Below are 69,539 nucleotides of genomic sequence, written 5' to 3' on the forward strand. Positions count from 1 at the left end.
TTTGGTGATAAAAACATGGATTGTAGGGGTGGGAGGGAATACCACCTGGAAGCATTTTTAATTTCACAAAGGCACTAAGAACTCCCTTAGAGAACTAAGATTCCCAGGGTTTATTGAGAGGAAACGTGGCAAGTTAAGTCATGGTTTCTTTCTGGTAAAGACACACCTTTTGGGGGAGGTGGGAGTTTCACATTGGCCCTGCCTGTGTCCTGGGGCAGGATCTCTCACATAGCCCCTGCCCTACAGATGAATCTTCACCAGGCACCCCCAAACTCAGCACTCCAGATGTTTTGGGACTACAATTCCCATCATCCCTGACAACTGGTCCTGTTAGCTAGGGATGATGGGAGTCCCAAAACATCTGGAGGGCCGAGATTAGGGATGCCTGATCTTCATGCACATTAAGCCAGTCAGGGAATAACATGCCCTCTTCCTGCAGTAAATTATAAGTTTTGTAACGCGATCTAAAAAGGAAGGATTGGGTCTCTACGCTTGGGCCTCTCAACAGCTCTACTTGTGGGGAATTCTCCTGCTTAGGCCCATCTTACTTGGTTAGGGGGAAGAAGCTCCTGTAGATCAGAGGCCTCCAAACCCAAAAGAGACGGTTGTGTGTCTTGCAGAGAAGGGCCGAGATCAAGCATCCGTTTCAGCTCAGCTACCGAAAGCTGCTGCTCCAGGACCTCAAGGAACTGAGGGACAGGAATGAAAGAGGTTGGGGGTGGGAAGCAAATCCCCCCCCCCCACAGCCTCTCATCCGCAACGCCAGACCTTCCACACACACAAGGCTTTTCTCTAAAGCTTGCATAACACCATCACATTTCACTGGTTCAAGGCTTGATGTTCCTGTTTATCACCCCATGTTTCTTTCCCCGACAAGAAGCAGCTCCTCTAAACGGCCAGAATCTACCCAGACAAAGCTTCATCACTTCATTATAAGAACTGTAGGTTTAAGCTCGTGGGCTTGAGCTCGCTTCTCCTTTCCTCTCTCTCCCATCCCATTTTCCTCATATGTCACGGGTTTCTTAGATAGCAGACAGGCAAGATCATCTTAGTACTCATTTCTGTAAGCTACCAGAGACTTTCTTGCTAAAGGGCACGGTGTAAATGCCTTAAACAAACAAACTGAGATCTCGCTGTCTGCTTTTGAGCCTTGTTAGAGCGCTCCACGAACCCACTTCAAAAGCCGACTATAAGCACAACACCATTTTTCTTCAGGAATGCTTATTGCCAAACACTTTAGCCAGCCTTTCTCAAAGCTCTCTGCCTACTTCCAGATTCCTACCGACAGCCCTCACTCATCCGCCAATTCCCCCCCCCCCCCCCCCCGTTTCCCTTCAAGCATTACTTTTTGGTCCCGTGGAGACAGGCCAGTTCCCAGTTCCCTTAGCGCCTCCTGCAGAAGTCGATGGACGACTTCCCGTTTCAACCAGTTTCCTCGGCACCGCTGCAATTCCTTTCTTGCCTACAAAAGAGGAAATGTGTGACCATGGGGGTGGGGGGAGAGAGACAGCAGTGAGGATACCTCCTTAATAATAAAATAAACACACTCTTCCAGTCATCCACTGCTGAACAAATCCTGCATTAGGCAATGGCGGAGGGAGAGAGGACCAATGCAGCTCAGAGCAAAGCCAAATCATGCAGCCTGAATTCTATATAGGGCAGGGCAAACAGGTCTCATTGGGGCTGGGCCACAGAGCCTTGCCATAATGGCTAGTAACCATCAGTAGCTGTTTCTTCCCTGAATTTGCCTAAACCTCTTTCATAGCCGTCCAAGTTGATAGCCATCACTGCCTCCCCGTGGGAGCGAGTTCTATAGTTTTAACTATTCACTGCATGAAGAAATACTTCTTTATTTATCTGCCCTGAGGCAACCAAAACTGTGCACAGGATTCCAAATGCAGCTTAACCATAGATTTGTACGAGGGCATTCTTTGAGTAACAGCACAGCTGAGAGTCGGCATGTCACTTTCAGGACTCAAACATCTGCCGCCATCAACCCTAGAATCTTACCACGGCAAAGCCAGAAGGGACTCCCTCCCTCCTAAAAACGAGAGGTCGGATTTGCAGTCTGACGGCTTTTCTTGTCCAACACCGTGGTCACGAAGCACAGACTAGCCTGGATGAGACAACCTCCTCTTACCTCCTCCATTTGTTGTGCCAAGTGTACACTGAGCCCACTGGAGTCCATATGGCTGGTCAGGCCCAAAAGGAGGTTAGCCAAGCCAGGGTAAGCAGCCAGGTCCTCATCGGTGAGTGAGCAAGGGGGCAGGCAGCTCCCACAACCTGTGGGGACGGGAAACGGCAAAAGAGAGTAAAGCTCTGTGCCAGGAGCAGAGAACCTTTGTCCCTCCAGATGTTGATGAACTACAACTCCCATCAGTCCTGGAAAGCATAGCCAATGGCCAGGGATAGTAGGCATTGTAGTTCAGCAGTATCTGGAGGGTCCAACGTTCCCCACATTTGCTTTACGCCTCAGTCTCCCCTCAAATAACCCCAATGAAGTTACCTGGCTGCCGCAGCAACTGAACACCGACGGTCCCTAAGGCAGATGCCATTGGCCCTTTACCAGGGAAAATCAGCTAGAAAAGAAAAAGGTGAGATGAGAGCTGTTAGCAGGCAGAAAGATAGACAGGTCCCTCGGGGGAAATATATACTTGCTGCCATACAGAAACAGCCCCTACTGTCTTGTGTGGCAACAAGCAAACCTAGAAGCACAGCTGGTCTCTGGCATATCAGTGCTGGCTGAAGAAGGAATCTATATACTTCTGCCAGCCAGATAAGCATATGTAAAAGGTGTCAGCAGAAGGGAGGGTTATGAGTTTGTCTCAGGCCAACTTTAGGAGATGCCTGTTGGAAGTGTGCCCCAACATATGTATAGGCACTGCTATGGAGGCATCTACTGCACAGGAATACATAAACTCCTCCCCTCCATCACCCCCAATTTCAGGAAAGTCATGCTAATCCCTAAAGGAGATGCACACATATGCCAAACTCCAACCTGACACTCTAAACTGAGGAAGACCATTTTTGTTCTCTTCTTACAGAATCAGATAATTGTCGAGTTAGAAGGGACCTCAAAGCTCATCTAGTCCAACCGCTGCTTAAAAACCTCCAAGGAAGGAGAGTCCACAACCTCCCGAGGGAGACAGTCCCACGGTCAAAACAGCTCTTACTATCAGAAAGTTCTTCCTGATGTCGAGTCCTAATCTCCTTTCTTGTAACTTGAACCAAGTTGGTTTGGGTCCTAACCTGCGGAGCAAGAGAAAACAAGCTTGCTCCAGCCTCCAGGTGTAAGCCAGGGGTCCCCCATCTTATATTTGTGCCGCTGGTTCTTCCTGCCTAAATGCAGAACCTGTCATTTGTCCCTATTGAAATTCATTTTGTGAGTTTGGGCCCGGCTCTCCAATCTGTTAGGGTCACCTTGCATCCCAATTCTCTTTTCAGCGGCATTGGCTACCCCTCCCAGTTTGGTGTCATCTGAAAATGAGCATAATAGGTCGTGCTAACCTATAAGCAGCATCCTTGAACGTCCTCATCACATAGATTGTGCGATCCTGGGGTAGGTCTACTTTAAGGCACCCTCTTGCCAATCCCATGGAAAGCATGAGGAGGGTGTCCTTTCCATTTGCTCTCCCTCAAGGCGTAGGGCAAGTTGAGGGAGCCATCCCTATATGCTGCTGCAGCCAATCACACGGACCCAAAACCAGACTCCTCATCCCATTGCCCCAGAATGCAACGGGGCACGCACCAAGCTAAACAGCCCATCCTTTGCACAGATCCACCACCGCCATCCCATGACACTCCCAGCCTGTGCTTGAGGCAACTGGTCTTCAACTGGCAGGCCAAGGCGGCCACAACAGCAGCACTGCCGCCATACAAAGATATAGCAGAAGAAAGAAATGGGTCCTCCCAATGCGTATAAATAGGATTTTAGGTGCTTCTTTCCAGGAGGGTCATTGCTTTCTGTGGGAAAAGCTCCAGGGCCTTAAAAATCTGCGAGGCAGGCAGAAATTCAACTGGTGCAGTTTGCCTTTAAAAGGAAGAGGGAACGCTTCACTGGTTGAATGTCTGCCTGCCTGCCTGGTGTAAAACGGTCAAAAAGCATGTGCACCTTGCCATATATGGGTTTTTTTTAACCCACAAACACCCCGCCTACTCACCCCAAAAGCCCATTTTCTTTGCGAAAGGTAAAAATTAGCGTGAGTTAAACATCGAGGCACACCAAGATGCCCCCCCGCCCCCAATTCCACGCTCCTTTCTTTTTTAGGAAAAAAGTGGGGGTTCTGCCAGTGACGTCACCAGAAGCGTTCACCTTTCCCCACCTTTTCTTTCTGCCCCAGGGCTCGATCTGCACACGGCTTCCAACCGTCTCCCCCGCGCGCCCAGCAAAGCTAAAGTTCGAAGAGGAGGCGGAGCCACCTACTTGGGGCGCGCCTTAGAAACCGGAAGCCAATGAGGAGCGGCGAGAAGAAAAGGAAGACGGGAGGTTGGTGACAGAAAGGGCGGGACCTCGTCCGCTTATTTACATCCCGATTGGTCTGTGTCTGCAAACAGTCTTCGTTGGGCGCTTTTAATATTCATTCTGAATCTTAAGGAGGCCTTCGCCCGCTGGGGCCGATGGGAGTTGTAGTCATAAACATCTGGAGGGGCTCAGGCTGGCGATGAGTTTTGTTTTAGTCTATTCTATTCTATATAACATTCTGTAAATTGTGGTTGTAGATTTTTTAGTTATAATTTTTTTTTGTAAACCGCTTTGAGTTCTTTTCTACAATCTAGCAGTGTATAAATTTTATATAATAAATAAAAATTCCCAGCCAATGCTTTTAATCTGGTTTTTAAATTGTATTTTAATCAACTTGTTTTTATTATTGGTTGTTAGCCACCCTGAGCCCGGTCTTGGCTGGGGAGGGCGGGGTATAAATAAAATTATTATTATTATTATTATTATTATTATTATTATGTTTTGCACAACTCCCAATGTTCTTTCTCTGCGTCCCAAGCATCACAGATGCACCTCAGGTCTTATTGGGGAGTGACACACTGACAACAGAACAAAGGGCTCCCTCTTTAATAGTTTACTTGCAAGCGGGAATTTTGTCAGGGCATCTGGTCATGTCACAGCACTGCAGAAGTGAAGAAAGCTACACTCAAAAGATTTCTCTCTCCTAGTATTATCATTATTATTCATTTTATTAGTCATTTTTTAGGTCACACCAACTCAAAGCCAGTTACAATATTTTAAGCAAAAGCCAAATACCAACCTTTTCTAAATAAATAAACCATATTAAAACATCCCCACTTGTGTAAAAAGGCCACAGATAGTTAAAAGTCAAAGGCCTGATTAAAAAGGAATGTTTTTGCCTAAAGATATGCAACAATGGCACCAGGCAAGCCTCCTTGGGGAGAGCATTCCTACAAGTATTAAAGGTACAGGAGTCCTGTTATGTATTGAGTCAAAGGATTTTATATCTGTATTATTATTGTCTGTATTTGCATTAGGGTAAAGTAACTGCCTTTTGGTTCCAGAGGGTACAGCTACTATTGGTTCATTTAAGCTGCTGTATTTGGATCCTCTGTCTTATTGGTTTCCTCCAAAAGGCAGGACTGTGATTGCCTGATATTGTTCCCTCCAAAATGTATCCTTTCTAGCTAGTTCCCTGTCCCTATAAATGTAGCTCTCCCCTCCTCAGGTCTCAGTCTTGTTGCTTTAATAAAGAAGTGTTACTAGAGAACTGTCTCCAGCATATTATGTCAAGAGAGCTGAAATCACAAACCCCACGTCACAACAAGTCCCATCTGCTCTTTTTGTACCCAGCCATCATGGCAGGATATAGTGTTAGCCTTGAGACCAGATGCCTTAGTTCTTCCTCTGGTACAGATCGATTACCCGAGAGACTTTGGGAGAATCACTAGCTCAGCCTCAGCTTACCCTGTTTGTAAAATAGGTATATTCTATTAATGTACCACCCAAACATTTTATAGCAAGCTTTTGTTTATTTTTCCATGTGGGGGTGTCTTATAGGCTCATGTGAACCACTATGAGATTCAGCTTGGTAAGGAATTCGTTACAAAACTGTACAGCACTGTGTACACTAGAAACTGCTTTTAAAAAGTTTGTATACATGTAGTAGCAGGTAGTGGGAGGAGTCCACCTTTCCCATTACCTTAAATTTGCCTTGTGAAACCAGCCTAAAACTCAGTTGTTCCAGTATTGTTGCCACCCATACAACTAGGTGATGGCCATGCCTAGCATCTGCTATTTGAACTGTCTCTGTCCATGGTAGCTTCTTTTGATTGATAGGTTTTGCAATCTATAGATTTCAGTTTGTGTTTATCTGTGGAGCTGAGATTCTATCTGAACCAGGAAAACATAGCCAGGGGACAGCCGTTAGCCCAGATCAATTAATGAGGAGTTTTACAAGTTTGTTAGGTGCCTTATGCATACCTAAGATTTGAAAATAAGAAGTTGCCTCTTAGACCACCTACCCCTGTGCTCTAGGTGGCAGCGTATCTCCATTCCAATGTTCCTGCCAGTGTTATTTCCCATCACTGGAACCTGATCTTTACCAGTGACCTATTGTCCCATTCTTTCAATGCATTCTCTTATGATCAGAATGGAGTTTCTGATTATTGCTTGTGACTGTAAATAGAGACGGATGGATTGTCATAGAAACCAAGATACAGGGTCATGGGTTACAGGGAGCCGAGTGAGTGTCGAGGAAAGTAATAGAGGGCTGCAGCAAGCATAATAAGACTGACCACTCTTACACTTTGCTTTTTTCAAGATCAAACAAAGACTGATAACAGGTGTCTGCCCAGCCAGAGAGGAAAAGGACCATCCATTCTTTTGTACTATCTAAAAAAAGCCACTAGAGGACAGTGATGTCTCAATAAATATCCAGTTTATGCTTTTGATACAGTAGTATGCATAAGGATGGTACTGTGGCCCTCTTTTGGGGGGCTGTTTTGTACCCCCAATGTCTGCACACCTGACAGCACCCTCTAAAATATGTTTCTCATAAGTCCATCCATGTACATAGGAACATGAGAAGAGCTTGCTGGATCAGGCCAATGGGCCATTTAGTCCAGCATCCTGTTCTCACAGCAGCTAGCCGGGTGCCCATGAGAAACCCACAAACAGGATCCAAGCAGAAGAGCCCTCCTCAGAAGCATTACGGACTCTAGCTGTGGAGGCAGAGCATAGCCATCATGGCTAGTAGAGCCAACATCAGCCTCCTCCATGAATTTGTCCAATCCTCTTTTATAGCCAGTATTAGTTGGTGGCCATCACTGCCTCCCGTGGGAGCCAGTGCCATAGTTTAATGACAGGTCAGTGGTAAGACTGACACATAGTTAATTTGAAACAAATTCTTTTAAAAACTTGAGCCAGGCAAGTCAACACGTACTTTTACTTAGAAAGAACAATGAAGAGTCTCGTGGCACCTTAACACACTTATGGCGGCATAAACTTTTGTGAACTAGAGTCCACTTCATCAGATGCATGAAGTGTTAATGACTCTTCGCTGTTTTGGCTGCAACATTCTAGCACAGCTAATCCTCTGGAAATTAATTAGTGTACATTTATGTGAATTAACATATGCAAATGTTTTTTAAAAAAACAACAACCAAAAAGCCTGGTGTTTTACTGTTGGTAAAAGCCAGAGATATTTTTTATCTCCTGTTGTAGGGGACTTGGAGTTTGACAATAGAGAGCCATTCCTGAAACCTAGCAAAGGGGAAGTTATCACAACAATGCAATAATAAAAACCAGGAGTGTTGTTTCTTAGCTCTTCTTCGCGTTCCTACACAAGATTTTAACTCTTCCTGCAAATGAGAGGGAGGAATAGGAACTCTGCAACTAGGAGGGGGTTTATGAAGGAATAAAATACACACCTGCCTAATGTTTTCACACATACAGGTGAGAACAGTCAACTTGGTATCACTAAATGTTTCTAATTTAAAAGCATTGCTATCAATGAAGAGTCAACTAAGAAGCACTCTAAGTGTTCTCTTAACTCTTGTGGTCCCAAAAGCAGTTTGACTAAGCAATGAGCAATCCCCATAATTTCAGAAAACGTCTCAGACATTATTATCATTTTTTTGCGCTACTGTTAACTCAATAGTATAACAGAGAGTAGTTTTGTAATGTGAAAGGTTCTCCAAAGTTTCTGATCCACCCAGTCCATAATGTAGTCAGTTTTTACGGAAATTCCTATTTTTTTTGAAGGTTGCTTTTATTGAAGGCTCAGAAAAGACTTAATTCCCTTTGCAACGTTGTACTCTTCATGTTCACACCGTCAACCTGTAGGGTATAGACCAAACAGCCACATCTTTGTGAAGGGCTCCTTTTCCCAGTGGTGTCCCTCTCTATCCTCCATTTCTTCTCTATCATGACCTAGAAGTAATAGCACCTTATGGAGCGAAGATGCGTCTCAGCCCACAAACGCAACCTGGCGCATGACAGGCAATTTGCTTCCCTCCTCCTCTTTGGGAAGATACTGAGTTCAGCTGGTGGTGATCCTGTATTCTCTCCTTGTCTTCCTTTTGGCTGCCATATTAAACACAATCAGCATTCTCAGGTCACTCATCCTTTTCCACTTTGATCTCAACGAATGAGCTGAGGTCAGGACAAAAGCCTTTGTGGCTGGGCGGCCTAGGCGGTGTGCCCGCCCTGGCTCCTTCCTCTTGAAAATGGGGGTTGAAGAGGTGCAAGGGCAGGAGCTGAGCTTCAGCGGAGGGCAGGCGGTCAGAGGGCGACCCATAAACCCGGTTAGCTTTGGTGCCATGCTTTGAGTTGGCATCAAGTCGGTAGCAAAGCTGAGTGAGAGGGGTAGCGCGGAATCGTGGGGGGCGTGCCACCCACACACCTGGCTCACTTAGGCTGTCTTCCTCATCTGACATGAGCTCCTCTGTCACACCTTGCCACAAACGCTGCTCTTCAGGGCCCAGCAGACGCGCCACCCCTGAACGATTTGCAAAAAGCTAATGGTAAGACAAAATGAAGCCTAATTAGTCATTCTAAGAATATCATCTTTGCCTACGCCTCTGCAATTACTCACCCCATCTGTCCTCACTGGTCTGTCTTTCCCAAATGTCTCTCCCTGCCCCCAAACTCCTCTATCATATACCTTCCCCCCATTTTGTCCTCCCCCTAGTGTTGGAGGACTCCAAAACTCAGCTCTACCCGGGCCTGCCATATTGCAGGCTCCCACCACCTTAAGAATTTGCTTGCTTGCTGCCCAGTGTCTTTTAAAAAGTGGAACCCGCTCTGTGGCATGTGTCTGAAAATCATAGCTTTCTGCTGCCCAGCATTTGACAAGCTAGCTTGGGAATCGTCTCTGCAGCAGAAATAGAACACATGCTCCAAGGCCTGCAGTTTATAATGCAAACACCTCTTGGCAGCTGTGGGTTGATGGGCTCATTTGCCCCACCACCCGAGTGTCTGCTCCCCTGGGTGAAGGAAAGTCTCTTCTGCTACAGGGAGGTCTCCGAAGAGAGTGAAGCTTTACTCTGAGGCAGGCTTCATTTTTCTTTCTTTTTAAAGGAAGACTAGCACTGCTTTGATAAATGATATTGGAAAACAAGTGGGATGCAGGCATAATGATCCAGTTCCCTGGTTTTGTCTTCTTCCTTTTTTTTCTGTTTTAGGCTGCTGTCTTAGAAGCCGACACTTGCAAATAAGCCATATTGAACTCAATGGGCCTTATGTCTGAGTAAATACACTTAGGAACGAACTGCTAGGTAGGAAGCTAATTAGAATGAATAGTAGTTTGTTTAACAACTTTGATCAAGTAATTTATTTTTGACTGAGAGAATCCTCTCACCCTGCTAACAGACCAATCCTGTGCGTATTTATTCAGAAGTCACACTTTTTCCAATGGGATTACCTTATGTATGTGCATGAGACTGCAGTCTTTAAAAAATAACATTTCAGTTGCAATCCTAACCTACCCAGGATTACGCCCTATTAGAGTCAAAAGGACTTCTAAGCAGACATAGGATAGCACTACTCATTAAGGATTTTACCAGTTAAATCACTTCTAAAACTTCCATAACATTTTGTAAACCGTCTCCGGTTACCTTTGGCAACTTTCCATAAAGCATAGGCATATTTAACTCAGATGTAAGTCTCACCGCAGCTCGTAGGGCTTATTCGCTAGAAGTGTACATAAGATGACAGCCTTAAGGAGTAAGCTCCATTGAACACAGTGCCATTTACTTCTTAGTTAGGATCAGGTTATAAAAAGGGGAATGAAATGGTGTTGTCTGAGGAAATGTCGTTACGGCTGGAATCCAAGAACAGTCAGAACTCAAATGTTATGTAAGTCACAGCTGAGAAGGAAACATGCACTTATTAACTAGGAAATCTGAGTTACTTAACACCTAAACTGCTTGATGAAACTGATGGAATGTCTTTGCAGCAGCTTGAACATATATTTACTTCAAGTAATTTCAACATCACATAGTTCACTGAAGATATAGAGCAGTTCCCACTACATGTAGCCTGTTCTAAGCTGCCTTATATAATCAGGGTTAGAAAGGACCCCAAAGATCTATGAGTGGGGAATCTCTGGCCCTCCAGAGGTTGTTAAACTACAACTTCCACCATCCATGGTCATAGGCCATGCTTGTTGGGGCTGATGGGAAGTTGTTGTTTAACAACATCTGGAGGGCTAAGTCAAATCCCCCTACCAATGCAGGAAATTCTCTGCTATAGCATCCCTGATAGCCATCTGCTTTCGGCATAAAAAACAAAGAGTCCAACTTCTGAGGCAGGTCTGTTCCACTGTTAAGCAACCCATCCCATTCAACAACCGGAGTGTGTTGAGCAGAGATGAAATGGGCCTAGAGACCAGCCCTGTAATGAAAATTCGGAAGGAGTTGTGGTATGTTTAGCCTGGAGCATAAGAAGCCATCTTTAAATATTTGAAGGTCTGTCATAGATGACAGAGCAAATTTCCAGGGAATAGGATATGAACCTACAGTTCAAATTACAAGGAAGAGAATTCCAGCTAAATATTAAGAACTTTCTTAGTGCACCAAACCTATTCCTTCACCTGTCATATACAGTGTTGCTTCTTTATGTTTCTAACCAGAATATAAATGCCATTTCCTACTCCGCTTCAGTGTGATTTTTGGAATTGATGGAGGAATGCATTTGGGCTTAAATAAGAAGAGGGGCAAAAAACTATTTTTGGTAGATAATGTAGCGTTGAGATAATACGGGAGAAATACTTCCTCAGAATAATGGATTGGTCCCTTACCCGGTAGCGTCTACTTCGTAGTTTCTTCTCCTCCTTCTCCTTGAGTCCTTTGAAGGGATTCAGAGAGTTGCGATACTCACGTCGTTTGGTTAGAAAGTAGGCCACACAAGCACCTAACAGAACAAAAAGTGGGCAAAGCAATTGCAGCCATGAAAAGCAGGAACCGGGGCACATTTGAGTGACCAGAGGATATTTATGTTTGCATGTCTGTGTATATGAACAGCCAGCATTTCAATGTCACCAGAAGGTAAAGACTTTTCTCTTTACCTGGGATATTTGGCTCCTAATTTGAAGGGTGGCTCCAACATAAGTCACTTTAGTCACTGTCTGAGAAAAGTGACTGACAAATATCACAACAACAGCAGCAGCAGTAAGTTCCAGAGTGAACGCCAAGAGAGATATTTATTTTCAGACCTGGAGTAAAATTTACCAGCAAAGTGTATAAGGATTACTCAACAGGTAAAAATGTTCTAGGTATGTTCTAACAATAAAATCCAGACATGAAACAAGTGAAGTGTTTTTATTCACCCTCATCTTACCTTTTAGTTCTTTGTCAGTGTAATTGTGGTGATTTGATACCAATTCATGCTTCAGTTTCTCCAGCAAGAATTTCACTACAGAGATATTCCATGAAGATTTAATGCTGGGGTGGGGGGAGAGAGGAAGAGAATGGAGAATCGTAAAGACTAGAACAAATCCATCTTCAAAACCCATATTTTTAGCAATGCCTTCAGCACAACCTCCAAGTCCTCATACCATAATCTAACTAACCGTAAGCACATTATTCTCCCATCTTTACCATGACTCTCTCCTTCTTCTCCTTCCTGTTGCCTCCCATGTGTTGCATTCTATATTACAAGCCCTTAAGGCAGAGACCTCTCCTCTTGTAGTTTATAAAGCACGTTGCAAACAGTTGGCCCTATATAAGCATTAATAACCTGAACGTTATTAAGGTGCCTTAATAAGGGATAATAATAATGAAGGCTGACTATTCAGGATGTTGAGATTAATTTCAGTGGGAACATGGGTTGCCAGATCAATAAAGGCGTTCTGTGCTTCTATTAGCTATGCAGAAAAGACCAGCTTGATCCATGCAACTTCCTTCTCCCATCACGACACAGTGAGAAGAGAAGCCACACTTGTTGGCTATCTTTCCTTTGCAGTTACTCTTCCTTATCTTATTTGCCAATCCCACCCAGAGCTCACCTCTCAGAGCCATCAAACCTCTTGTCATTGGTGATGTGGTTGTGGACATTATGGACCAGTTTCTGGGAGAGTAAACAGAAAGAGATAAGTGCCCCTCCACAGTAACTCTGCAAACCCCAAGCTATTAAAACAGAGCAGCACGCCCCAGAAAGTTAATTAAAATAAGCTTTGCAGTGTCTAAGCTGCTGGGCCCATGCCAAGTTCCTTGTGAGACACAAGCTCCAATATGTGGCAGCTATCTAAGGCAACTAACCGAGAGCACCAAGTCCCTCTTGCGCCTTGCATTCTTCTGTCCCATGCTTCGGTTTCTACAAGGAAGACTTGCAAAGCCCAAAGAGAAACGTGGCTCCCCGCGCATGTTGTCCTCCAAGGTGATGCTGTTGGGGGATACCTCTGGGCAGGAGAGAGAAGGATCATCCAGAGGCTGAGAGGAGGGGGAAGGTGGTGTGGCATAGACCCGCTGAATGGAGACATCTACTGCGGGTGATTCTTCTGCTCCCTGAGAACAAGAAAAAGACTTGTACAACTTAATATGATATCCTTCATTCCAAACTGCAGCTACTCTTCCTATTGCAGCTGCTATTCCAATTCTACAGCTCTGACTCAAAATTTGGGCCTTTAATTAATTTCTGCTCTACTATCCTTTAAAGTTCCTCCAGACCTTCTTTTGTGTGTTTTCACACACACACACAAAACTCATTGGCCTGCAAACACAAGTGCATAATGGCCAAAACACATAGCTGAATTTTAAAGCCTCTTTTTATCTTGCACTGACAAAAGTTCATAGTTGGCTCAAGTGGTACGGAAGGCTCAAAGGCACTTCTCATAGCCCCATATATATGAAAACATTCTAACACTAACCCATTAGAACGTCTGCCAATCACAACGTTGCCAATGCCCCTTAATCATCGCAAACAGCTCCAGCCTGGCTCCCGTACCAGCTTTGGTATCACATATACAAATACACATATACTTTTAGCTCTTGCCAGTGCCCCCCAACCCCAGGCCACAACAGCAGAGCAGAAATTGGCATGGCTCCCAGAATGCATCTCTCCTGAGCAGGTCATTGGCAGAGGAGGCGAGAGATGCCATCAAATATTCATGAGCCCATCTGTGTCTGACCGGAGGGACATGGGGACTGTGTGTATTTTGTGGGGTGGGAGGGACAAAGAAGCTCTTAATCTTCAGCCTACATACCCCGCCAAGCGCCCCAGGCCCCAGATGCACAGGCGAGAAACCCAAGTGTCCAGGTGGCCCTGCCGCCGCTCCCAGCTGCCGCAGCTCTTCAATGACCACCTGGACGCCAGTTCTGAAGCCTTCGGCCTCTTGTTCCTCCTCATTCTGCTCTTCATTGTCCTCTTGCCGCTCCTCAGGACCACTCAGGGGGCTGGCTTTGACGACAGGGGCCGTCCTTCGGCGCAGTGTCCCCATTTCTTCCTCCAGCCGCCTCAGGGCTTCATTATTGGCCTTGGCCAGGCTCAGCGCCACCTCAGCAAGGCCCACTGCCTTCTCTACACGTTGATAGATGACATGGAGCAGTTGCTCTGAAGACTGTACCGCTAGCCCACTGCCTGTAACTGTGATAGGGGTGCCTGATGAAGATGGTGGCGGTGGCGGCATAGTCGCCTGAGCCCCCGGCTCCTGCTTGCAGGTGCAGCAGCAGCATTTTGCCTCTTTGGTGTTGGGAGGGGAGAACAAAATTGTGGCACTGAATGACATGACGATGCAGGTTTATGAGGGATTCTTGGTGTTCCCCAGCTGGTTCTCTTGGAGGAGGCAAGGCGAGCTTCAAATCTGGACTTGAATGCTTTGCGGTAGAGGCATGCCCATGGCACTGCTCAGAAGGCTGGGTCTCAGCAAACAAGAGGAAAGATATTAAAGAAATATTTCTAAGAGTATGACTGGAGCAGACAGCCATGTTGTAGCACATCTGAACCTACCTGCTTCTGATCATCTAAATTGCTTAGATTTAGGCTCTAACCTCTGTATACAGATCTGCTGTAGCCAAACCCAACAGGCAAGGCCATTTCATATTTGCATTCAATCTAATATGTCTAAATCTGTGGTTCGGAAACTTGCCCCTCCCCAATCTCTTGATGCAGTTGTAATGCTTTTTGCTAGATGCTGTATTTTCTTTTTTCCCCTTTTTTTCCCTTTTCCTTCTCCTCCTGCGATGAGGCTACATTTTAATATTTTAATGTTCCATTATTTTAATGTTGTATTTTATTTTTGTTTTTAAGTTTGTAATCATTCATCTTGTTTTTATTATTGCTTGTAAGCCGCTCTGAGCCCGGCCTTGGCTGGGGAGGGCGGGGTATAAATAAAAAAATATTATTATTATTATTTTAAACTCCATTTTCCTTTGTTCTTTTATTTCTTATATTGTATCAGGCTGAATTACAATTTGGATTCCATAGAATTCAAATTATAATTCAATAAATTTGAGAAATAAAAGAAGCAATTAAAATACAATCAAAAATCATTATATTTAAGGCAGACATGCCACAGAACACCTGAATAAAAAAAAACTCAACAGACTATGAATCAGTTTGTGAGCCCCAATCTAGATTTATGCTCAGTGTGATTAACATTAGGAGGGATTCAGCACTATCTTCCAGCCACCCGACTTGTCCATTTGGATCTATATTAACCCACAGCTGACCCCTTGTAAATCTTATTGCTTTTACAGTCGATATCTATTGATTATTTTGGCAGTCAAAGTCCTGCAATGAACTCAAGAGCTGAACTAGCAGTTCGGGTTTTGGCTACCTCTTTTCAATTTCTTTGTAGAAGCACTGAGACCCTGCCAAAAGAAAAAAGTGGGGGGAAACCTCTGCTTTATTTTTGTAGTTCACACTGTGCAACGTTTGTTTTTCCTCAACAGTACAGTTTGCTTTTAACCAGCAGTGCATTCAGGTCTTGCAAAGCACTTGCAAACAGCCCTTGAAGAACCAATGTTTTTGATACAGATAGGTAGCCGTGTTGGTCTGCCATAGTCAAAACAAAATAAAAAAATTCCTTCCAGTAGCACCTTAAAGACCAACTAAGTCAGTTCTTGGTATGAGCTTTCGTGTGCATGCATCTGATCTGAAGAAGTGTGCATGCACACGAAAGCTCATACCAAGAACTAACTTAGTTGGTCTTTAAGGTGCTACTGGAAGGAATTTTTTTATTTTGTTTTGACAATGTTTTTGAATCTCCGTAACTGGAGACGGAGGAGGGGACCGAGTCTGAGGTGATAATGCGGAAAAGTAAAGCGGAGAGGGGAAACTATCCATCCCCATCCCTAGGAAGCTGTTCCGCTTTTCCAATTTCAACTGCTCGAAAGTGGTTTTAAAGTTCATGCAAGGCATCTCTTTGCATATTTAAAATTCGCAACCCCCAAGGCGAGAAACGTGCCCGGGGCTTCTCCTCGTTTGGTTCTGCGGCCCAACGGTTTGGAATCCTACACTCCCCAGCATTCCATCCCGCGTGTGCAGCGCCCGGGGTTGGGGGGGCGGGGGCCGCAGGAGAAGCAAGAGCGCCGCAGTCGTGTACGAACGGCACAGCCCTCCGTCCGCCCCGCCGCTCTCCGATTGGCTATTGCGGAAGAGCAGGAGGGAGCCGATTGGTTGCAGACGGTGGCGCCTAGGCCCGGGGATAGGAGCGAGGGGCGGGGGGAAGGAACATGGACGGGGGAGAAGGGGGCTCTCTAAGGAGGTCCGCGAGGCTGGGCCCTTTTCAAGGCCGCCTTCCCCACACTGGGTGGTCGAGGGCTTTCCTTTCCGTGGCCCCGCGAAAGGCGCCGGTCATATTCTACGTTTTAAAATCCAATATAAGGACATGTCAAATACCCAGTAATTACACACCAACGACAACAACGTATAAAATAAATGATTTCCAAAAAAAAAAAAAGTTGCCTTGACTGGGGTATCTTCCAAAATGGCTGACCAGGCCCAAGGTCATGTCAAGACTCGAGCCCCACTGGCACAAGTCCTGGCACAGGGGCACCAACCATGGCCTTGAATAAGAAACCCACCACATTTAAATCCTCATTTTCTAATAATATTGTTTCTCCCTCCATTTGTTGCTGGGTTTTATTGCCCCCCTGCCCACCCAGTTACTGTATTTTTCCCTATAAGTCCTCCCTCAGCTGGTATCCCTGACTAGCAAAGCTGTCTGTCCCCAATGGGCTTGTGTGTCACTCACAATTTTAAAAATTATGTGGCCAGTCTTTCCCTTCTTAATTTACCCTTGCTTTCAAAGTGAAGGTTAATTTATTACTTGGGGGAGGGGAAATATTGACAGGCCTCACAGCGCCTGCTTCCCAAGCACCTGACACAACCCTTCCACACAAAATACTATACAGATCCTCCAATTTATTAGCTGCCATGTTCCCACTGCAATGTCAGGGCTAGCACACCCCCCAGGGTCCTAAACACTTAGAGTACTCTTTTATTCCAGGGAAGACAGGCGAACTAATGCCAGTGTACTGGAAGAAGCAAAGATCAATAGTGTCGAAGCAATGATTCTTCAACATTAACTTCGTTGGACTGGTCTTGATGTTCGAGTGCCTGATTATCGTCTTCCAAAGCAACTACACTACTCTATTCCGAACTTAAAAATGGAAAGCGTAATGCTGGCGGTAAACAAAAGAGGTTTAAAGGCTCTTGAGGCAAATCTATAAAAATGTAGTATAAACACCGACAATTGGGAAACACTGGCCTGTGAGCACTCCAATTGGAGAACAGTCTTTACCAAAGGTGTCATGGGCTTTGAAGACACTCGAACTCAGGACGAAAGGGAGAAACATGCTGAGAGGAAGGCATGTTTGGCAAACCCTCACTGTGATCAACTCCCACCCAGAAACAAACCTATGTCCCCACTGTAAAAGGTGTGGATCCAGACTTGGCCTCCACTATGTTCATGGAAGGCAATCTTACTCGGTTACGAGTGATCGCCAAAGAAGAAGAAGAAAACCCTTTAATTCCAGGTTAATTTAAGTCCAAAATGATTCCGCAGCCAGTCACTAATGAAAAATTGGGCCAAAGGAAATTCACCGTTTCACTGCTTTACAGCAATCCTGACAGGGTGAACAAAAGAATTAATAATGCATGTTAGCATATTTGTCACCCCAAATGATATTGAATAAGCCCCCTGTGCCTTTTCTAATCACCCTCTTGTAGAAACAAAAGCATGATTAGATTGAGACGAGAGAAGGTATATTTGATTAAAAAATCCAACGCAGATGCATGCATTATTCCTCTGCAAGCCTGATCATGTAGACACACATCCTGTGTGCCTAATTAGTATACTTACAGCCTCACCTCTCCACTTATTTTCCTATCCGCTCTTCTTGAAACACCATTTACCTCTACAGCATCACAGCCAAATCACATTACTTTACACAGCGTTAAATAATCCAGACTAACTGCCTTGTTATTAATGACCACTACTAATTCCCATTAAAATTCTCACATCATCCACAATAAAATGAAGAAAGGTATTCCCCCCCACCCCCATTCTTTAAAGCCCCATAGCAGTTAAAGGGCTAGGAGGGGTAAACTAATCTTTGATCTATGATATCTGAGTGTTACCTATTTTCCTGTACACTTATCCATTCCTCAGCATTATATAGACTTCTTTCTCCCTCTCTTCGCTATATCCATGTACAAAAACCTCCAAAGCTACTCTGTTCCTGCATGTACATATATTTTCTGCCAAGCATATCCCTGCTCTCCTGCTTTCCCCCCTCCCACATTCTGCCACATACAAGCCTCTCTCTCCCTTGGCGTATATTTTCCCTGGCAAGGCCAAACAAGGGATTGGGGTGCCTCCATTTTCAATCCCTCCCCAGATCCTTTCCCCCCACCCCCAATTCCATCCCACACGTCCCTGGGAAAAGGATACTGGAAGGTCGTGCAGCTCTTTGTATTCGTGTGTGTGCAAAGGGGGAGGATGTGCACCCTGCTGCCAACCGCCACACCCCCGTGCTCCCCCCTTCTGCCCTGATTGGCCAATCTCCTGTACGCACACAAACACACACCAAAGCTGCACACGCATTCCTGAGCAGGGCCCCAGCAGGGGACACCTAGACTAGCTGGGCACTGCCAATTTCCCCCTTTCCTGGACATGTACAATCAGGCTGTTTTTTATTCCTCCAATTTACACTTCCCTTTGATCCTTGCCACCCTCTACTTCTGCATGCTATTTTGTTTCTCAAAGCCTTCCTCTCATGCTCCTGCTAGTCCCTCGTGTTTCTTCTTCTATATTTATTTCACTCCAAACTGTTTCTGTTATTGCTCTTCCCTTGGCTCCTGTGTACACACAGCCTTCATCTCATTGCCTTCCTCCTTCTGTTCATCCTTCTTGCCGGCTGTTCCCTTCAACCTTTGCAGCTGTACCCCCCCCCCCGACCCAATCCAGGAAACCCCTTGGCCCATGCCTTACTCATTTTGTTGTGTACTGTAACCCTAATTTTCTTCCTCTCCACCCACTAAACAAGCATGGGGGGGCAGCAGATTTGGAAAAGGAAAGGCCGTTTACCCAGGAAGGTTTCTTTTGTTTTCGACTCTCTACAAAACTACGCCTCCATCTTGGCTGCTTTGTTCATTCTATTCCTGCTGCCCTGCAGCTGGCAATAACCTTTTCTGTTCACATTAGGTTCTACGCACTGCACACACATCGCTCGCGTCAATTGGGTGGGAACCAGAAAATCCAACGGTGCATAAAAGTATTTGGGATGGCTATGCTTGGCGAGGGGGCCAGCATGGGTTAATATTGGCATGCACGTCTTCATCTAGGACTGTCAACATTCAACAAGCATAGATTTGGGGCGGGTGAGGGGGTGGGATCCCTACGAAGGGCAAGGGACCGGTTTGATCAAACGTGTGTGAAGATGCAAGTGAAGTAATGTGGGCTATCATGGGGGAAAGGAGCAATTATTTAACAATCGTTTGACTTCCTCCCTCCCTTGGTATCGGCAGACACGTATGCTTCAGTGCCTGTGGGAACAGCCAACCTTCTGCTTTCTTGCCTAGGAACAATGAATTTCAAGAGACATTTATCTCCCACCTCCTGTGCCCAATCACTAACGCCCACAGAGGCAGCCAGCATGTTTGCCCCTCCAAGGCATCCCTCCGTTGGCAGGAATCCAAAGCCAACAACACACCTCTGACGGGACTGGAGTAGCCAAGATTTCCCTTGCCCACTCTCATTTTCCAAGTGAAGACAAAAAACAGTTTGGACAGCAGAAGTTTAATTCTGAACAAGGAAAAAAACCCCAAATACTACATGAAACATGGGTTACAAGCATGAGACATCTTTCCAGACAGCGGCATCTGTGAGCCCCACCCTTCCTCCAGCCAGCAACCCTTAAAAGACCCCAAATCAGCACCCCAGCCTTCTCCCAAAGTCCATCATCTCAAGCGACTGTTTCTGTGGCTTTGTCATTATATAATTCATGCAGCTTGGACACGTCGTCGCTGGAGACACGGACCCAGCCATCCTGGCGTACGTGGTAGAGGTTGACTGTGCCCCCAGAGTAGGCATCGCGGTATGTAGCCTGGTAGATGGCGCGACGGGCCAGATCGCAGGCTTCTTCGACGGTGAGATCGTTAGAGTAGCCACGGTCCATCACTCCGTAGGCGTAGACAGAACCGGAGCCCACCGAGAAAACTTTGCCCGAGATGCGGTTCCCTTCACTGTCCACGTAATAAAGGCCTGAAAGGCAAGGCGGGGAAGTTTGTGTTACTGGGGCTTTTCACAAAATGATTACAATTATCGTATCAGCACCAAAGGTTGCCTTGCACACCTTTCTCCCCTCCAAAAATGATCTCAATTTCTATACCGTGTTTTTAAACAGGTTGATGGAAGGGAGCATTCAGCCCTCTTGAGCTTCTTCCATCCTTCTCAACCATCCCCAAGTTTCAACACCCAAGCGCTACAGTTCCTGATGCTGCTGCATGTGTCCCAACATGGGGCTATGCAACATCCAAAGGAAATGTGGCAACTGGAATGGTGGGGGGGGGTATGTTTATTGGGAGGAGCTATAGCTATGCATTTTGTTCCAAGCTCAAGAATAAACTTGGCCACAGCTCCAGGCATTTTCTGCCCAGTATTCCCTGCTCTAATCAGCCTTCCTGGACCGTTGACAAAACCCAAAAGGATTAATCCTTCAAGATCAGTTTCCTAGCCTGATGGAACAAGCTACACAGATACCTTCATGATGAAAACACTGGGGTTTCCCTTTCTATAAAAAGAGCTGCAACACACAGCTATGTGTCCTGTATCCTACACCAGAAATAGGGAACCTGTAGCCCTCCAAATGTTGCTGGTCTCCAACTCCCATCAGCTCCAGCAAGCATAGCCTATGGTCAGGGATGGTGGAAGTTGCAGTCCAACACCTGGAGGGGAAAGGTGGTCCTGGGAAGAATGTGTTTAGGTGGGGGACGAAATCCTTTGGGGAATGTTAAATGAAGAGGTATTTTAGGATATCCTGAAACTGTAGGCACTGATTTAGAAAGAAGTGGGGGGGGGGTTTGCACTGAGAGCACAGCCTTGGTGACAGAAAGGGTAGAATATGATGTAGAATATGGAACAAGATCCTCATGCCTAAGTCAGAGGAATAAAGGGATACAGAAAGGTTTATATCCTAGTCCTTTGCATACTTGGATGCAAAGTATCACAGATTTCAGAGGAACCAAAGACTGCAGCTTCTCTCAGCCCCAACCATATTTAGACATATTGGGTATTCCACATGGAAAGACAGGATGTAACAAATAAACATATGAGAAAGGGGTTTATCAAAGGGACTAGTCAGTGCAAACATTGAGGAAATTAAAAATGTGCAGAGCCCATGTAAATTCTTTGGATTTTTTCCTCAGGAGAGCAGCCAACCTGGCCCAATGGTCTGCTATACAAATATTAAAAGTAGACAAAACCATTTTAAATACGATCACCACACTGTGATTCTACGCTAGTGCAACCAAGTGCTTCCAGAGGAAGGCCTTCATGGGCAACAAGTACTGGGTACCAACCATCTGTGTGGAGATTGTGGGAATCTTCCTGCTTACAAACTTGGCCACAGCTTCTCCTGGTATGCCCCACGGAGAGCCTCAAGGTCCATAAATAACAACACCCTAGTGGTCCCGGGCCCTAAGGAAGTTAGACTGGCTTCGACCAGAGCCAGGGCCTTTTCAACTCTGGCTCCGGCCTGGTGGAACGCTCTGCCTCATGAGACCAGGGCCCTGCGGGATCTGATTTCTTTCTGCAGGGCCTGTAAGACAGAGTTGTTCCACCTGGCCTTTGGCTTGGAGCCAATTTGATTCCCTCCCTCCCTCTCTTTTCTTTTTTCTTTTTTTCTTTTCCTTCTCCTCCTGCGATGAGGCTACATTTTAATATTTTAATGTTCCATTATTTTAATGTTGTATTTTATTTTTGTTTTTAAGTTTGTAATCATTCATCTTGTTTTTATTATTGCTTGTAAGCCGCTCTGAGCCCGGCCTTGGCTGGGGAGGGCGGGGTATAAATAAAAAAATATTATTATTATTATTATTACAAATGCAAGCCCAGTACATACACCCTTCCCCTGGTATCCTCCAGAATTCTTGGACCACTGCTCCCATCAGTGCCAGACAGCACAGCTGTGGACTAAAATATCTGGAGGGAACCAGGTAGGGGAACATTTAGTAAAACCCATGCGCATGGGACAGCTAGCTGTACCAAAGCAACAATGGCTGTACCAAGCACACTCTACCTGGAGATACCACACCTCCCTAGTTAGCATATTCAACCTGGAGGCACAACCTTTGCTTCTAGACACATTTTTACACAGCCAGAGACTTTGAAAGAGTTTCTAGCAGCAGCCCTGCAGAAGCTAAATAGGTCAGGGTCTGATCTGTGCCTGAATGGGAGACCCCTTGTGAGCCCTACATGCATCATCTTAAGTTTCAAGATGGAAGAAAGCAGGATATAAAATAATATACTTAATTGGTAAACTATAATAACCTCACCACTAGCAAGTTGGTTGTAAAAGTGCAGCAGTGTTGGGGGGGGGGGGGAGTTGCAGCTACGACTACAAGTGAGACATTGGTCCCAACTGTCCTATATATTTGAAGCAGCATCATACTATTTTAAACAGTCATGGCTTCCCCCAAAGAATCCTGGGAAATGTAGTTTGTTAAGGGTGCTGAATGTTGTTAGGATGCTCCTATTCCCCTCACAGAGCTACAACTCTCAAGACTTCCCAGGGAAGAGGGATTGACTGTTCTGTGGACCCGGCTCTTGTGAGGGGAATATAAGCCTCATAACAACTCTCAGCTGTTCCCAGGATTCTTTGGGAGAAGCCATGACTGTTTAAAGTGGTATGATACTGCTTTCAATGAATGGTGCAAATAGGGCGATAATCAGTCACTTCTCCAATACAGTGGACACTCGGGTTGTGAACATGATCCGTGCGAGATACACGTTTGCAACCTGCAGCGTTCGCAACCCACAGCAGTGCGTCTGCACACACGCGCATTGCGATTCAGCACTTCTGCGCACGCGCGGCCGCCGAAACCCGGAAGTAACCCGTTCTGGTACTTCCAGGTTCCAGCGGGTGCGTAACCCAAAAAAACACAACCTGAAGCAGATGTAACCCGAGGTATGACTGTAATTTATCCAGGTATCTGCCAGATATTTTAATTCAGCTAGCAGGGCAGTATGTTTCCTATGTTACAGTACTGGCTCCACCTCCCTACAGAATTGAACACTTACCTATAAAGAGTATTAACGTGCTGTAGTTTCCCAAGGAAGTAGAAACAAACAAAAGTGAGCGAGAGAGAGCAGGAGCCAAAGTATCACTTGAGATGCACAGCAGAATTCAGAACCAGTACATGTTCTTTTCCCAGTGTCAAAATGCAATGTCAGAAAACCCAACCCAAAACTCGGACAGCATGTGAGGCAGGGGTACATCCTTAATTAGTCCTAAACCAATGCAAATGTAAAGGTTGGGGAGTCTCGGAAGGTAGTTTTAAGTGAAGAAAGCAGAAACAGGAAGACACTGGACCCCAAAAAGGTAATCTTAACCATCATTTATTTTTTTTATCCTGCCCTTTCTCCCAAAGGCGCACAGGGTGCCAGATAAAAAAATATATGTGCATTCAGGAACATCACACAATGGATTTATCACCGCCTGTATAGCACTTCCCACAGCAAATGCCAATGTAAATACAGACAAAGATTGTGGAGTCACCAGAACATAGGGGTGGGTACGGGCATGATCAAGGAAAATACAGTCATACCTCGGGCTGAAGTTGCTTCAGGCTGAGCGCTTTTGGGTTGCGCTCCGCGGCGACCCGGAAGTAAAGGAACGTGTTACTTCCAGGTTTCGCCGCTTGTGCATATGCTCAAAATGACGTCACGCACATGCGCAGAAGTGGCAAATCGCGACCCATGCACACACAGCTGCAGGTTGCATTCGCTTCAAGATGCGAACGGGGCTCTGGAACGGATCCCGTTCGCATCCTGAAGTACCACTGTAGCGCAAAGGCTAAATCTGGTTAGAATTTAGTAAGACAGGGGAGTGGAGAGGACATTTAAATCTTATGAAAGCCCCCCCCCCCCGGAAAATGTGGTGTCCTCACCTGGCCCTCGCTTGTCCCAGCCACAGATCATGGTACCCATGGAGAGCCCCATTCCCTTGTACTGATACACCATGTTGGCCAACAGCTTCGAGGCAGCAGCCACCGATATCTGTTCCTTGTTGCGGAGTTCATAGATGCGACACTGCCGTGCCAGCAGCCGCTCCCAGAAGCTGCAATCGGCTGCACCACCAGCCATGGTGCCCAGCAGGTAAGGGTTAATCTCAATGACCTTCTTGACCGTCTGAGAAGCAATGTAGACACCTGCTGTTGCCCGGGAATCCACAGCCACTATCACACCATGCTGAAACTGGAGGATCAAGGAATCAAGAGGTCAAGATCATGATGAACAAACCACAAAGGATACACACAACCAGAATGAATGGCAATCCAAAGTGTGCCCACCCTGTTTGAAGGCACCCCATTACATGGTCCAGGTGATAAGATACCATCCTGAGGCAACATTCACCTGCCAATCCAGTATGGGATTTGCCAAAGCAGCCTACCTCTGTCTCAACCTGAATCACCAGTCCAAAAGAACACCAGGGTTTGTGAGGCCAGTATCCCTCTCCCTCAGAAGTGCCCACAAGACATCAAAAGCCCATTAATTCTATTCCGAAAAACTCAGGTGATAATCTCAAAGTGACTTTTGAAGACAATGCCACCCTTTGCCCACCTTCTCAGGTCTTCCGTTTCCTGAAGCCTTTCCTTCAAGTGAATCCCTCTCTACAAAGTGTGCCTTCCACTTCCCAATTTTCTATGCCCCCAACTGAACCAACCTATTCTCCCAAATTACCCCAATATGGACTCCAGTATCCTTCGCACATATCTGAACATCCAGTTCAGGCCTCTTATTCGCCACTAACTACAGCCACCACCAGCCAGCTATCTTTCTTGTCATCCCTACTCCCAGGAAAGTCATTAACATTCCATACCACTTGTTCTGTATACCACCTTGTGACCCTCAGATGAAGGGCAGTATACAAATTTAATTAAACAAACAAACAATCATCATCATTATTAAATTTGTATACCACCCTTCATCCGCAGATCTCATGGTGACTTGCAATCATAAAAACACAGTATCAAAACACAAATTACATAATAAAAAGCCCAGAACAACAAGCACCCACCACCCTGTGAGGCTGAGAGATGGTGACTGGCCTAAGGTCACCCAGGGAGGCTTCATGGCTGAGTGGGGATTCGAACCCTGGTCTCCCGGGTCCTAGTCGGACACTGTAAAAGCTGCACTTCGCCTTCCACGTGCAAATAATAAAAACAGCCAAGAACAGCTTTGAGCAAACAAACAAGATAAAGGTTTCAAAACCTGGGTTTGTAATCCAATGCTGGTCGTACTCAAGAGAGGAGCCAACTCATTCGTCTCAATGAGTCTTCTCCAAGTAGGGCTCACCCCCCAAAGGCGACACATCCAACCCCCCACCACTCGCGCCCAAAGCGCCCCCTCTCAGCCCCCAAAGGGGCGTGTCCCCCCACTCCCCGCCGCCCACCTTGAAGGCCAGGGTGGTGGTGCCGTGCAGCAGCTCGATCTTGGCATCCCCCGCGGCGGTGCCTCGGTCCAGGCCGGGACAAGGGGCCGCCAGAAGCAGGGGCATCCCCGAGGCCTGGGCCTCCGCCCCATGGCCGCCCCCACCGCAGGTGCCCAGCGCGGGGAGTCGGAACTCGTTGCCGGCCCCGAAACCGAAGAACCCGGCCCTGTTCACGGGCAGCTGCGGCTCCAGCAGGCTGGCCAGCGCCATCTTGGATAAGGGCTAGTCACCGTGACTCAGGGCCTACAGCCTATATAGGCTCCGGGCGCCATGTTTGGTGTGGGCAGAGCTCTCGGGAGCCGCACGCCTATAAGCAAGCGGCGGGCGCCATCTTGGTTGCGGCCTCGTTCTTATTTCACGCCGCGCGTGAGAGGCTGGCTTCGCCATTTTTAGTGAGGGAGCAGCGCCGTTGCCTGAGGCTTGCTGGTACGAATAAAATGCCGGGCGCCATCTTAGGTGAGGGCAAGGCTAGACCTGAGAGACCGGCTGCCCCGGCGAAAGCAAATAGGTCAATGGAAGGGAAATGTGTTAGTCACCGTCTTCATTTCCTGAGAGGGATGTCGTTTGGGGATGGGAAAGGACGAGTGCTTTTATTCCTTTATATTCTGAGCAACTAGTGAAGTTAGGGATTGGACTAGATGACCCACAGGGACCCTTCCAACTCTACAATTCTAGGATTCTAGGACAAAGGAAACGAGTTTTTCTTGTACAATGCAAGATGTGCAAAGTGCTAGTTTCGTTTCCTATGGAACTCACCGCCACATGGTGGCCTGGAGGCCAACAACAAATACTGGGCTAAAACAAGTAAACAAGATAGCCCCTCAAGTACCCTGAAGTGTCTGATCTTTGCAAGTGTGAAAAATAGGGGTTAAACACTCATGTTCAATTGTGCCACTCTTCTTCTGAACTACTATTATTATTAAATTTATTTTCAGCTTTTCACCATCTAGGTCCCAAAGCAGCTTATAACAATAAAATGACAAAAACAAACAGAATGTAAAGCATAAATTTAACTTCACAAATTTTAAATAATAAAAATAAAAAATAAACCTAGAGCATCAGAAAATGTAAAACTTCAAAGACGCAGTCATGTTGCAAAGGCCTCCTGAAATAAAACAATTTTAACCAGGCACCTGAAACTCAGCAGGGATGGTGACAGACTAACATCTAGTGCAGGAATAGCTTACATGGTGCCCTCTGCAGTGCAACTTCGATCAACCCCAGCCAGCATGGTCAGTGTGTCTAAAGGTCCTGGGCTGCCCAGTCGACAAGCCCCCCCCCCCCCCAGCCTCACTGATGCAGTCATTGAAGTTATTATACACTAATTAGCTTTATAAAGGTAAAGGTACCCCTGCCCGTACGGGCCAGTCTTGACAGACTCTGGGGTTGTGCGCCCATCTCACTTAAGAGGCCAGGGGCCAGCGCTGTCCGGAGACACTTCCGGGTCACGTGGCCAGCGTGACATCGCTGCTCTGGCGAGCCAGAGCCGCACACGGAAACGCCGTTTACCTTCCCGCTGGTAAGCGGTCCCTATTTATCTATTTGCACCCGGAGGTGCTTTCGAACTGCTAGGTTGGCAGGCGCTGGGACCGAGCAGCGGGAGCGCACCCCGCCGCAGGGATTCGAACCGCCGACCTTTCGATCGGCAAGTCCTAGGCGCTGAGGCTTTAACCCACAGCGCCACCTGCGTCCCTAATTAGCTTTATACACTAATTCAATATCTTTGATAGGAAGCCGGTACAAGTCTTTTAACACTGGTGTCCTATGTTGACGATAGGCAGTTCCCATCACCATACAGAACCACAGCACCCTGCACTGGCAGAAGCTTTGACTGGAATGATCAGGAAGCAGCCAGTATCCCCACATCTTGGGTATCAGCCTCTTCACCTTCTCCCTGGCACCATCGGGGTGGGGTGGGGTGAAAGCCTCTGAGATGGAGCGTATGCATTTACACACGGGCTTCCTAGAGATGGCACTGCTCTCCAGCGAGCCTGAACGCCGTGCCATTTCACAGCACTTGAAGGATGCTGATGAAAGGAGACAGGATTCCCTTCTACCATCCCTCGTCCCCCAGCAGCTGCCTAAGCCAGTGGGGCAGCTGGCTCAGCCTTTTTGCTTCAGGTGGTGGAAAGGGAAAACTCTAAGCCTGTATCCATGGTCCCTGGCAGCTGCCTGTTAAAGCCCAGAGGAATGCAAGAAGAGCCAGCTGGACTGGGCCAAAGGCCCACCTAGTTCAGCACCCTCTTCTCACAGTGGCCAACCAGATACCCAAATGGGAAACCCGCAAGTGGGACCTGCGTACAACAGCTCTCTCTGCTCCTGTGGTTTCCAGCAGCTGGTATTCAGGAGCAGCCAAGGAGGCAGAGCATAGCCATGAGGGCTAGTAACCATCGATGACCCTCTCCCCCAGGAATTCGTCTAATCCTCTTTTAAAGCCATGTTGGTGGTCATCACTGATTCCAGTGGCAGCAGGTCCCATAGTTCAACTCTGCATTACATGGAGAAGTTCTTCCTTTTACTGCACGGTCCGGGGGAAAACAATGCTGTCCAGGGTTGTAAAGACTGTGGAGAGAATAATTGGGTGCACTCTTCCCACCTTGGATCAAATCTATGCTTCCAGGTACCATAAGAAAGCTGCAGAGATAGCGCACCCCAGAAATGATTTCTTTCAGCTTCTGCCTTCTGGAAGAAGGTGCAGGGTTATAAAGACTAGGACTAGCCGCCTGAGAAACAGTTTCTACCCAAATGTGATTTTGGTTTTAAACGCATTGTAAGGAGTCTGTATGGGAGTATCAGAGTTTTTAGGGGGCTAACCAGGTTGGGATAGCTGGGATAGCAGGCTTGTTGGGTTCTGAATGTCTTATGTACATTTTTCAATTTCATTGTTTTGTAAGGGACAATGACAATAAAGATTATCGTATCGTATCGATTATCGTACCTATCCTGAACCTTCCAACATTCAGCTTCATTGAATATCCATGAGTCCTAGAGTTACGACAGAGGGATAAAAACTGTTCTCTGTCCACTTTCTCCATAGCAGACATAATTTTATAAACTTAACTGTGACTTGAATTTACCACACACACACACACACCGTGCCAAGTTCGGAATGCATTCACACTTACCTTTTCTGCTGCAGTTGAGTTCTCCGGATTGTACTCCTCTGATAGTTCCAGTGATAAATGCTCTGCCTCCCATTAATGCAGCGTAAGCACTAAACATCTTCTGAAAAGGAACTTCTGCTTCCCATTAACATGGGTGCCTCTCGTCCTGCTCTTTTCTGCTGGAAATGCCTGTTTGCTTTGTACACCTTTAACGGCACTGAAGCCAACTGTTTTGGTCTTGGAGGACAGAGGACATCCTCCAAAAAAAGCCAAACCGCCTGCACCCCCTCTTTCAGCACTAGTTTCTCTAAGACATTTTGCATGCAGAGGGCCTCTGATTCAGTCCCCAATGGCGTCTCCAGTGCAGGCAATACTGAGTTAGGCAGACCAACTGTCTGAATAAGCATAAGGCAGCATCCTGCAGCTGCTACCCATATCAGGATCATCCACAGGTCATGACTATCACTGAGCTAAGTGTGACCCACCCTCCTGCCCCCGGCAAAGGTCAAGGCATTTCTGGAGAGAAAGCGGAGTGGAGCCATTGGTGCAAAGCCTGGTGACAGAGTGTACAGGATTGCCCCATCACCATGTAACTGGATCACAACCAGGATTGCCCTTTGAGGGTCTTCTTCACACACCCCTCCCATTCCCTCCTGGCTCCCACATTCCCCCACTCACTTCCCCCAGCCCCCCAAGCGCTAGATGGATGCTGCTGGGGGACTCGGCATCACATTTCGGTGGAGCACGCGGAAAGACGCATTTGAGGGTGACAGATGCTGACAGGGCAGCATCTCTTTTAGGTCAGGGCGGGAGAGAAAGGAGAGGTAACCCTCTCCGTGCTGGGGACCAGTTTGGCTCAGGGTCCCACTTTTGCTAGGCCAAGGTGTCTGGGCTGCACAATGGGCTACCTAATCGAAGCTGAGCGGGTCGATGCCTGTTTTGCGCTGATGGGCCATCCTTGCCAATAACTGGTGGAGACGAGAAAACAACGCAATATTTATTATGAGCTAAATTGCAAGCAGCAAAAGCATATTTGATGTGTCTGGTTGTATAATTCCAGCTGCCAGTTTGCTCTCTCAGAGACTGTCCTAAAGCAGCTTCCCAGGAGCCAAACACAAAAGCAGATTGCAGCCTCTGCCAAGAAAGAACCCCATCGCTTCTGCCTTTGACGTGGCACTGGGGACGCGGCAAGGGTGAAACGTGCTTTATTGGCCTGACTGGGCTTCCACTCGGCCCCCGACCCAAACGCTTGGGGGAACAACAATACTTTCACTTGATTGTGATGGCTCTGGGTGTAGTGAGGTTTGTTGCGGTGGTTGCTTTACAAAAAGAGGGACCTCGATGCCAAAGTATATGGAAAGTTCTCCTTGTGAAGAAAGGAGATGGTCCCAGGCTAAAGTCCCCACATCTCCAGGTAGGCCTGAGAGAAACTCCATGCCTGAAACCCAGTGTGTGATGGGCGAGTGTGTCAGACTAGGCCCTGGGAGACCAGAATCCAACGCCCTGTTTGACCATGAAGCCATTGCTGCATTGCCTAACTACCTCCCAAGGCTGGCTCAGTAAATGTTGCCGCTTGAGGCAGAACAGAAAATGGTACACACAAACACACCACCTGAAGCAACTGGAAATGGCCTGGGGAAGCTCTGGCATGCTGAGGGTGATGGGAGGGAAGGGAGGCTAAAGAGGAGCAGGTGGTGGCCCTGCCTTTTGCAGGAGGGGGAGAACAGCACACTCCTTGGGGGGCTGGATTTGCCACCCCTCTCGGCTGTCCCCACCTGAGGCGACTGCCTCACCCTGGCAAACGGGTCGTTTGCAGGGATTGAATGTGGAGGGAGGGGGAGGGACCACGCACACCAGAAGCTCCTTGGAGAAGATGGGTTGTCAATGCAAGAAATAAGAGTACAGTGGTACCTCGGGTTAAGTTCTTAATTCTTTCCGAAGGTCTGTTCTTAACTAGAAACTGTTCTTAACCTGAAGCACCACTTTAGCTAATGGGGCCTCCTGCTGTCGCTGCGACGCCGGAGCACGATTTCTGTTCTCATCCTGAAGCAAAGTTCTTAACCCGAGGTAATATTTCTGGGTTAGCGGAGTCTGTAACCTGAAGCGTATGTAACCTGAAGTGTATGTAACCTGAGGTACAACTGTAAATAAAATACGCCCAGTCAGCATAGGCTTATCCTGGGCTAGATGGACAAATACTCTGACTCAAGTCTAGGGCAGAAGGAACAACCCTGGGACAGAGGAGGTCACTCACTAACTTATGTTATCTAGGCTCTAGTAACCTCTAGGTTATATCACTGTATGCATTACACATAGGGCTGCCTCTGAAGATGGTTCAAAAACTTCACCTGGTGTAAAATTCAGCTGCCAGGTTGCTCACCAGGGCAAGATGTTTTGAGCGTATACAGTGGTACCTCGGGTTACAGACGCTTCAGGTTACAGACTCCGCTAACCCAGAAATAGTACCTCGGGTTAAGAACTTTGCTTCAGGATGAGAATAGCACAGCAGTAGCACGGCAGCAGCAGGAGGCCCCATTAGCTAAAGTGATACCTCAGGTTAAGAAGAGTTTCAGGTTAAGAACGGACCTCCAGAACGAATTAAGTTCTTAACCCGAGGTACCACTGTAATGCCAATCCTGGCCCAACTACACTGGCTGCCAATTAGTTTCCACGCCCAATTCAAAGTGTTGGTTTTGACCGACAAAATCTTAAATGGCTCAGGACCTCAATACCTCAAGGACCATCTCTCTCCATATGAACTTACCTGGGATCTGAGATCACCATCTGAGGCCCTTAGTCATGTGCATTCTCCACGAGGTCCAGAGGGAGGCAACACGTGAATGGGCCTTTTCTGTGGTGGCTCCCAATTTGTGGAATGCTCTTCCCAGGGAGGCTTACCTGGCACCTTCATTATACACCTGTATGTGACAGGCAAAAATGTTCCTCTTCAACCAGGCCTTGGGCCACAAAGAACCAGGCCTTCTTTGTGGAAGGTAGGGTTATGGGTTTGTTCTTGCTCTTGTTACGTATTTTTGCATTTTCATTTTGTATGTTCATGCTGTGAACTGCCCCAAGATCTTCGGTGGAAGGGCAGTATATAAATTTAACAAATAAATGAAGAAGACGCGCCACGGGGCGTGAATGAGACCCAGCTTTTCTTGCTGCATCATTCACCGCTCACTGTTTCAACCCCATTATGAAGCACTCGCACACCCGCTTCTTAGGCTGCAGTCCTAGACACAGGCTTGGGAGCCTGCCAAACTGAATACAATAGAACCCACTGCTCATAAACGAAGGATGCTTCTCCCACCTGCCTTTAGACTAAAATAAAAAAGGAAATTAGTCAGTGTCAAAAAACAGGTCAGAGCCTGTCACCTAGCAGAAGCTTCCCGTAGCTTTTCGTCACCCTCCTTTCCCCACCGTTAAACATGCAGCTTTACCTGACCATCTCACCTTGTCTCCAGCCCCGCCCCAATCCTCTGTCTGATCCTTCCCGAAATCTAGGCCCCCTTCCTCCTTTTATAAGCTCTCTTCTCCCAGTGTTTCCAGAACTCTTCCCAAATGGCTCTCCAGAGCGTCCTGGGCCTGGACCTCCCGCCGCAGGCCCCCAGCTGGCCCCTGCCACCCCCAAGTGGGAGAGTGGTGCCCCTGCCGTTTCCGCTGGCCCACGGCACCACCACGCTGGCCTTCCGCTGCAGCCATGGGGTGGTGGTGGCAGCAGACACCCGTGCTTCGAGCGGGAACCTCGTGTCTGATCCGTCGGCCCGCAAGGTCATGACCCTCCACCGCCATCTCCTGGCGACCACGTCCGGGACATCGGCCGACTGCGCCTCCTGGTTGCGCCTGCTGCGGTGCTCTCTGCGCCTGAGGCAGCTCCACGGCGGGCGCCAGGTCAGCGTGGCAGGGGCCGCCAAGCTGCTGGCTTTCCTCTTGCGGGGCTGCCGCCACAAGGACCTGTGCGTGGCCACCGTGCTGTGCGGCTGGGACGACGGCGGGCCTGCTCTGCGCTACGTCTACAGCGATGGCACGTGCCTCCAAGGAGACCTTTTCGCAGTGGGCTCCGGGTCTCCCTACGCCTACGGGGTGATGGACGGTTCCTACTGCTTCGACCTGCCACGCGACGAGGCTTTCATGCTGGCCCGCCAGGCTGTGGCTCACGCCGCCCACCGAGACGCCTACTCCGGGGGGAATGTGGACCTCTACCACGTGCGGCCAAGCGGCTGGGTGTGCGTCTCCCGGGAAGATCTCAGCCAGGTCTATCGGGGATTGGGGCCACTGGGCGACGGAGAGGGCGACACTAAAGAAAGGCACCGTGGAATTGACTAGATACCAGCCTAAAACGGGACGGGTCTGTCGGTTTCAGCAAGAAGCAGCCATAACCCAGATTCAGAAACCATTCATTTCAGCAAAGCGGTGCAGAGAAAACAAAGCACAAGTTGTAAAATAGGGAGCGGGAGTGGACTAAATTGATTTTTTTTTTCTAAACCCACCCCAAAGCTGCAAAGATGGCAGCTTGGACCAGTGCAAACCCAACATAGGGACAATATTGTAGCAGCAAGACGCTTAGCAGAGAGGGAAACCAATCGCTTATTTCTACAAACGGCGAATCAGAACCCCAAATAATTCACAAATATGGTGAAAAGCAATCAGCGTGGCTTATTAAAAAAACAGCTTGATTTAGCATAGGGCCAATTACGGAGCAGATGGTAGCGCAGTGTACATTAGATGTGGGGCGGCGGGGGGAGCCTTGGGCCAGTGTAAACCAGTATGGAACGGACTCTGCTGGTTCTGATGTATGGAACTGATCTGTGGAGGCCGAAATGACGCCCAGGATCCCTTTGGACCGGCCAGGAGGGCGGCTAGGAACCCTCCCAGGCCTGGACTCATGTTTGTGCAACTGGGTCGGAATAACCTGCGAGTCTCCTTGGATGGACCAAACATGCTCACCCTCCTGCCTTGGAGGGGAAAAACCAGACGCAGCCGGAACCAAGGGGGACCGAGCCAGGGCTGCTCCATTGTTTGAGAAAACAAATGGGGGGCGTCTGCTGGCCGGCGCCTTTCATCGCCTCATCTCCTCCTCCGTCCGCCGCGCTGCGGAACGTGTCCCGGCGACGGTGACAGATAGGCGCTGTTATCTCTGCCGTCTCGCCGCCGCCTCCTCGTATCTTGCTGCCATCTCCCCGCTTCAATGTCCTCCTTGCCTGGCCCGCGTCGCCGCCCGTCATCTCATTACACTCCCCCCGCCGCCGCCGCCGCCGGGAGCGCAGCCTCCTTCTCCCTTATCGCGCCTCTCCATCTCCCAGGCGCGGCTGCTGGGGAGAAAACAGCTCCGCCGAGGGAGGAGGAGGAGGACGACGGCGATCGAACCTTCGGCAGCAACGCGCCGCGGGCCGCATCCCGGCCCCCGGGTCCCTAAAGCGCCCCCTAGGGGCTGCCCCTCCCCAAAAAACAGCCGCGTAAACACAGCTCCTTGCTAGGCCTGGCGCGCTTCCCGGCTGCGTCCTGGGGACGCCGCGCCATTGTGCGCCCTTCTCCTAATTGGCATTTCCCGGCCGCGGCTGCGGTGCCGGCGGATGGCCCGCTTCCGCGCCCCTCCCCGCCCCTCCTGCCTGGCCCTGTCGCTCCCGATCCGTCTGCCTCCTGCCGATGCTCCACCTTCCCCTTCTCTTCTCCATCTGCCCCTTTCTCCTTCTATCCATCACCCGGAGCCCCACGTCCCCTCCTTCTCCGCCCTCCCTCCCCGGCGGCGCCTGCCCCCTTTTCTTCCTGGGCCCATGGCTTTCTCCATTCTCGTGCTGCTGCTGCTGCTGCTGCCGCCTCTTTCCATCTTCTCCAGCCCGCCCTCCGATTCTTTCCATCCCTCTTTCATTATTTCTGCCTTCCGTCTTCCCCCACTCCCTCCCACCCCCATCTTGCCTTGGCTCCTATTTCCCCCCCCCTCCTCTCCTCCCCACGTGGCGGGGTGGGGGGCGCCCGGGCCTGTCCATCAGCGCTCTTGCGCCACGGGGTGCCAGTCCATTAGCAAGCGCCGCGGGGGAGGGGGGCGCCAATTATCAGCACTTTAGCTGTTTCACGCCTGGGTGGAGGCTGCACCTTGAGGCGCAGAAGAGAGCGAAGGAATGAAAAAGTGGCTGGGAAGGAGTGCAGATGGGAAGGGAGAGGCAAGGAGGGAGGCAGAGAGAGACAGCCTGTTTGGGGGGCGCGCCGAGGGGGGAAAGCGAAGGGGAATAAATGTCTGGGGAGAAAGGGTGTTAGGGGCGAGGCAACGGCGGAGCGAAGGAGTGTGAAAGTGATGTGAAAGGAATGCAGAAAGGGAGAGGAGGAGGCCTGTGAATTAATGGAGGGAGCGAAGGGAATAGGGAGGTGAGAGAGGAGTGCAGAGAAAGATGGGCGGAAGGAATGAGGAAAGAACGGCAAGGGAATGGGAAAAGAGGAGGGAGAAACAAGGCAGTGAAGAAGGGACAGTGGGTGAATTGTGGAGGAGGGATGCGGAGAGCCCTGAGGAGAAGGCCAAGGAAAGCAGGAGGTGGCCGAGGGATGCAGAACGAAGGAGTGAGAAAGTTAACCGTGCCAGTGAGCAAAGGCAGACAGTGGTGTAGCGTGGGTTGTCAGCACCCGGGGCAAGGCAAGTAATTTGCGCCCCCTAACCCATGGATTTGTGCCCCCTAACCCGTGGATTTGCGGCCCCTAACCCTAACCCCCAGATGTTGCACCCGGTGCGGCCGGCCCCCCCTGCACCCCCTACGCTACGCCACTGAAGGCAGAGGAAGAATTTTATTTTATTTTAGGTTTTGTACCCTGCCTTTCCCTCAAGGAGCTCTCCGCACAATCCTCACGACAACCCTACCAGGTAGGTTAGGCTGAGAGATAGCCCCCCTCCCTCCCCAAGGTGGGGATTCGAACCCTGGTCTCCCAGGTCCTGGTCTTAACACCCTAGCCCACTACACTGCAGTGGCTGTTTTGTAGCCGAGTGAGCTAGTGCTGGCCTCAAAGCTCAGGCAGACCTGGAAGGGATGGCTGGCCAAGAAGGGAGAACATCGGGAACCAGCCTTCGTTTTATTAAAATATTCATATACGCCGCCCACTCATAAAATATCAAGGCGGTGTACAGCAGCGTGTGTACCAGACACAACAGAAGGTAGAATGCCATTAAAAAATGCAGTGCAGAATTAATCGTAAAAGTTGATTGGCTCAATGCAAGGAAGGGTGGGGAGGAGGAAGGGAATGTGCCTTGTTAAGTAATGAAAAGGGACAGTGGGCCAAGTGTGGAGATCAAGACAGAGGAGATGAATGGAGGAACAAGAGGGGGATCAAAGGAAAGAAGGGAGGAAAGGGGATTGCAGTTGCATACAGACAAGGGGAGAGGAAGCGAAGGAATGAGAAAGCAGGAAAAGGAGTCAGCCGTGTGGATGTGGCCAGGGATGAACTGGAGGAGGAAGAGGAGCCTGCCTGTTTGCACTTGAGCTCTGCACTCCCCTTGGAAAGTAATTAATATTCTTGTAGTGCTGGGCACAGAGGGGGCAGGCCCGCCCTCCTCATTTGCATATAAATTAAACGACAGACAAAGACACTGGCAGCCAGAAAAGCAATCAGAGCCCCAGCTCCCTCCAGCCCAGGGGTACCACTACCACCCTCCAGGCCTTCTGCCCCAGACAAGCCCAGAAGTGCCCAGGATGGCACTTCTGTCTGCACCGAATCACGGGAGCACAATCCCACCCCGAGAGAGTCCTTGGACTGACATGAAACCTGTCTCAAAACTCCACCGGAACCTAGATTCCTTCTCCATGCTGGGATGAGAACCCAGGAGATGCCCACCTTTCCAACCAGCTCTTCAGGGACGCCCCAAACCCAGGAGATGTATCCCCCTCTCTTCCAAAACAGTCGGGTATCACGCCTTCCTTTCTCCCTTGCTGCCGTAAAAACCATATTGTGAGTGTGTGGGGAGGCAGGCATCTCTTGCACGTTCATCATTACTCATCTTCGTATCATAGGGGTGGTCAACTTTAACTGAACCCTGGTTGCCTTACCAATGTTCGTCCAACCTACAGTAGGGTTGACATATTTCAAAAAGTAAAAACCAGGACACCCTGAAATTGAGTTGTTGAGCTTTTTTAAGGAAACCCCCAAAATTGTTGAGCGCCACCTTTCGGAAATCCCCCCCCCCCGGACATCAATTCTGCCTTTGAAATCCCAGTAATGTCCAGGAAAATCCAGATGTATGGCAGCCCTAACCTACAGCAAGGAGAAACATCTTTTTAAGTTGTAAGAAATAAAGAGATTTCCCCCAACATAATGTTATTTGTCTCTAGTTGTTTTGTTTGCTTGCTTGTATTTAGCATGTAATTTTTCCCTGCAGGTGTGATATATGCAAAATCCTTATTGATAGATGGTATCAGTTATTTTACAGAGCCCAGTCACTTGTAAGCTGGTCAGTTTGTGCCACAATGATACACTTCCAGCCTCCGGTCAGTTCTCCTAGGTACTGGGTGGTTTGGTGGGGTTGTAGAATTGGGCATTCCCACTATACAATTCAACAATCTTAAACGTACAAAGTGTTCTCCACGAGAGGAGCTTTGCGTGGCGAGTTCCTGCCCCCCACCAGGATAAATAAAGACACAAGACACCATAATTTAAGGTTAAATGGGCGAATTAGGCCACAACTTTATTGAATTCAGGAATGAGAGGCATTGGCTTAGGCATTGGTCCTAACGACTATCCGGCTCCAGCCCATTTGCTGGAGACACGGGAAGGGTTAACACCATAGAGGGGGAGTCTCCTGCTGTGTCAACTAGGAGCTAGGAGTTCCCCTGGCTCACCGCTGGGGGGGGCATGCCTTTGGCCCACACCTCCATAGGCTTCGGACAGGGCCACGCCCCCCCCCAGTCCTTTATCGGCCCACCCTTCGTTCATTGGGGGGAGGTGATGGCGTTCCTCCCCCCCACATCCTCTTAACCCCTTCTTACCAATGCCTAACTGCCACACGAGCAATCGCTCGCCGCCAATACTCTCATGCCTGAAACCAATCCCTAATCCCCTTTGCTATGTCAGTCAGCCAAATATCATTTCCCGCATCCGAAAGATGCACGCCATCAGCCAAATATCATTTCAGCCATCATTTTCCGCATCCGAAAGATGCACGCCATCAAACCGGTAGAGGGCCTCGCAGTTGAAACGTATGCCCGGGTGGTCAATGACCCACCCAGGGCTGCCACTCTACGCACCACCGCCCGATCCAAGGCTTTCCTAGCCCTATTTATGGCTATCGGGCACCTGCAATCTCTCCAAACCCGCCTCTCCATCAACGAGGCCCAAATAATGGTGACGTTTGGGTAAGAGGCCTTATGTTCCTCAAAGTCACTAAAGATATGCCACATCAAGTCAACTGCCTTTCTGTAAGCCAAATCATTTTCGCCTAAGTGGATAACTAAAGCATCTGGGGGGCCCTCCGCTGCCGCTCTGGCCCTAATTGCGGGCAACATTTCGGCCCAGCACATCGAGTCCAGCATCCTGTTGTGGCCAGTGGCAGACCAGACACGTCTGGGAAGCCATGAAGCAGGGCTTTGAATGCCACGTTCCTCCCCTCTTGATGCTCCTCAGCACCTGATAATCAGGGGCATATCCTGCCTTTGCATGAATGTTCTCTGTACAGGCGCCACTCCCCATAATTGTGAACTCAGCTGGTGAGTAACTGAAGTCAGAAGAGGGTAGCTGAGGTCCCTCTCTGCACTATACCTTTAAAGCTGTATCACTCTTCTCCAAGCAGTTGTAGCTCTTCCCAGAGAATTCTGGGAAGTGTAGTTTGCTAAGGGTGCTAAGAGTTGTTAGGAGACCCATCTATTGCCTTTGCGGAACTACATTTATCAGAGCAGAGTAACAATCCTTGCATGGAACTCTGGGAACTTCTGTGAGGGGAATAGGGATCTTCTAACTTCTCTCAGCACCCTTAAACTACATTTCCCAGGATTCTTTGGCTGTTTAAAGTGGCACAACACGGCTTTAAATGCATAGTGCAGATAGGGCCTGAGAAACAAGAGTACAGTGGTACCTCGGGTTAAGAACTTATTTCGTTCTGGAGGTCCATTCTTAACCTGAAACTGTTCTTAACCTGAGGTACCATTTTAGCTAATGGGGGCCTCCCACTGCCGCCGCCACTGTGCGATTTCTGTTCTCATCCTGAAGCAAAGTTCTTAACCCGAGGTACTATTTCTGGTTAGCGGAGTCTGTAACATGAAGCGTATGTAACCCGAGGTACCACTGTGTTGGCCTGAAAACCAGGGGAAAAGGTGGGATATCCTTCTTGTGCACTTTAGTATTCTGGGAGAAAATGTGGCTGAACAGGTAGACTCATAGGAAGGTCCATCTACCTCAGTATTGCCTACACGGACTGGCAGCAGCTCTGCAGGGTATCAGGCCGGGTATCTCTTCCAGCCCAACCCAGAGATGCCGGGGATCGAACCTGCAACCTCTGGCATGCAAAGCCTCTTCCCCAAATGAGGAGAGGCTACACAGCTGCATTTTCTTTCAGGTCCTGCTTGTCTCAGCCAATCGCCTCTGATATATGTCCCCTCCTCCTCTCTGAACTTGGCTAAACCATTTTAAAAGCCATCTACGTTAATTGGCTATTGCCGCATCTTTTGGCAGCGGCTTCCGTCAATTAATTCTGTGCGGTGTGAAGAAGGGCTTTCTCTTGCGCCTCCTGAATTTATTGCCAATTGCCTGGCGGACCCTTTGGCCTAGTAATATCAGAGAGGATGGGGCGCGTGTGAAACATCTCACAATTTTAACCACACCTTGCATAATGCAGCATTATAAACCTCTCGTCAAGCTCTGTGTTTGTGGTTTAGCCCAAGGCCACACAGAGAGCATGCTGGAAAAGTGGAATACGGACCCAAGTCCCCCAGGACTTCCTGTCTAAACCATAACTTCTGAGCTTTCGGTTGCCACATCCCCAGCCAAGATGATTTGGGGTTGCTCAATGGCGGAAGGAGACTTGTGGCCCTACCAGCCCCAGGCAACATGGCCAATAATCAGGGGTGATGGGAATTGTAGTCCAGCAAGAGCAGGCGCCCCCATCCTGGCTCTGTAGGACTCCCCCAAGTCCCTCAGGACCACTTACAACTTTGCAAGCAGGGATACAAATCCTGCAGGACTTACCCTCCCTAGATATTTAGCATGGCGGCTGCTTTAAAAGAGCTGAAACTTCACATTTCTTTTGTTCGTTTGTGTTTTGCTTTGCTGGGCAGCCGGAGGCGTCCGAATGCATTTATTACCAGGCTTAAGGGGTGTGTGTAATTATTTAGGGTATGCGTTCGCCTGTGTTTTCAATCTCCGCCTTGCTTTTAATAATATCGCAAGCTGTTTCTGAAAAGTGGTGTGTTTGTGGTATAATATTCACCCCCTTCCGGTTGACCTATAGGGCCTGTGCTTTGCAGTAGATTTCTGCAAAAACAAAAAAGCAAAAACAAAAACTCCAAAGCCGAACGTTTTGCTTTTATTTATTTATTTTGCCAGCCCGAGGCGGCGGAGTGCGCCAAAGTTGCCAGCCCAGCACTCCCCCCCCCCCACAGGTGGAGCCCAGATTCCGGCACTTTCTGAAAGGAGGGGCGCTGTGACCTTGGCTCATTTGCTTCCCTGTGGCATTTTGATTTCAAAGCAGCAGGGGAAAATTTCAAATACCTGGGCCTTAAAAAAAAAAAGTGATGCAAAGGCCAGAGAGTTAGAAAGAAAGAGAGAGAGATTACTTTGCCAGCTTCCTCTAAATGGGCCTGTCTCCTAGTGCCAGCAGAGATTGGAGGTTTAGGGGTTGGATGGGAGGAAAAGGGTAGAAAAAACGTGGGGCAGGGTATAAATTTTGCCAGTGGGAAAAGGATTGGATGAACGTGGCACTAGAGACTGGAGGTTGTGTCTAATGTTAGCCCTACTCAAATCAGACCCACTGAAAATAATGGGTGCATTATTAGAATAAAAGAATTGCAGAGTTGGAAACGGGTTTGGAGGGTCATCTAGTCCAACCCACAACAATGTGAGAATTTTTTGCCCAACATGGGACTAGTCCATTTGTTTCAGTGGGTCTACTTTGAGTTCATTTTAGTTGGAAAGAAGTAGGGGAGGGCTTAGCCTTTTTCAGCGTCAGGACTCCGTCGTGGAACATGTGGGTGTTCTACAATGAAAGGGGGGAAGCCTCTGAGCATGTGCAAAGTGTTTCTTCCTCAGGAGAGAGAAGGCCTAACCAGTCCACACAAACATGGGATTAAGGAAACAGGGTTGGCCTCTGTTATTTTCTCCTACCAATAGGGAACCCACGTAAGGACTCTATACCGGCTCTTGGATACCCCATAAGGGAAGAAGGGCAGGTTTTGTTTACAACAGAGGGCACAATAGTTCAATATGAAAGAGCAAGAGAGTGCCTCTGTGCCACGTGCAGATTGCCTTTCAGCACCAGATTGGGGGACCAGGAGTTTCCAGAGCAGAGGGCACAACCCCTAGGCAGGCTTTGAGGCCTAGCAGCCTCCTGGCTTGGGATGCCTGGGTCCTGAGCCTGTTTTCCACAGAGCTGGCTCCTCTGTGTGGGAGTGAATCCAGAAACTATCGACATTAATTTGGAGGCCGCCGTTGTCTCGGCATCAGAGACGGCGACGGCATTAACAGCAGGTGAGCCAGCCTTGAGCTGCGGACGAGGGTCAGGCGGCTGCGGAAGAAAGGAAACAGAACGAATGCAGCTCCAATAACGGGGGAAATGAAAAGAGGACCCGGCCTTTGAAACGGAGCGATGCGAATGATAGAGAAAGGAGGCAGCGGGAAGGAAGACACCCTTTTGAAGAGGAAAAGTTGCACAGAGAAGAATGGACGCTTTTCTCGAGAGGAAGAGAGGGGAATGGAGGGACATCTGCTTGGCTGCTACGGCTGCTTTCAAGATGGTTACTAGAAGATCAAAGAAACAAGGATTTTCCCTTATTCCATCCTCTGTCTCTGAGCCCCACCTGGGTACCAGGATTTCGAGTTGTAGGAGTAGCCAGCATTCAACATCTAAATTCTCAGTCTCGCCCCACATTTGCACTATTTCGCTTTGCGGCATCAAAAACGCCCACGTGAGACCAACATCTTCCACATTATTGAAGTGGGCTTCAGCAGCTTGGGGTAGTGGGTGGAGTCCAAAGTCCTTTTTGAAAGTTCTCTGTGTTAATCCGTTAGAATCTGGACTTAGGATCCAGCTGGGTACGGTTCCTTTGGGGTCCTCACTCCTGCCCATCAGCCGTTAAGCAGGGATCCGCTTAAAGGTAAAACAGCTTTGATGTTGTGCAAAGTGTGCAGCGCATCTCCTGCCTCAGCAAAAAAATTAAAATAAAATATCTGTTGCAAGAATATCAATGCAGAGGGGTTGGAAATGCCTCAGCACAGAAGCAGACTTGCAAATATGACATAAACTTGGAAATTGCACGCATGTGATTTCCAGGATGCAATTGCATTTTGAAATTCATGGCTTTGAGTAGTTGTTAAGGCAGGGCTGGCAGTTCAGCTGTGCCTTGAAGGTGGGGTTTTTTTTTTTTTGGCCACTTGCAAAGTCAGGATAGATAAGGGGTATTGGATAAGTTTCTTATTCATTCTATTTCCTTTGCACACCAGAGTGGAGTTAGTTGCTAACAATTAAATAGATGTCTGTTTCTGACAGGAACATTATTTATTTATGTTGTTTATTATTAGGATTTGTATCCTGAGCTCCCTCCGAGGGCAGCAAAGACCAAGGGGTTTAAAACAGTGCCACTTAAAATCAAACAGAAACGCATTTAAAACATTTAAAAACAACTAAAAACCACCTAAAAACTAGCTGAAATACCTGTCTGTGTGATTGTTTGTGGAATGTGGCCCCCTAACTGCTTTCCAACAGGTGATGTGGCCCAAAAAGTTTCCTCACTCCTATGCTTGAGGCCCACACAGGTACGTTACTTAAATAATTTTTCTTTAAAAACATGGTTAGAAATGAACATTCTCGGGAAGTGAAGTGGTGGGGGATACTGCTTCCTCGTCCATATTGCCAGAAGTGGAATCTATTTGAAATGTGTTGCTTAGGGCTTGGTTATCTGCATATGCTTCTGATAAGGCTTAATTAAATTAAATTAAAATGTTTAAGGAAGATACATCCTTGGTGCAGGGAGGGGCCCAGGAGTTCTTCTCGCTGTTCCTTCTGGCGCTAGATATGTCCTCTCTCTCAGCAATGGGTCACAAGGACACAGGAAGCTGCCTTGCACTGATCCTTCTAACTTGGTGGCCGCGGCTCTCCAGGATTTCAGCAAGGAACATTCCCAGCTTTACTGGGAAATGGCATTAAGGACAGGCGGTGTTCTGCACCTGAGCTACAAACCTCCACCTAGAACATGAAGGCAATAGGCTTCTTTTGCTTATGGGTAACGCACAGGTAGAGTGCCTCTGCTCCTGGAGGAACCGATTATTGCCATTGTGTTCAGCGGCTGATAAAGACAGTCCCTTTACCAGTAGGCAATGCCTCTGCCTTGTGGTATTATCTGCTAAGCGATTGGAAGGATGCTGACAGGAGGGAAGGAGAGCTTAGCTGGGAGGGGGGTCCGGGGGGTCCTTACCTGGCCTGGCTGGTAGGAGAAACAGCAGCTCAGTTTATCCCAGCAGTTCTGCCTGGAGGCTGATGGGAGTTGGAGCCTGACATGCTACAGAATGACACAGGTGCTGTACCTTATACAGTGGTACCTTGAGTTAAGTACTTAATTCGTTCTGGAGGTCTGTTCTTAACCTGAAACTGTTCTTAACCTGGAGCACCACTTTAGCTAATGGGGCCTCCTGCTGCTGCCACGCCGCCAGAGCACGATTTCTGTTCTCATCCTGAAGCAAAGTTCTTAACCCGCAGCACTATTTCTGGGTTAGTGGAGTTTGTAACCTGAAGCGTATGTAACCCGAGGTACCACTGTAGATCTTATTCTCCAGGTCGAGCCAACAGGTGCTCATGCATAGCTGTCAACTTTTCCCTTTTCTTGCGAGGAATCCTATTCGGAATAAGGGAATTTCCCTTAAAAAACGGGAAATGTTAACGGCTATGTGCTCATGGCACCCAGGGCCTGAGGGAGTGGGCAGCCTTTTCACCCAGGGGAGTTGAGACCCAGCCCTGGGGGAGTGCTGCGCCTTAATAAGCCAAGGAAAGAGACAGAACGCCTTGCAGCACTGCTTTCGCCACCCTTTTTTCCCCCTCCATCTGCTTCACATGGCAGCTCCTGTAACAGAACCGTTTCCAATCTACAGTGGTACCTCGGGTTAAGTACTTAATTCGTTCCGGAGGTCCGTTCTTAACCTGAAACTGTTCTTGACCTGAAGCACCACTTTAGCTAATGGGGCCTCCTGCTGCTGCCACGCTGCCGGAGCACAATTTCTGTTCTCATCCTGAAGCAAAGTTCTTAACCTGAAGCACTATTTCGGGGTTAGCGGAGTCTGTAACCTGAAGCGTATGTAACCCGAGATACCACTGTATTATACTGCCCACCCTGCTCCTCTTCTAGACTAGGCTAGACCTTCGCCTGCAAAAGCTCACACCAGCTACAGCAAACTCATAAAGGGGGCCGTGCCAGATCAGATCAAAGACCTTTCAGTCTGGTCTGGCGTTCTGTTCCAAGAGTAGCCAGCCAAATGCCTGGGGGAAGCCCACAAGAGGAGTTGAGCCCAGTCTGTCTGAGGGTGTTTCCAGATGACTCCTTTACTGAGCATTTAACCTGATCTGTTTGCAGGGAGACTAAACAGGCAGTTGGCCATTTAATAAGCACTCCTGATTTGTTTGTGGGGAGGTGAGGCAACTCTGTCAAAGCAAGCTACCTCACAACCACCAGTACGTTGCAAAAAGCCCAATATTTTGGGGAGGTGGAGGGTTTGTTTTTGCACAAGACCGCCTAATGCGCTATAATTGCACAACCTGAATTTGCCAGAATCCTATCCCCAAACAGAGACAATCTGGAAGAGCCCAAAGTTTTATTGGTTGTCATGGTATCATGGGGTGTGGGCGTTGTTAGGGGAGGGGTAGTACCTCTGCAGGGGACACACACACACATTGTGCTCCTTCTGGGGTAGTTTGTCCACCTTTGCACTCATCTCTCTCTTTTGGCTCCCGGAAGCTGCCAGCATGCGACAGCGGCCATAGCCTGGGAAACAGCTTCAACTAGCCAGCTAAATCAGGTGAGGGCAGCCGATGGGTCTCAAACCCTCGGTGAGTTAGGGGCTTCTCTACATGTGAAGACAGGCTCTGGCAGACTGGATGAGAGCTAGAGTAGGCCCAAGAAGGCACTTTCTGCATGTGCCGTAGAGGAAAAAGAGGGGCAGATGGGAAGGTAGCCCATCTAGGAGAAGGAAAATCAATTAGAATCATAGAATCATAGAGTTGGAAGAGACCACAAGGGCCATCAAGTCCAACCCCCTGCCAAGCAGGAAACACCATCAGAGCACTCCTGACATATGGTTGTCAATTCTAAACCTCTGCTGCCTTGTGGGATACCCTACACAAATCCAGTGCGGAGACCCTAAGGCAGTTGAATGGCGCCTTGTACTCCTCCTTCCTGCAACTCTTGCAGCCAAGCTGGTGCCAAACGTCTTCTCTGCTTTCCTTTGGACCACATCAGTGAGGCTGAGAGGGGAGTCTTGTCTTCTGGGCAACCCAGGACCTCCAGACACACTGCCTAGACTTGCATATTGGGGAGGTCACCGCTAATGAAGTGGTTTGACTTCACCCCCAGAGGCACACTCCATTGTCGCTCGAGACATACGGATGCCAACAACAACATGCCAACTTGTTCACATCTCGCTCAGGCAGACACACAACTGAAAATCCAGTCGTCTTTTTTTTTAGAAAATAAATTGTTTATTACGAAATTATAACATGGATGTCCCCCACCCAACACCGATTATGCCTTAGCTCCCTAGAATAAAATTGTCCTGGCTATAGAAAGTCCCTTTGTGGTATCAGGAGAGGAGGGCTTTGTCCAGAGGTCAGAGGCCAGATCTCGTCCTCCACCCTCGCTGCCATCTCCACGCCTTTTCCTGGGAGCCCATGCAGGGGTGCTGGTGGTGAGGTCAGAAGCCCTGCCCTGGCTGGGGGGGCTGCAAGTTGAATGAGAGGTAAATCCATGCTGGCAAGACTGGATTATTAGGGTCCAGGGAGGGAGGGAGTTTGGTACCAAAGGATTCTGGGAGAAAATGAATGCATAGAGTTATTTTGTACAGGAGAAGGGGGAAAGAAAAGAATGGAAACCGAAAACAGAATAAACACGGCACAGGTAACAGCAAAATGAAGAGAAAACAATGTGAATTACAGAGGGGACCAAAACAAAACCAACCCAAAGCAACCCATAACATTTTTGTTTAAAGGTTGAACAAATGACAAAGTAGCATAATGGAAAGGGAATCGAGGACGTCTAAAGAAACAGAGTAAGGAATGGCGGAAGCTGGAAGTGCAAAGTAGCTGAAGAAGGGAAGAGAAGAATCCGAAATAAAATCAAAGTAATTTAAACATGAAAGATTTGGGGAGCGGGAAAACCGCGAGAGAATGAAAGATGCACTGAAAGAATAATTGGGGTGGCTAGCCTGTGGCCCTGCAGATGTTGCACAACCACAGCTCCCCCATCATCCCTGACAGCCGGCCATGCCGGGTGGGACTGATGTGACTCAGAAACATCTGGAAGGCCACAGACCAGCTGCCCTGGCCTACAGGGAGGCGACGCAAACAAGGACAGGAGATGTCTAGAAGACAAGCTGAAACCGAAAGCGAACCAAAAGGGAGAAAGCAACAAGCAACACGACAGGGACAGAGAGGACTGGAGGGCCGCGCTGTTCCGTGGATGTGACCCCTCCCCGGTTCGAAGTCCCTCAGGTTGGAGGTGGCCCTTCTGGGGTGCCGTAGAGCTCAGCCAGCGTTCGGAAGAGTGGCCCCCATTCTTCCAGGTACTCGTACCCCCCGGCGTCGCTGTCGCCCGCACACGAGGACCCTGGGGAGCTGAGGGAGCCGGCCGAGGAGCCCTGTCCCTCATAGCCGTACACCTGGATGGAGTCGTAGGGGGGGACGGAGGGGTCGGCGTCCACTTCGCTCAGGCGGGCCGCCAGGAAGCTGGCCACGTCGTGGGGCTGCGGGGGCAGGCGGGCCGGCAAGGAGGGCGGGAAGTGCAGGCGGGGGAGCACGTCCCGCCGGAAGAGGCGGCGCTGCTGAGGCGGCGGAGGGGCAGCGTCGGGGTTCTGCAGAGCGGCCATGTCGAAGGCCTCTGTGTCCTCTTCGCCCCCGCCCTCGTCGTCGTAGGTGATGATGTTCTCGCGGACATCCTCTTCTTCGAAAGGCAGCAGCGCCGCCTGCTTCTGCCTCCGGAGGGCGACAAACAGGAGCACCAGGGCTGGAGGCGGGTGGCAGGTGCAGGCAGAAAGAAGCAGGGGAAGAAGAAAAAGAAGAAGAAGAAGAGTTTGGATTTGATATCCCGCTTTATCACTACCCGAAGGAGTCTCAAAGCGGCTAACACTCTCCTTTCCCTTCCTCCCCCCACAACAAACCCTCTGTGAGGTGAGTGGGGCTGAGAGACTTCAGAGAAGTATGACTAGCCCAAGGTCCCCCAGCAGCTGCAGGTGGAGGAGCGGGGAAGCGAACCCGGTTCCCCAGATTACAAGTCTATCGCTCTTAACCACTACACCACACTGGCTCTCTGGGGAAAAGGACAGGCGTTAGCAAGGCACAACAAACAGCAGGGCTTTCATCACCACACCCACACCCACACACCTTGTTGGATGCTTCTTGTGGAATCAGAGGGACAACACAATAAAAGCCTTCCCAGACCAGGCCAATGGCCCCTCGAGTCCAACATCTTGTTTTCACAGCGGCCAGAAACCCGCAAGGAGGACCTGGGTGCAACAGAGCTGTTCTCCACTTCAGTGGAGATAGAAAAGACTAGTTCTCAAATGTCCACCCTCCATAATTACAACAACACAAGATGGAAGAAGTAAAAAAATATTGAGATCACACATGGGTGAAGGGGAGTGGGGGGTATAGGGGAACTTATAAAAATTTCTAATATAATATTTCTAATTGCGCTGCATTTATATACAGCAAAGGGAAGTCTATAGCAATTAGGTATATTTTAATTTAGTCAAGGGACGCCGGTGGCGCTGTAGGTTAAACCACAGAGCCTAGGACTTGTCGATCAGAAGGTCGGCGGTTTGAATCCCCGCAATGGGGTGAGCTCCTGTTGCTCGGTCCCTGCTCCAGCCAACCTAGCAGTTCGAAAGCACATCAAAGTGCAAGTAGATAAATAGGTAACGCTCCAGCTGGAAGGTAAACGGCGTTTCCGTGCACTGCTCTGGTTCGCCAGAAGCGGCTTAGTCATGTTGGCCACATGACCCGGAAGCTGTACGCCGGCTCCCTTGACCAGTAAAGCGAGATGAGCGCCACAACCCCAGAGTCAGTCACGACTGGACCTAATGGTCAGGGGTCCCTTTACCTTTAATTTAGTTAATTATGTAATAGGCTTATGTTACAAAACAAATATGGATTTTGAATTTGATGTTTGTAATTCTTTTTCGGTGTTGGAATAAAGTTTTTTTTTTTTAAAAAAAGTCCACCCTCCATGTTTCTAGAGGTCCTCTGCTCAGTTTTGACACCCATCCTTGGTGCCCAACCTCTGTTCTCAGATCTTTCCGGTGACTCTTTCTGAGCTCCTGATCTGCAAGGCCCACATTCTTGGAATACCACAACAGTGGCTCACTCTACTGCTTTGCTCTTGACCCCAGGACTCTGTCTCAACCCCTGGCACTGTTAACAGAAGCCCACGTTCACATTTCAAGCTGTTGGTTTTTGTTGTTGTTGTCTGAGATCCATCATTAGATAAACATTAGAGATTTAGATAAACAGCCTCTTCCTAGTTTTGAAACTTGATCTCCAGGAATCATTGATTCCACTCATTCTGAAAATCTACCCCTGCCCTGTCTGGGTTTTCGGTGAGGATGGACAAATCGTCCAATTGCAGTTACTCATTTTTTTAAAAAAACGCTCTTAAATTCACTTCTCTACATTTCTGCAGTAAATTGCAATTTTAAAAAATCCTTGCGAAAATTTGTTCTAGCACAGATTTCCCATAATTATGCTCTTGCACACAGTTTTAGCTAAGATGCAAAATTTCGCAAGCAATTTCCCCCCAACGCAATGCATTTCTGTACGTAATTTGCAGTGACGTTTTTTACGCACACTTCCTGCTGACATAAACATGTTTGCACCAGTTGCTTGTTCCGCGAACTACATCACAAAATTCTGAAACGCGTGAACTCTGAAGTTTAGCTATGTTTCAGTTTGCGTATTGGTGCAGAAGTGTGAATTGCCGATCTTCTCACTGGAGTGCGGAAAGAATCAAATTCCTCCCCCCTCCCCAGTTCGCAGCCCCCATTTCTGCCGCCTGAGTGCAGCCCCTGCTCTTTCTCACCAAGCAGAGTGCCCACACAGGCGAGGATGGCAAGAAGGGCACCCGTGCTGAGGCCTGCTGGGGAGCCCAGGGCCTCGGCCCCGCAGGAGTGCATGGCCCCATCGCGCCGACACCGGCAGATGCTGACGGTCAGGGTGGGGGAGCCTGTGCGGGTGGGAGAGCCCCCGTCCACCAGTTCCAGCGGCACCAGCAGGGACCCGCCTTGTGTGGGCAGGCGGGCGGCACGAAGTAGCAAGGAGGCAGAGTTGTCTGGGGAGAGAAAAGATGAAAGGCGATTAGGGGAACAAACTTATAGACCGTCGCATAAAGCGATGTAAGGCACACACACACACAGAGAGAGAGAGAGAGAGAGAGAGAGAGAGAGAGAGCGCTCTGAAAATCATAATATCAACAAACCCTTCAAAACAGTAAGGCCAGCCTACAAACTTCAGAAACAAAGCAATTTTCTCAGCTATAAAATTGATATTCCATAAATGATTGGGGTACCCCTTGGGGAAAGCGCTCCTAAACAAAAATGGATTCAGTAGGCACCAAAGCATGCTGGCACTAGGCGATGGTCTTATTTCAGCTGGTAATTGATCCCAGAGAGCTGGAGCTGCAACACTAAAAGCCTAGTTTGTACTACAGGCTAAGCACACAACTCTCTGCAACTCCCCATCTGAGAAGCGCAGTTGCTAGGCAGTGGGGTCCCTCAGATATACAGTGGTACCTCGGGTTACATACGCTTCAGGTTACATACGCTTCAGGTTACAGGCTCCGCTAACCCAGAAATAGTACCTCGGGTTAAGAACTTTGCTTCAGGATGAGAACAGAAATTGTGCAGCAGCGGCGCGGCAGCAGCAGGAGGCCCCATTAGCTAAAGTGGTGCTTCAGGTTAAGAACAGTTTCAGGTTAAGTATGGACCTCCGGAACGAATTAAGTACTTAACCCGAGGTACTACTGTATTGGTCTCAAGTTAGAACCACAGAACTGAAGAGTTCGAAGGGACCCCAGGGGTCATCTAGTCCAGCCCCCTGCAGTGCAGGAACCGCTGTCAAGTTTCTCAGGGCTTTAAATGCCGAAAGGCAAACCTTGAACTGCGCCTGTGTTGGCAGCCTCTGCGGCAGAGGTGTTGATGGGATGCCCTGGGTCAACCTAGCTGCTGTATCCTGTGCCGGCTGCCCCTCCCAGGGGAAGCCCCACACAGAAACCACTTTATGGAAATCCAGGCTTGAGGTTCTCAGCGCCAAAGTCACAGCAGCCAAGCTATGTCAGTCGAGGAGCAGCTGCAACCAAATGTGCTCAAAGGCACTCCTCGACTTTGGCTAATGAAACAATCTATGGTCTTTGAAGCTGTGTGTCAAGGTTATCATTTCCCTTTGTTGTTATGGTATGTTTTCTGCGTGTTTTCATATTGCAGACTGCCCTGTGGTCCTCGGACGAAAGGTGGTACAGAAATTCAATTAGCGACAAACAACAACCGTAACAGCCACTGGTGCCATCTGTGCCTTGAGTGACAAAGATGGATCCAGCAGCAGCCCCAGGCTCTGTACCTGTTCCTTCCTTTACTGTCCGCAACAGGTAACTGAACTACGCTCTGGATGTGGGCAGCACTCGCACACAGGACCTCTGTCTTTCCAGGGTTTAAGCTCTGTTTGTTGGCACTCATCCAGCCCTCCACTGTGGCCAGATGGTGGTTCAGAGCCTGCCTGGCCATTCTCAATTCAGAGGCTACATACTGTAGGTACCAATCGCCTGATGAGCATTCCTAAGGCTTTCATATGCTAAGTAGCATTAGGGGGGAAAGAGTGCCCCACAGCACCCCAAAACATAGATGTCAAGGCTGAGGAGCATTTTCTCCAATGCTACTCTCCGGAGATGATCCTGCAGGGGGGACTGGAACCGCTGTAAAGCAGTGCCCCCAACACCCATCCCACAGAGAGGACGCCACGGTTGATGGTGTATCAAAAGTCACAGAGAGATCAAGCAAAGGAAGCAAGGTTGCAGTTGTGGAGTCCCCTTTTCCCTCTCCTAGAAGAGCTCAAGGCCAATTCAGACCTGAAACCGTTCTGAAATGAGTCGAGATCCGTGGTTCCCAAACCACCCCCCTCCTTGGTTCCATAAACTCATGCCCAGTGTCCCCTGCCCTACAAAAAGCACCGTTCAGAATAGCAGTCAGCACGACCCACTAAGGAAGATAATAACACAATAAAATTAAACAGTAACGATTCATTGCACATGTATTCAAAATCCAATTAAAACTATTTAGTTTAATTAATTCAGCAAAGTTGATGAACTAGATCCAGGGATACCAGCGTTTCAAGGTCTGATTGTCATTTACACCTCCAGCTGCCACCACCACCAACCAGCCCCCCAGCCCTTGCCTCTTAGCGCCCCCCCTCCTAGGTTATCCCACTACCTCCCAGGCCACTGGACAAGATGACCAGCTTTATCTGAGATTGCCTGCCAACCGCCTGGGACATTTGAGAAAGCCACACCTGAGAGCAATTCCTCACCCTTGTTGTCTCGCACAGTGACGTTCGGGTCCCTGGCCCCAAGCGGGGAGCGGATTATGATGCGGCTCACGTTCCCGTCCTCGTCTCGATCCACCGCTCGGATCAGCTGCACCAACTAGCAGGAGAAGGGGAAAGGAAAGGGGTGAAGGAACCAAGCTGCGGCCTCCTCGCCTAGCTCCATCACACCCCTCCCCCCATTTTATTTATTTATTAACATTCTTACATTACATTGGTAAACATTGTCATATTGTCATAATTACATTACAGAGCTTATTATAATATATTTTCCAACATGTATACCGAGATTATATACAAACTTTATATACCTGGAAAAAAAGAAAAGAAAAGGAAAAAAAACAAAGACACCCCCCCAAAAATCATATACGTACCAACACATTGGTCTTCCTGTCTATCCCGTTGTATATTCCTTTTTTACAAATGAATGTACTCATATTATTATTTTTTAAAATAATATTTATTAAGAGTTTAAAGATTACAAAAAGAAAGAAAAAGAATTAAACAAATCAACATAATAAAATACAAAAACAGAAACAAAAACACTGTTTTGAATTAACAAAACAAAACAAAAACAATTAAAAACACCTCCAATATTTTCAATCTTAACTTTCATTCACTTGTTTCATTGACTTCCTCACGCCTCCCTTTTTGTATTCCACTTCAGTTAACTGTTTCAGCAATTCCTTTCCATCTTCATCTGTTTTCTATCCTATAATTAATCTTAACATATTCTAACCTTGTTTTTTCCCCTTTAATACATTAACAATGAATGTACTCATATTATTGTATATTTTGTTTACATTTTATCTAGTACATTCCTGTAACAACATGTGCCGCCTAGCTCCACCCCAATAGCCAAACCGGTGGGAGTTATTACTCGTAGCAGGGTCCCAGGTAGCACTTACGTGGCCGGGGGCGGCATTGTCACAGACAAACGGCTCGTAGCTATGCTCCAGCTGGGGTGGGTTGTCGTTGACGTCCAGAATCTGGATGGCCACTTGGACGTGGGAGGCCTGTGTGGGGCTGTCTGGGGGCAAGAGCGGGGGGATGGGGAGCAGTCCACAGCCCACACACAGTGTGAGGCGGCCGAGGAAAAGCCACGCGGGACATGCCGGGAATGGAATGCAGGCGACACGGAGGGACACGCAACAGACAATTCACCAGGATCCCCCAGATTAAAAAATGTTAAAGTTGCAAAATGGGGAAAGCCATACAGATCAGCCGCCCCAGGCCAGGGCAGTTCCATGTGACAAGTGTGCATACGAAGCCATAGGATAAGACGCAGTCCGCGTCAGAGAGATTACAGCAGGCAAAGAGGGGGCATAGGAGCGCATGCCAGGCGGACCATAAGGTGGGGTAGTTAGGAGGTTACACAAAAATGAACACAAGGCAGGTACACAGAAATTGGCACCCATGCGAATACAGCATTTTAGATCGCGCGCACACACACAGCCCCATAAGATCCAAGGAGAGGGAGGGGCCAGCGCATGGTGTGCCGCGTTTACACGGGGGTAAGGAGATGCACGCGATCAAGCAGCCACATTGCGCCCGGCGTATACAACCATGCAAAAACAAGGGAGCCAGTGAGGTGTGCAGGCCACAGAATTGGAATGCAGAGGAGTGCGTCGCCGCCACGCCAGACGTGCACGGTGATCACGACAAGTAAGGAGCCACACGGGACAAAGATGGCAGAAAAGAGCAAAGTGCACGAGGCAGGTGGCGCAAAGAGGAAGTGCATCCCGAGCAGGCAGCCGCATGCAAAACGATGCACGGAGAGAGAAAGAGAGCAAGAGAGACAATGAGTAAATATTTGCCCATTGGGAAATAGGCGTATATATTGCACACTGTGGAATAAAAGCATTGGTTGCGGTGTCTGTTGACGGGGGGGAATCGGACCCGCAAATGAATACCCCAAGTCCTGCCACCACATCCCAGAGCCACCCACCTGGCCCTCCCCAAACCCACCCGTCCCTTACCAAGTTCTGTTGCCACCACGGTCATGTTATGCCAGGGCAAGAGCTCCCGGTCGAGAGGCACAGAGGTCAGGATCGTCCCGTCCTGAGGGTTGATGCTGAAATAGCGCTCGGGGTCCGTGTGCGGAAGGATGGAGTATCTAGAAGATGGGGGGGAACCTGGGGCATCAGGTTGTCGTGGCAACCAGGTACAAATGGAGCAACTGTAACTTTCACACAGAAGGCAGGCAGATGCTAATCCGCACAGTCCCCACCCCACCCCTGCTCCTGCGGCCCCCCGCTTGCTGTTACCGGATGGCGCTGCTGGGGGAGTCGAGGTCCACGGCTGTCACCTTGCCCAGTAGGGTCCCTGGGGGGCTGTTCTCATAAACGGCGAGGTGGTAGTCGGAGCGGGAGAAGGCCGGGGGCTCGTCGGCGTCCTCCACTGTGATGCGGACGGTGGCCATGTCCTTGAAGGGGCCTTTGCGGATGTACTGGGGGTCGATGAGCGTGTTGGTGGCTTCCACACGGAAGGTGTACGAGTGGCGCGATTCGAAATCGAGGGGCTGCGGGAGGGTTTGGGCAAGTTAGAGCGGGGAACTGGAGGGAAAGAGGGAGGGGAGCTCTATGGGACGGGGAGACCCGTGTCAAAAGACGGCAAAGGGGATGTTTGCGGAAGCAGAATAGTGAAGGTCTGGGTCACTTCTTAGCGTGGGTCAGGGAAATAAGAAAAGCAGGCTGTGAAGCTACAACTAAGATGCAAGGCTGGAAGCCTCTGTCAGTCATCGTCTACTGAGTATTCAGTATCGCTCAGTCCAGGCTGACAGTTTAGCAGCCTGTTCCATGTCTCATCAATCCCACTTTCCTGAGCATCCTGTTGGTGACCACATTTGCTGGGACATTAGGACTTATTCCACTGCTTTAAAGGACATCAGAACATAAAAGTCGTCTGCTGGCTCAGGACTGCAACACCTCAAGGATTGCCTCTTTCCATATGAACCTACCCGGACCCTGAGATCACCTTCTGAGGCCCTTCTTCATGTGTCTCCGCCTCTGGAGGTCCAGAAGGTGGCAACATGAGAACGGGGCCTTCTCTGCAGTGGCTCCCCATCTGTGGAATGCTCTCCCCAGCAAAGTTCGCCTGGCGCCTTCATTATACACCTTTAGGTGCCAGGCAAAAACGTTCCTTTCTAACCAGGCCTTTGGTTGACCTGATTGACATAATATACCCTTTTAAAATGTGAGGGGGGTGTTATTGTTCTTATTTTTATTTTATATATTGGGATCTTTTCTATGACCTGCCCTGAGACCTCCGGGTATAGGGTGGCATATAAATTCAATAGATAAAATCATCATCAGTGGTACTTCCCGCCATGAACTTGCTGAATCCTTCAGAACCCACAGCTCCCATCTTATGCTGCCTGCGGAGCAAATGGAGGGGGTGTTCCCTGGGAGGAAGGAATGAGGATCAGCGCCCCCCTAATTCCAAGGTACCCCCAGATTCGGGGCGCCTCCACCAACCTTTTTCACTGTGATGATCCCATCCTGCCCCAGCGCATCGGTGTGGATAGCGAAGGCTTCGGCCCCGTCTCCTCCATCCAGAATGCTGTAGGCTAGCAGAGCATTCTCCCCTTCGTCGGGGTCGTGCGCTCGCAACCGCCCCACGGCAGAGCCGGGAGGTGCAGTTTCTACCACGGAAAACTGGTAGGAGCCTGGGGGATGGGAAGGAAGTGCAGAGAAACAGGCGTGTGTATGCAAGAGAATGGGCGGCAGCCAACAAAGCAAGGACTTTTGGCTAACCAGCAGAACCTCCCCACTCCTCTCCCTCTATGTCCCCCTAAATCTATCTATCTCTCCATCTATCTGTCTATCTATCTATTATTAAATTTTCTGTTTTACAGTTTAAAATACTCATTTAAACATCCTTAAAACATCAATGACTTCCCTTCTTCTCTTTCCACGGTTCATTTTGCATATCATAAATCCCTGCCTATTTTACGGAAACTAAACCATTCAGTATCCCATTATTACATCCGTCAAAACTTACTCACACAGTTGAATTTACCTTAATGCTGCCAAAGCTTTCAAGTGTACACAATTTGCCCCCACATATTCAATAAACGTTTTCCAATCTTCTCTAAATGTATGTTCTTCTTGTTCTCTTATTCAATATGGTAAGTCTGCAAGCTGCGCATATTCTGTCATCTTAAGTTGCCACTCTTCTTTAGCTGGGAACTTGCTCGTTTTCCATTTTGGGCTAACAAAACACGTGCCGCAATAGTTGTTGTTGTTTAGTTGTTTAGTCGTGTCCGGCTCTTCGTGACCCCATGGACCAGAGCACGCCAGGCACTTCTGTCTTCCACTGCCTCCTGCAGTTTGGTCAGACTCATGTTTGTAGCTTCGAGAACACTGTCCAACCATCTCATCCTCTGTCGTCCCCTTCTCCTTGTGCCCTCCATCTTTCCCAACATCAGGGTCTTTTCCAGGGAGTCTTCTCTTCTCATGAGGTGGCCAAAGTATTGGAGCCTCAGCTTCACGATCTGTCCTTCCAGTGAGCACTCAGGGCTGATTTCCTTCAGAATGGGTAGGTTTGATCTTCTTGCAGTCCATGGGACTCTCAAGAGTCTCCTCCAGCACCATAATTCAAAAGCATCCATTCTTCGGCGATCAGCCTTCTTTATGGTCCAGCTCTCACTTCCATACATCACTACTGGGAAAACCATGGCCTTTACTATACGGACCTTTGTTGGCAAGGTGATGTCTCTGCTTTTTAAGATGTTGTCTAGGTTTGCCATCGCCTTTCTCCCAAGGAGCAGGCGTCTTTTAATTTCATGACTGCTGTCACCATCTGCAGTGATCATGGAGCTCAAGAAAGTAAAATCTCTCACTGCCTCCATTTCTTCCCCTTCTATTTGCCAGGAGGTGATGGGCCCAGTGGCCATGATCTTCGTTTTTTTGATGTTGAGCTTCAGACCATATTTTGTGCTCTCCTCTTTCACCCTCATTAAAAGGTTCTTTAATTCCTCCTCACTTTCTGCCATCAAGGTTGTGTCATCTGCATATCTGAGGTTGTTGATAAAGGTTATTTATGCATGCCGCAATAGTAGCATGCATAAATAACCTTTTTTGACACCTGGGAATCTCAGTCTGAATTATCCCCAACAAAAAGGACTCTGGAGTGTGTGTGTTTTTTGGAAAAGCACTTTTAAACATTTTTTTTCCAATTTGTTATGGATCATTTCCCAATACTCTTTTACCCTTTTACAAGTCCACCACATGTGAAAGAATGTTCCCTCAACCTCTTTGCATCTCCAGCACCCTAAATCCTAAGGGCTGCCCGAACCTTTCAGAGTGAATGTGGGGACAGGCGACACAGGGAGATTTCTGCTGCATGAGCATAAATCCTTGCACTAGCAGAAGTAGGATGTGTACACAGCCCACATTGAAAGAACATCCCTCCCTGCCTCAGAGGATCCTGGTAACTGTAATTTACTTCCCACAGAGCTGCATTTACCAGCACCCTTAAACTACAGTTCCCAGGATTTTGTGTGTGTGTGCGTGTGCTTTAAATGCACGGTGCGTACACACCAATTCTCTGTTGAAGACTACCCAATCATAGAGTCATGGAATCATAGAATTGTAGGGATCCCCAGGGGCCATCTAGTCCAACCCCCTGCAGTGCAGGAATCTCAACTAAAGCATCCATGACAGATAGACAGACAGTCCTGTAGACCTGAAGGAGCGTCTCCACCCCCATGATTCTGCCCGGACACTGAGATCCAGTGCCGAGGGCCTTCTGGCGGTTCCCTCCCTGCGAGAAGTGAGGTAACAGGGAACCAGGCAGAGGGCCTTCTTGGTGGTGGCGCCCGCCCTGTGGAACGTCCTCCCAGCAAATGTCAAGGCAATAAACTACTATTTTACTTTTAAAAGACAACTGAAGGCGGCCCCGTTTAGGGAAGTTTTTAATGTCTGACGCTGTATTGTTTTTAATATTCGGTTGGAAGCCGCCCAGAGGGGCTGGGGAAACCCAGCCTATTATTATTATTATTATTATTATTATGGCCATCCAACCTCTGCTTGAAAACCTCCAAGGAAGGCGAGTCTGCAACCTCCCGAGGGAGACCATTCCGCTGTCAAACAGCTCTTATTGACAGAAAGCACTTCCTGATGTTGAGTCGGAATGTCCTTTCCTGTCACTTGAATTCATTGCTTCAATGTGCCGCCTCTGACTTGAGTCATTTTAACACACACACACACCCCATCTACACACTACAAAGTGGCAGCCACTGATTCAGACTGTGTTAAGCACACACTGTACCCTGAAAGCACATTCAAAGCACGTTCCCCTTCCTCAGAGAATTCTGGGCACTGCAGTTTACCCCTCACCGAGTCACACTTCCCAGCAGCCCTTGACAAACTACAGCTCCCAGAATTCTTTGAGGGGAATGTGCTTTGAATATGCTTTAAAGGTACAGTGTGCTCACCCTGGTGTGCTCCAAGCAACCCTGCTCAGTCCTCTGCCCCGCTAAACTGGGACTACATGAGAAGCAGGAAAGGGTGAGTGGACTACCATGAACAGACTGGCCGGATTTCATTATTCAAGAAACGTCATCTCCTTTCCTGATCTTCCTTCTCCCCTACGACTTCACACATCATGAATATGAAAGGAAGACACTGCAACATCCTGCATTAATTCATAATCACGCTCTTAAAACATTTACAGTATTTGTTCGCCTGTTACATATTTTTCAACAATCGTTAACGTCAAGGATAACATAACGTCTGAGGATGTTGCAGGTTTCCTTGTGAGTGCATGAGCTGCGTTTCTTTGCAGTTTTGTGTGTGGTTACATTAAAAACGTTTAATATGCTAGGCTCTGAGGCTAAACCGTAAACAAAACATCCAATTAGATTGCAAAACCTGTCCCAGAAACATCTTGCCTCTCCTTAACAAAGTTAAGAACCAAGCAAGACAATTTTGCTGGTAGACAGCTCAGATCCAACGTTTTCGATTAGCAAGACCTTAGTTCTGAGCTATCTGGCGGCTCAAATCTAGAAAACTAACATGGAAACGAGTAGCAAAAGTGGCTAGGGAGCTAGGAATTGTTGCTTTCTTTTGTGGGTTTTGCTTTGCTTTACTTTGCAAATTCAGGTCTAATCCCAGCTTTCTGTTAAAATCTGAAGTTTCTGGCCAACCTCTAAAATCCTCTGTTCCCCCAATACAGTGGTACCTCAGGTTAAGTACTTAATTCGTTCCGGAGGTCCATTCTTAACCTGAAACTGTTCTTAACCTGAAGCACCACTTTAGTCAATGGGGCCTCCTGCTGCCGCCGCGCCGCCGGAGCACGATTTCTGTTCTCATCCTGAAGCAAAGTTCTTAACCTGAAGCACTATTTCTGGGTTAGCAGAGTCTGTAACCTGAAGCGCATGTAACCCGAGGTACCACTGTAAAGTGGCAGGCATGTCCTGTCCACAGCCTCCCCCACACCAGCCTTTCTGCCCTGCACATGAAAATACGGACTCATCCATAGAAAGAACCAAGGTCTGATGCGGACTACCCCTTCCCAACTTACTCTGAGGGAAGCGAGGCGGGTTATCGTTGACGTCGCTCAGTGTGACAGTGACGGTCGTGCTTCCTGAGAGACCCCCGGCATGCCCCCCCATGTCCTTGGCCTGAACCACAACAAGGAATTCTTGCTGGGTTTCCCGGTCCATGTTGGGGGTCGCTGTTCGGATCACACCTAAAACGCAGGAGGAAGAAGGAGAAGTATCAGAGAGAGAGAGTGGCAAAAGGAGCAGTGGGTGAAGGACCAGGATAGATACAGTAGATAGATAGATAGATAGATAGATAGATAGATAGATAGATAGACAGACAGATAGACAGACAGACAGACAGACAGACAGACAGATAGATGATAGATTCCCACCCTGCAAATTTCCCTTCCATCCTCTCAATTAGCTCCACCTAAAGGGAAGGAAATGTTATGTATTCAGTGGTCTGTGTTGGCCTGAGCTTGAGTCTGGACTAAGGATTCTGAGCTCCCGTGTTCTGATTCGATACATGTTGTCCAATCGCAGAACATTACAGGATTTGGGCCTCTGCCATTGGCCCTTCAACTCTTGAGTCATGATTTGCAGTTTGGAAGTTTAGACAGCCAATCACGTTGGGAGTGGGAGTGGCCCAGGCTTTCAGAAATGTATATAGGCAGTGGCTTTGCCTCTGTTTCCCAGCAATGTAGTTCAATAAAGGTTCTTGCTGTTATCACTGTGTCTTGCCTTGTGGGAACCCACCTACACTTCACTGGAGACAAGGATGGGGTGCTAGGCTAGGTATGCAGCCCTGGCTAGCTTCCACAAGCTGAAATCACTGCTGAGCTGAAATGGCTGACTGCAGCTGTAAGGCAGATCACACAGAGCAGACATCATGGGCACCCAGGGCCACACACCTACACTTCAGGAAGTGACAGATGAAGCCAAGCAGGGCTGGTCAGATGATCTGGATGAATGTAAAGACAGGTGGCCGACCCAATAGATTCAGAGGTTGCTGTTCACGTGACCATGAAGCTGGACAAACAGATGGAGGTTGGTGGGATGAGTCACTGGTGATTGGATAGACTTGCAGAGAAGAAGGCGGCAACTCAGAGGCTGCATGACAGCACCTTTAAACCTCCCCTATGGCACACTAGTTGGGATGCGGGTGGCATTGTGGTCTAAACCACAGAGCCTAGGGCTTGCCAATCAGAAGGTCGGCGGTTCAAATCCCCGCGACGGGGTGAGCTCCCGTTGCTTGGTCCCTGCTCCTGCCAACCTAGCAGTTTGAAAGCATGTCAAAGTGCAAGTAGATAAATAGGTACTGCTCCGGCGGGAAGGTAAATGGCGCTTCCGTGCGCTGCTCTGGTTCACCAGAAGCGGCTTAGTCATGCTGGCCACATGACCCAGAAGCTGTCTGCGGACAAACGCCGGCTCCCTCAGCCTATAGAGCGAGATGAGTGCACAACCCCAGAGTCGTCCGCGACTGGACCTAATGGTCAGGGGTACCTTTACCTTTACTTTTATGGCACCCACACACCCACACACCCACACCCACACACCCTTGCATAGGCTTGGATTTGAGGGCCTGTCCTTGAGCCCTTCCAGATTTTGGAGTGGGGGCCGTGTTGCAGGTGTGCTCTGCAATGCGCCACTGATGCAATAATAGTGCCTCAGTAAGGATTTATAGTGGACTGGCACCACATCATCCTATGTTATTCTGCGATGCTTCCCCAATGTTAACCACGTTATTTCTTTCTGGAGGGGAGCTCCTGTGCAGCAACACAACAAAAGGAAGTAAAAAAACAAACCCACTAATAGGGCATTGGTGGTATGTAAAGCTACAGGATTTCGGCAGGACGTTACAGGGCACGTGCTGGTTGGAAGCGAGGCAGGGCGTCAACCCAAAATATTTGCAGGTGCACACTGTATTGAAATAATAAACGCCCAATAAAAAGAACATCTGTAAGGGGCTCTATCATTCCCAAACGTTAAAACTTGGCCTATTGCAGCCTTTCCCTACCTAGCACCCTCCAAATATGGAGGGCATAGTTGTGCAGTTCAAAACATCTGGAGGATGCCCAGTTGAGAAAGGGTGGCGTCAACCCAAAATATTTGCAGGTGCACACTGTATTGAAATAACAAACGCCCAATAAAAAGAACATCTGTAAGGGGCTCTATCATTCCCAAACGTTAAAACTTGGCCTATTGCAGCCTTTCCCTACCTAGCACCCTCCAAATATGGAGGGCATAGTTGTGCAGTTCAAAACATCTGGAGGATGCCCAGTTGAGAAAGGGTGGCCTATTAATAACCTGTTGTTCCAAAATGCAAGGAAGGGAGTGTCGCACTCCCTGCTGAAGAAGCTTTCTCCATCATCAGCTTTGATGACCATCTCTGTGATTCCAAGCCAATCTGCCATTCCACGGCAAATCACAAATCCGCCCACTTGCCCCAGTCCCCAAGAGCGCACAACAATGGCCTCTTGCCGCATTCTTCCCTTCGCAATGGGGCGACACTGGCACCATCGCCCTCCCACCCCCAAACCTGCCCCCTCCTCCCTGTTGTGTACCCGTCTGGGGGTCGACGGAGAAGAATGGCAACCCCTCGAGTACCGTATAGACCAGCCTGGCACTGTTCCCGTACGCAGGGTCGTCCGCATCGTGGGCCGTCACCTGAATCACGGACGTACCTGCAGAAACGGGGCGGATTAACAGAAAAAAGAAAAACCAAACACACACAGGTTATTGAGGATGCTGGTTGCGAGAGTCCGCAGGTCAGAGTTCAAGAAGGGTCTTTTTGGCACAGAGACGTAGTTTCCGTCTTGGCCATAGTGCTGCTATTTTGTTGGAGGCCCATCAAAAAGAGCAAAGTCGTAAGGCGTTTGAAAAGCAGGAACCCGGCACAGTTGAGAATTCACCAAAAAAACCCTGAAAGCCATCTTAGGTACCATAAATAAGTTTTTAAAAAATATAAAAATAAGGAAGACCACCTGCACTACCTGCCAGGCTTACGTTTTAAAAATTTCTCAAAAGAGCCCCCCAGGGAGGCAAACAGCATCTTAAAACAGCCATAAAAATCCAACATGTATTCTCCATTAAGAGCAAACTGTAAAATGCCAAAATAACAATATAAAAAAGCAGCATCTCCAAACGGAATGCTAGATGAAAACTCCTCCAAGCCTCTTCACAAGAGCCCTGCTTGCAGACGCAAACCTCTGGCAGGCTGCAGCGTGGTTGCTGTCGTTCCCAATCCCGCAACCCTGAAAAGTTACTATTAAATCATCAAAAGTACCTGTCTCCACCCTCCTCCCAAAGTACTCACCCCATAAAGGGAGGCTCCCTGCTGTGTCTCTGTATGATTCACCACCCTGGCCATGTCTCATTCTACTCAGCCTCCGCAGGGGAATAGGTAATTTCGGCTGTGAGCCAGCATGGGGTGTGACTCGAGCATTCAATCAGGCCCAATAAAGAGGCACAGGCTGTGCCCACACTTTGCCTTCAAAGCCCATTCTTTCTCCTCAAAGAATTCTGGGAACCGCAGCTCACCCCTCACAGAGCTACAGTTCCCAGCAACCCTTAAGAAACTACAGTGCCCATAATTCTTTGGGGGAAAGAATGTTCTTCAGATGTGCTTTAAAAGAACAGCGTGTACGCATCCATAGTGGATTTGCCTGCCCTGAGAAGAGGCTACACCAGGCTTCCTCAAACGCGGCCCTCCAGATGTTTTTGGCCTACAACTCCCATGATCCCTAGCTAGCAGGACCGGTGGTCAGGGATGATGGGAATTGTAGTCTCAAAACATCTGGAGGGCCGAGTTTGAGGAAGCCTGGGTTACATGTTACCTCCCTTTGTGAGTTGCAGGCCTCATCTGCTTCCAGTTAGGAGGCATGCCGAGATCAACAACTCCTGCAGAAACACAGAGGGGGTAGATTTATCTGAAGCTGGGCAGTTCGTCCTCTTAACATAACGAAAAGTCAACATGCACTTCTGACTTTTGATTTGGAAGAGATGTGGAACATGGGAACTCATGGACTTCCAAAGACGCTGAATGATGGAAGATTCAGGATACAGTGGTACCTCGGGTTACATACGCTTCAGGTTACAGACTCCGCTAAGCCAGAAATATTACCTTGGGTTAAGAACTTTGCTTCAGGATGAGAACCGAAATCGTGCTCTGGCGGCGCAGCGACAGCAGGAGGCCCCATTAGCTAAAGTGGTGCTTCAGGTTAAGAACAGTTTCAGGTTAAGAGCGGACCTCTGGAACGAAGTAAGTACTTAACCCGAGGTACCACTGTATATAAAAGAAAGGACTTCTCCATGCAGCTTTGAACTATGGAACTGTCTCCCACAGGAAGCAATGATGGCCACCAACTCGGACGGCCTTAAAAGAGGATTGGACAATTCATGGAGCAGAGGGCTATCAATGGCTACCAGCCTCAGGGAGGGTCAGGCCCTGCAGGACTTTGGTGGGCATGGTGTGCAGCAGGAAATCTTGCATATCCGGGGTAGGATAATGCCGTGTGAGGAGTGCAACCCGGCTTCAAGCTTGGTTCTGATTTGAATCATCGTCTGGGGATGCCATTCACACACTTAAAACCACATGGGGCCAACCCAAGATATTTGGGTGGCTCAGGAGGCCATCTAGAATATCTCCCACAATTTCACCTCAAACTCTTCGCCTGTGTTCTCTGGGGCAGGAGCTTGGAGCAGGAGGAATTGGAGCACCCAGCAAAATGGGCAATCTCCCTCCATAATGTCCCCCCACCCAGGAAGAAACAGGAAGGGGAGGAACTGGTATTTCTGAGACTCCTCTTCCCTCCTCCAGTTTCCTTCATATGGACATAAGAACTACTTTGCTGGAATAGGCCCACATCCTGTTCTAACGGTGGCCAACCAGATGTCTGTGGGAAACATGCAAGCAAGATTCGGGTGCAACAGCCCTCTCCCGTCCTCTCTTGTGTGGGAAAGCAAGAAGACAATAAAAGGAGGGGTGCCCTGGTCCCTGGTCCAAACACAGACATGCTGGAGGCAACAGTACATGGTCTGCAATATTTACACAAGGCCAACCCCATATCTGTGGGAAGCTCGCCACGCAGTGGCGTTGAGCTGTTCATGTTCTTACGTCCAGCCCAGAGGGTGACCCCGCCTGTGAGCTTCCTCTTCCTCCTTATTCTCTGTGTTGCCCCCTTGTACGACTCAGGAAGGACTCATGCTCTGCGTTATGATACCAGTCATGGCTTCTCCCAAGGAATTCTGGGAACTTTGGTTTGCTCAGAGTCAGGAGAGTCGTTAGAAGACTCTCTCCCCCATAAGCAACACTTCCCAGAGTGCTTTACCGATCTCAAGGCCTCTTCCCAGGGAACTCTGGGAACTGTAGCTCCGTGCGGGGAATAAGCGCCTCCTAACAGCTCTCGGCACTCTTAACAAACTACAGCTCCCAGAATTCTCTGGGGGAAGCCATGACTGCTTGAAGCAGCATCACAGCACTTTAGGGCGTGGAGTCGGCCTTAAGATTGGCTCTGCCTCCTGTTGTTTTCCATGCCTTCTGCCCTTCCAGCCCAAAGAGTGCCAGCTGCAGCAGGGTGGGAGACAGGGAGAAGAAAGGAAAGGTCCCAGCTGAGAGCTGGGAGGGTTGACCTCTTCCTGTGTGAGAAAAGGGTTAAGAGGACGTTGCATTCGCCTTCGTCTTTTTTCCGTTTCTGTTTTTGTTTAAATTTGGCAGGTTGTTTTTTTTTTATTGCATTAGGAAAAGGCCCAATAAAATCTTATCAAAAAGGGTACTCTGCAAAGGGTCAGCTAAGGGCCACTAGCCAGCCCACTGAACTCACCCACGTTGCTCATTTCGGGCACAGTAGCGTGGTAAGGGCCATGGAGGAAGACCGGCGGGTTGTCGTTGATGTCTTGGACTTTGATGATGAACTCAGACGGCGGCTCCAAAGGCCGGTTAGAGGCCCGGTCCACAGCCTGGGCCAGCAACGTATACTGGGATTTCTCCTCCCGGTCCAAGGTTTTGGTGACGTGGATGTTGCCCGTTTTCTCGTCGATCACAAAGACCGTGCCGGCCCCCTCTCCGGTCAAGACGTACTTGATGCGGCCCTCGCCCCGGTCCACATCGGTGTGAAGCTGTCAGAGGAAAACGAGAGTAGAGACATGGAACTCAGTAAAAAAAAAAAAAATTAAATCCATAACCCTAACACAGCCTTTGCCAACCATGAGTTTTGGAGCGCAGCCCCCTAAACGCAGCTGAGGCTAATGGGAGCCGAATTAATCATAGAACTGTAGTGCTGGAAGGGACTTGATCTAGTCTAACCCCCTGCAACGGGGGAATCTCAACTAGATCTCAACATACATGACAGATGGGCTGCTGGGAGTTGTAGCCCAAAACCTCCCAAGGGCACCAGGGTGGTGAACGCTGTCCTAATATAAGGGATTGGGTGGTGGTGGTGGGAGCAGTGGCAATGAAACCGCTGGCGGTGATTGGCTGAACTGCCCTAATGCTAAGCATTCACTGGATACCATTGGTTGACTTGCTCCAATCAAAGTGATGGGCTGGGCAGGTGGCCAAGGTTACTAAAGCTACTTTCACACCTTATGTTTAAAGTGCTATGATAAAACTTTATACCAGCCGTGGCTTTTCCCAAAGAATCCTGTGTGCTGAGAGTTGTTCGGAAGACCTCTTATTCCTCTCCCGAGGCTAGTTTCCCAGAGTGGTGTAACCACCAATCTCTCTGGGAATTGTAGTACCTGTAACCGCCTACAATTCCCATAATTCCTTGGGGGAAGCCACGCCTGTTTAAAATGGTATCATAACACTTTGACAGTATGGGACGGAGGTGGCTTAACCAGCAAGACTGCTTTTTCATGTACAATAATCCAGTGTTCAAGGTACAATATATCTTGTGTGCCCACATCTTCAAGTGCGAGAATCTTGCCTTGCGCCAGCTCCCATCCCCTCCGCTGACCAACTTGCTCATTTATTACTGTAGTTCGCTTTGAGGCTGATAAATGCAGCGTGTCTAAATTAGTTCACAGCTCAGGTGCCATTCGAGCCAGGGACATCTTGACTGAAAGCCAGTCAGAAATGAATATTATATTGTTTCTGCATCCTGTGTGCAATAAATGGCTTTCAGTCTGGTTGTCTGGGGAAAATTTTTTGTGTGTGTGTTTTTGTTTTTTTTAGACATCATTTTCCCTGAGTCCGTTCCAGGAAGCTATTGTGCAGATGAGAATTCTGAAAAAAAGGCCTGAGTGCTTGCTTCCAAATGCAAAACTCTGCAATATTGGGGTGGGCTGTTAGGGCCTAGGGAAGGAGAGTCCCAGGAATGAGGGAGAGAGGAGAAGGGCTGAGGCAGGAGCCTGAAAGGAATTATTATTATTATTATTATTATTATTATTATTATTTTATATCCCAACCTCCCCAGCCAAAGCCGGGCTCAGAGCGGCTAACAACAGTAAAAGTAACACAGTTTACATAAAATCATGATCAATCAATTGAAATACATTCTAAAATCAATTCATTCCGAAATCAATTCAGAATAAAACCTCAAGGGGTTTAAGCCAGGAGGAGTGGGGGACCTGTGGCCCTCCAAAGGTTGCCTGCGACTCCAGATCCCATCACCCCTGACCACTGGACATGCTGCCTGGGGCTGACGGGATCTGGGTCCTAGCAAAATCTGCAGGGCCGCAGATTCCTCATTCGTGGCCACAAGTCTCTGTCAGAAGTTCAAAGCACTGCCGGAAATAGCGCTGCGGGAAATCTTATTGCATTCCCACCTTTTCTTCAAAGACCTCAAGGTAGCTTCCATACGTCTCCCCCTCTCCATTCCCCCCCCATAACCCTGTGGGATGGATTAGGCAGAGAGATAGCGACTGGCCCAAAGTGGACTTCATGGCTGAGGAGGAATTTGAACCCAGGTCCAGCGCTCTAACCACTACTCCACACTGTCTCCCTCGCTCGGCACTTTGAAAGCGGCATTGCAGGCACTTCCAGTCAGCTGATCCGCTGTGCCCAGAAAACATCCTTTGGGCTGAGTCTCACTCTTACCTGCCCCACACATAAATGATGTAGGGCAGGTAGCTTGGCTGAACCAGCCTTGCAAACCATGTCGCAAGGTCTGGTGGGCCCACCAATTAGGATCCATCCCTTTGCAAAAGTTAGGGTTGCACCCCCTAGGTCCAGGCTGCCCCTCGTTGCCTCCTCAGCCCTCCACGCCGGCCAGTGTGGGGCCCAGCCATCCTGCAGCTCACCCTCCCAATGAGGACGGGCTCCGGTCCGGCGTATTCCTCAATGACGAAGAACTGGTTCCAGACCCAGCTGCGACGGGACCTCATTAGCGGGCGCTCCCAGCGCTGAGACACGTTCCCCCGCAGAGACCCGGCTCTGGCACCCTGGCTGGGCGGCATGAGGCGGCCTGCACAGCCGCAGCCTCCCAACCAGGCCAGCAGGAGCTGGAGGAAACTGGCCATCGCTCAGCCCCGCAGTTCAGTCCTCCTGCAGCGGGGGGCGCTGCTCATCTGTGTTGCCCATAAGGAACAGCTACCCCATCTGGGTGGATCTGGGTTCATGGGGGGCAAGGTGGGGGGAGAGAGAAGGGGAGAGAGAGAGGGAGAGAAAGACTAGATATCATTGCCGGTCAGATGTATCCTTCCAATCACGTACATCACCACCCACCCCTGTCCAGAATAAATGGCTGATTCATGCAGATAATCCATAAAGAACATCGTTCCTCTTCCTTTCTCCAATTCCCATCCAATTGTGCCAGAGTTATTTATTTATTACGGCATTTGCAACCCCCTTCCCTTCCAAGGAGACCATGGGGGTGTATTCACTTCTGTCTTGAGTGGGGGTCAGCCTAAGGCAGGCTTCCTCAACCTCGGCCCTCCAGATGTTTTTGGCCTACAACTCCCATGATCCCTAGCTAGCAGGACCAGTGGTCAGGGATGATGGGAATTGTAGACTCAAAACATCTGGAGGGCCGAGGTTGAGGAAGCCTGGCCTAAGGAGTGGCAACTAGCTCAAGGTCACCCCACAAGGTCATATCCCCAGGTCTACCAACTGCAACCTATGGGTCAGAGATATCCAAAATCCTTCCCGGCCTTCTGAAAAGAACCAGACACCAGATCTACGAATGATAACTGATAACAGGTAGACCAGGAGACACATCCACACTTTGCCAAACACTGCCCCCAAATGGACTATAGGTTTTCCCATTGCAACCCATGAGCAAGACCTAGCCCAAATCCCTCCTAGCCTCCCGGATCCCTTCCCAAGGCAAGCTGGCCAACGTTGCCCGCAGTCCTACAGGACTTCTGCAGAGAACTGCCCTCCTGCTGGATCTAACCAATGGGCATAGCTGTCAACGTTTCCCTTTTTTTAAGGGAAATTCCCTTATTCCGAATAGGATTCCTCGCAAGAAAAGGGAAAAGTTGACAGCTATGCCAATGGGCTCCAAACTGGAATTTTTTGGGAGAACCGTCTGTCAGGGATTCGAACCCTGGTCTCGCAGGTCTTGGTCCAACACTGTAAGCCCTACACCACACTGCCTCTCTTCAGGGAAGGGCAAAGCCAAGGCAAGGGAGCCGCCTGGGCCACACTCTGCACGTCTTCGGGTGCACACTGAGCTGGCACCGCCCGACGCAGCAAACGATCGAGTCGAGAGGCAATCTTTGGGCTCGCGCTCCACTGCGGATGCTGCTCGGCTGGCGCGTGAGCTGAGAACCTCATCCCAGCATCCTCTATTCTTATTGATTTGCAATATTTGCGGACCACCTCCTAACTAGGATTCTCTGGGCGGTTTAAAATGGGACTGGGGAAACCTGTGGCCCTCTAGATTTTGTGGCTAGTCTGGCTCACCATCAGGGAACGATGGGAACCGGAGTGCCACAACATTCGGAAGGCCATGGGTTCCCCACCTCTCGGTTCACAGTACACATTAAAATTATACGAAGGCAGAAATGGGAAATCTAAGAACAAAACCAGTATCACAGGTGCTTGCGGGTTCTTCGGCTCAACCCTTGGTTTCCTAAACTACTCCACAGGTGAAACTCAGCTGCTTCTGGCGGCGGAGAGGAGGAAAAGGCTCATTTAATGGAAACAGATTTACCTATTATGGGTACCAGAAGGCCAGTTCAGCACTGGGTAAATCGGTCCCACTGGAGGTTATACTACTTATGCGTGACGACGGAGACGGGTCGTGGCTCAGTGACAGAGCATTTGCTCTGCATGCAGAAGGTTGCAGGTTCAATCCTAGCATCTCCAGTTAGGGAGAGGCTGAAACCCTAGAGAACGGCTGCCAGTCCGTGCAGGCAACACTGGCCTAGTTGCTCTGACTCAGCATAAGGCAGCTTCCTAGGTACTACTCCTTCTGAC

General features: G+C 48.9%; 5 protein-coding genes across 13 annotated transcripts in view; 1 reads left to right on the top strand and 4 right to left on the bottom strand.

The window, feature by feature from the left end:
- Window positions 1–4,400, bottom strand: part of HAUS4 (HAUS augmin like complex subunit 4) — a 10,781-nt gene extending 6,381 nt beyond the window's left edge. The window contains exons 1-6 of one of the 4 annotated variants that reach the window (XM_079952073.1): window positions 4,323–4,400; window positions 3,353–3,477; window positions 2,507–2,579; window positions 2,141–2,283; window positions 1,346–1,462; window positions 549–689 (exon numbers count right to left, since the gene is read on the bottom strand). In XM_079952073.1, coding sequence (XP_079808199.1) covers window positions 549–689; window positions 1,346–1,462; window positions 2,141–2,283; window positions 2,507–2,555 — 450 coding nt within the window. In that variant the 5' untranslated portion in view covers window positions 2,556–2,579; window positions 3,353–3,477; window positions 4,323–4,400. Of the gene's footprint in view, window positions 1–548; window positions 690–1,345; window positions 1,463–2,140; window positions 2,284–2,506; window positions 2,580–3,352; window positions 3,478–4,160 lie in introns of all 4 variants that reach the window. The other 3 variants (XM_079952072.1, XM_079952071.1, XM_079952074.1) reach the window with 3 other exon arrangements.
- A 2,990-nt stretch (window positions 4,401–7,390) lies between these two features.
- On the bottom strand, window positions 7,391–19,265 carry LOC307200242 (uncharacterized protein C14orf93). The gene is made up of 7 exons (XM_079948662.1): window positions 18,360–19,265; window positions 13,668–14,322; window positions 12,724–12,969; window positions 12,471–12,532; window positions 11,804–11,907; window positions 11,265–11,377; window positions 7,391–8,982 (listed from the first exon to the last, which is right to left on the bottom strand). Exons 2-7 carry the CDS (start codon window positions 14,187–14,189, stop codon window positions 8,581–8,583), a joined length of 1,449 nt encoding a protein of 482 aa, XP_079804788.1. The 5' UTR covers window positions 14,190–14,322; window positions 18,360–19,265; the 3' UTR covers window positions 7,391–8,580.
- A 425-nt stretch (window positions 19,266–19,690) lies between these two features.
- Window positions 19,691–25,860, bottom strand: PSMB5 (proteasome 20S subunit beta 5). Its single transcript, XM_079948663.1, has 3 exons — window positions 25,582–25,860; window positions 24,077–24,383; window positions 19,691–20,171 (listed from the first exon to the last, which is right to left on the bottom strand). Exons 1-3 carry the CDS (start codon window positions 25,828–25,830, stop codon window positions 19,873–19,875), a joined length of 855 nt encoding a protein of 284 aa, XP_079804789.1. The 5' UTR covers window positions 25,831–25,860; the 3' UTR covers window positions 19,691–19,872.
- Window positions 25,861–32,285: 6,425 nt separating this feature from the next.
- PSMB11 (proteasome subunit beta 11) lies at window positions 32,286–33,050 on the top strand (the record flags this gene model as incomplete). Its single annotated transcript, XM_079950967.1, has 1 exon — window positions 32,286–33,050. The coding sequence occupies one exon, from the start codon at window positions 32,286–32,288 to the stop codon at window positions 33,048–33,050; it is 765 nt and encodes a 254-aa protein (XP_079807093.1).
- A 12,509-nt stretch (window positions 33,051–45,559) lies between these two features.
- CDH24 (cadherin 24) overlaps window positions 45,560–69,539 on the bottom strand; it is a 34,588-nt gene continuing 10,608 nt past the window's right edge. For 4 of the 6 annotated variants that reach the window (XM_079951833.1, XM_079951837.1, XM_079951835.1 and 1 more), the window contains exons 2-12: window positions 67,418–67,725; window positions 64,999–65,293; window positions 61,741–61,860; window positions 59,215–59,382; window positions 55,164–55,354; window positions 53,955–54,208; window positions 53,667–53,803; window positions 52,596–52,717; window positions 51,673–51,787; window positions 49,178–49,426; window positions 45,561–47,107 (exon numbers count right to left, since the gene is read on the bottom strand). In XM_079951833.1, coding sequence (XP_079807959.1) covers window positions 46,593–47,107; window positions 49,178–49,426; window positions 51,673–51,787; window positions 52,596–52,717; window positions 53,667–53,803; window positions 53,955–54,208; window positions 55,164–55,354; window positions 59,215–59,382; window positions 61,741–61,860; window positions 64,999–65,293; window positions 67,418–67,636 — 2,385 coding nt within the window. In that variant the 5' untranslated portion in view covers window positions 67,637–67,725 and the 3' untranslated portion in view covers window positions 45,561–46,592. Of the gene's footprint in view, window positions 47,108–49,177; window positions 49,427–51,672; window positions 51,788–52,595; window positions 52,718–53,666; window positions 53,804–53,954; window positions 54,209–55,163; window positions 55,355–59,214; window positions 59,383–61,740; window positions 61,861–64,998; window positions 65,294–65,519; window positions 65,691–67,417; window positions 68,343–69,539 lie in introns of those variants that run through there. The other 2 variants (XM_079951838.1, XM_079951834.1) reach the window with 2 other exon arrangements.

Source organism: Podarcis cretensis (assembly GCF_951804945.1).
Source record: "Podarcis cretensis genome assembly, chromosome: 13".
NCBI lineage: Eukaryota > Metazoa > Chordata > Lepidosauria > Squamata > Lacertidae > Podarcis > Podarcis cretensis.

Bases quoted from the DNA above. Each gene is read 5' to 3' on its own strand.
- PSMB5 (XM_079948663.1), bottom strand. From the start codon at position 25,830: ATGGCGCTGGCCAGCCTGCTGGAGCCGCAGCTGCCCGTGAACAGGGCC. The intron at 24,384-25,581 runs GTGGGCGGCGGG...TTGATCCTCCAG, and splicing joins CCACCACCCTGGCCTTCAAG to TTTCAGCATGGTGTGATAGT. The intron at 20,172-24,076 runs GTGAGGACACCA...CTTGCCTTTCAG, and splicing joins CTGGGACAAGCGAGGGCCAG to GCCTTTATTACGTGGACAGT.
- LOC307200242 (XM_079948662.1), bottom strand. From the start codon at position 14,189: ATGTCATTCAGTGCCACAATTTTGTTCTCCCCTCCCAACACCAAAGAG. The intron at 12,533-12,723 runs GTTAGTTGCCTT...TTACTCTCCCAG, and splicing joins AGAGGGACTTGGTGCTCTCG to AAACTGGTCCATAATGTCCA. The intron at 11,908-12,470 runs GTGAGCTCTGGG...CCCCCACCCCAG, and splicing joins AGGTTTGATGGCTCTGAGAG to CATTAAATCTTCATGGAATA.